Source organism: Hevea brasiliensis, chromosome 6 (genome assembly GCF_030052815.1).
Source record: "Hevea brasiliensis isolate MT/VB/25A 57/8 chromosome 6, ASM3005281v1, whole genome shotgun sequence".
NCBI classification, from domain to species: domain Eukaryota; kingdom Viridiplantae; phylum Streptophyta; class Magnoliopsida; order Malpighiales; family Euphorbiaceae; genus Hevea; species Hevea brasiliensis.
Window position 1 is genome coordinate 58,264,568 of NC_079498.1, and position 72,089 is coordinate 58,336,656.

Below are 72,089 nucleotides of genomic sequence, written 5' to 3' on the forward strand. Positions count from 1 at the left end.
ACTGAAGACAGTCACTTTTGGTCTCCCTCAGTACAGTGATGTGGTAATACATGGGGAAAGGCAGCTATTGCCATCAAACATCATTTCAACTACACTAGCAAGAAAAATGATCAGAAAGGGGTGTGAAGCATACTTGGCACATGTGGTAGAAACCCAAGTGGGGAGCCCAGCATTGAGGGACATCCCTACAGTATATGACTTTCCAGATTTGTTTCCTGATGAATTGCCAGGATTACCTTCGGAAAGAGAAATGCAGTTTGAGATTAATGTTATACCTGGTGCGGATCCAATCTCCATAACACTATATAGAATGGCACTAGTGGAATTGAAGGAGTTGAAGTTACAATTACAAGAACTACTTGGAAAGGGCTTCATCCGCCCTAATGTGTCACCTTAGGGAGCACCAGTATTGTTTATTAAGAAGAAACATGGCACTCTCTGCTTATGTATTGACTGCCAGCAGTTGAATAAGGTGACAATAAAGAACAGATATCCAATGCCTTGCATTGATGATCTGTTTGATAAGTTGAAAGGCGCAGCTGTGTTCTCCAAAATTGATTTGCGATCTGGTTATTATCAGTTGAAAGTGCAAGAGCAGAGTATTCCAAAAACTACTTTCAGAACTCGATATGGCCACTATGAGTTTCTAGTAATGCCATTCGAGTTAACTAATGCTCCAGCTGCTTTTATGGATCTGATGAACACTATCTTCAGACCATATCTTGACCAATTTGTGGTGGTGTTTATTGATGATATTTTGACATATTCGAGGAATGCAAAGGAGCATGATAGACATCTGCGGATTGTACTACAAACCTTAAGGGAGAAACTGCTATACGCTAAATTGTCGAAATGTAAATTTTGGCTAAAAGAAATCTCTTTCTTGGGACATATTGTGTCAGCTGAAGGGATCAAAGTAGATTCCAATAAGGTAGAAGCTATCTTTAATTGGAAGCCGCCCAGGAATATTACAGAAATTCACAATTTTCTGGGTTTAGCTAGATAATACCGCCGATTTGTGAAAGGGTTTTCTATTTTAGCTTCTCCACTGACCAAGCTAGTTCAGAAAGATGTGAAAATTCAGTAGACGAATAAATGCTAGCAGAGTTTTAATGAGTTGAAGAGGTGTTTGACTAAAGCTCCAGTCCTTACTTTACCTATACCAGGTAAAGAATACATAGTTTATAGTGATGCTTCTCACAATGGGTTAGGCTATGTACTAATACAAGATAGGAATGTCATTGCTTATGCATCACGCTAGTTGAAGCCGCATGAGAGAAACTATCCAACACATGACTTGGAGCTAGCAGCTATTATATTTGCTCTTAAGATCTGGAAACATTACTTATATGGGGAGAAGTAAATCTACACAGATCATAAGAGTTTGAAGTACTTGGGTACTCAGAAAGAATTGAACTTGACACAGAGGAGATGGTTAGAACTGATTAAAGACTATGATTGCTTAATAGACTATCAGCCAGGGAAAGCAAATGTGGTGGTTGACGCCTTAAGTCGCAAGACTATGGCAAGTCTCAGAGTTTCTCCTTTGTCTATGATACATGAGTTGAAAGCACAACATGCCAGTTTGGAGATTAATGATGAGGGACAGACAGTAGTTGTCACACCTTACCCCTTTGCAAGGCATAACATGATCCCATAGAATACCTAATGAACTATCGAACTTTACCTACTGATAACTCATTAAGTATCCTACAAGGGATTTTAAAATCATTTTCTTACTTTTTAGAAATGGTGAGCATTTTCTAATAGGTATTAAAACATTTAATTAGAGTTTGTAAACGAGTTAAAATTTTTGTCTCTTTTTATTTTTCCGTAAATTTTAGAAAAATTTCAGCAGAGTACCATCTGTATTTTGATAAAAACAGTTCTTCAAATACCTAAGAAAAACACTTCCAATGATTTATCTCATCCACTCAACAACTTCAACATCATTTCTCAAATTTCAAAATTCAAATCGATAATTTCCAATTCAATCATCATAAAAAATAATACTAAGTAATTTCATTCAAATTAAAATAAAATACTTTCATTCATTTTTCACTAAAGTTAAAACAAATTACATTAATCCAACCAGAATTTACATTAGAAAAATCCCAACAAATATTATTACAAATTTTATACAACTGCTTTCTACATGTACATACATTTACATACATCAAAATAATTATTACATTCAAGGTATAAAATATACCCGATAGAACGTCAGGGAAGGTGGCTCCACAATCCTCAGCAACTCACTCTGCTGCTCCTCTAGTCTCTATATCTGCGGTAGCAATAACAGCCATCGCTGAGTACTATGACTGACTGTGCACAACATACTAAAATAACATTTATGCAGAATTTAAATCATATTTATTCAAAAACTGAACTGAATATGAGAAATAAATACAAAACATGACTTATAAGCTTTTAATCCAAAAAATTTCATTTCAAAAATCTCAAAACAAATTTCATAAAAATACACAGTTATATCATGCCATTCGAAACAATAATCATCTCAATAGCCAGAGGCTTATGAGAAGTCACATCATAAGGCTAGCTAGCTCAAATATATGGATATCCATTCAATTTCTTCTTCTACTAGAACACACCTCAACACTTTAGCCAGAGAAGGAATCAAAATTCGAAACTAATATCCCCAACTAGTCATGCTAGTGAGGTATTCAAATATATGGTCATGACACTGTGGTTTCAAAACTATCTTAACAATTTATCAAACATTTATTGCCATTTCAAACACATACAAGTAAACTTTCAACAATTTAAGTCAAAAGCATAATAGACATTTCAATACAATTAAGTCACAATTTAATGTCACAATTCATTCAAAACAATTTACAGAAGAAAATTTACAGAAAATTCTATGTTGTGCACAAACCTTATACGAGTTGCCTCTTGGCCTTGACTCGATGCCTCGGGTTCTTTTCTAGTATTTTTTTCAACTGAAACACATAATTTCACAGTCTTTCAGTGTCATAATTTATCATAAATCCAAAAATGAATTCAAATCTACTTATATCAAGCTTAAATATGCTAAACTTGACGTTCTTTAAAATTTGTATTTCGAGGTTACTATTCACGAAACTATTTAAGTCAATTTGTTGACTTTCTAATGCTTAATAGGTATGGAAATTCTAATTTCACCCACATACCATATTTTGGTACCTAATTTGTTGGTTTTGGTTGTTTTCTCAAATCTTAAGTCTTTTAGGCACAAATTTCAAATTTTCAGTTTTGGTGTCCTGTATTGTACTGTTCCAATGGTCATGTTGCTGTTAGAATTTGGCTAAGTTTTCTTCAATAGAAGTTGTTTCTTATTGTCTTAACTTTATTTTCCTTTTTGAATCACTCCAATTGGAGTTTTGTAGCTCAAGTTATAGCCATTTGAACATAGCTGCCGGATTGTTCTAACCCAGATTTTCTGGGCACTTAATTTGGTGCTGGCAGTTTTAGGTCACTAAATTCGGGTGGCTAAATGACTTGGTTAAGGGTATAATTTGGACTTGTGTTTTTCATGAAAATTGTAGGGCTATGTCTCAGCTTTTTACTAGTAAAATTTCAGCTTATTTGGACCTGCCTAACCCAAGTTATGGCCAAATAAACAAATACTGTTCATTTAGTCATTTTCGTACAGGTTAGTTTGCCTCATCCGGATTTGGCCAATTTTTTCACTCAGTTATGGTCACTTTCTGGGCATGATTCCTCAATGAAAAATGTGCCATTTTGTGTCTAGTTTCATTCCCAATTAGCCTCACACCAATTGGATTTGGTAAATTTTCAGTTTTGATCCCTAAAAGGGACCTTGGTCATGCTGCTTGCAGAATGGCCATAACCAATCCGAGTTCAAACTTAATTCCAACACTTCCTACACGTCACAATTGGTCATACATGACCATTTCTCAACTCCAGCAAGGTCAAACACATCATTTGGCTAATTCTTACATTTTTCCTCCCAAAACCCTAGGTTCTAAAACTCTAATTTTCATGCTCAGCTCAATTGGTACAATCTAAATGCATAATTAGTACCTACACACTCCATTGCACTTAACTACAACTTTATTTGCATCAAAATCACTCAACCCTAGTTCACTACCTCTAAGCCGAAATTCATGTAGTTCTTTAACATATCATTTTATTTTTGTTTCTTTTCTTTAATTTCTAAGTTAATTTAAGTAGCTAAGCATGAATTTAAATAGAAAATTGAAAGTTAAAACACTAACCTTAGGTGAAGTCCTTGATCCTCACTTTTTCCTCCAATTCTTCACTTTTTCTTTCCTTCGTTCTTCCTTTCTAGGGTAATTTAGAAGTTTTCTAGGGTTAAAGGTTAGAAATTGTGGGAGAAATTCAAGTTATTCTAGCTTGAATAACTCGTCAATGGTGGAAAATCATGGAGTTTAGAGAGAAGGGAGGTTCGGCCGGCTTGAGGAGAGAGGAAGGAAATTAATTTTTTCTCTTTAATTTTGTATATTTATCTTCTAATTTACTTAGTCAAATTATCAGATAAATGAAAATTATTTATGACCTCATGTATGATGTCACTGTGATGATGTCATAATCCTTAATTAAATTTGTTTTCTTTTCCTTTTGTTTTTCCATAACTTCTTCTATTTAATTATATATTTCAAAATTTTCATTTCTCAGATTTTATTGGACAGTTAGATCATGAGTCATCTCTAGGGGTGAATTGACCAATTTGCCCGTCGCCGGTTCGATCCAATTTACAAATAATTCAATATTTCTTCTGGATCCCTGACCTAATTATTTGACCAGCTTAACAATTCTTTTTTGTGATTTTCTCTTTTCCACTATGTTCGCTATAGTCCTAAGGACTGCGGCGTCACATTTTACGATTCGAAATTCGAGTTTAAATCGACCTCGCAGTCCTTCTTAAGAAGGTCACCCATTGATGTGACTCTCGGCTCATTTAACTTCTTATGTTCTATTTTTCTTATTTATACTTAACTATCTGACAATTACTAATTATTTGTTTTCAGGGCTTATCTAGTTATCTTAGATGTGGTTCTAATCCCCTTAATTATCCGGACCGACACCGGTCACCGGAACAGTGAAATATACCAAGCTATACAAATAGGGTTGTTACAATTCTCCCCCCGTAAAAATAAATTTCATCTAAAAATTTTACCTGGTATCAATTTCTGAAGAGCTGTGGGTGTTGTCTCCTCATATCCTCCTCTCGTTCCCAAGTAGCTTCTTGGCCTGAATGATGGTTCCACAGCACTTTCACTAACGGTATCTGCTTGTTTCGTAGCTGCTTCACCTCATAAGCCAGAATCTCTATGGGTTCTTCCTCATATGTGAGGTCTGGATTCACCTCAATCTCTTCTACTGGTAGTACTTGAGGTGGGTTAAATTTATACCTCCTCAACATAGATACATGGAAGATGTTATGTATCTTCTCCAATTCTGAAGGTAGTGCCAAATGATATGCCAAAGGACTCACTCTTTCCAGAACCTCATATGGCCCAATGAAACGACAACTCAGTTTCCCCTTTCTGCCGAATCTCATAATTCTCTTCCAAGGGGAATGTAACACCCCTAAGTTCGATAGTGTGTTCTACTATTCTGGTGACAAGTGATGTCCGGATAGCTAGGATGCCTAGAACTACACTTCGATATGAGTGACGAGACATAATATAATGAAATACAAGAAAAAAAATACAAGAAAAACAAAGAAAAACAATAGCAAGGAAATGTAACCAAGTTAAACGAGCCGAGAACCCTAGCGATGGGTGACCGCACTGGGAAGTCGCGGCGTGGACCGTTGACTAGCACTGGACTGCGGGGAACCCTAGAAAATATTTTTAGGACTTAAATAGACACCTATTGAAGTATAAATACCATTAGAAATATCAAAGAAAAATTAATTAATTAGTACAAAGAAAAGTGAGAAATCGAAAAATGGAAAAAACCCAGTGTTATCGAAAAATCGGGAATGCAACTCGAACAAGGGCATTGTGGTTAATTGACATTCCGAGTTGTCTTTCGACCTAAATGTCCATTAAAAATAAATGATATTACACTTGGAAAATATCATGAAAAAATAAATTAGTGGTACCTAATGTAAATAGCAAAAATGGAAAGCTTAATGTGGAAAAATGAAATCTTATATTAAACTAATAGTTAATTTTGACATAGTGCTCCACTAACTCATTTAAGTGGACCACTACCACTTCATTTGGACAGTAGATCATCTTCTTCCTCACTTCTCCAAGAACCAGCCGAATTGCTCCATTGAGGAACCTCCATGGCCATCCATGGCCAAGCTCCATGCAACCATGATTTAGCCATATTTTTCTCTAGCTTCCTTCACAAAAACTGTTCTACACCACTTGGGCAGTAGATAGGCAGTAAGAAGACCAAGTTTTGGAGAGATTTTGAAGAGTTTCCAAAGTGGTAAGTTTGTGTTTTTGGTTAGTGCTTCATTAAAGTTAGTAAGAATGTTATGGGTACTTGAATTATAGAGAGATTTTTGAGGTTTAATGTTTAAAGGGAGAGGTGTATTTTTGGCAGCCATGGAAACTCCTTTAGGGCAGTTTATTCTTGCTTGTAAATGGTAGATTAAAGGGTTGATTATGTGTTTATGTGTGTAGCAATTTATTTGGGTGATGTATATTAAGTATATGTAAATGTGTACTTGAATTTGGAATCTTTGAAACTAATAGAGTGTGATGTATGAATCAGTAGCTTGATTTGATGAACCATAAAAATGTTATTTCATGTTTGCTTTATGCAATATTAATGTTGAATTGTGGTAGTTGTTATGGCATCTTGGGTATATGTATGATGGTGTGAGGTTGGACATGTAAATGAGCTAGGTTAGGTGATTGAATTGTTGTAATTTGAGCTTGAAAAATTCTGCACTATATGGTACATGTTGAGTGTAATTATAAGCTGCCAAAATGACGAACAATATGTTGTGAAATGTGTTTAGGTTAGGATACAAACCAGAATTGGCATGAATGTGTGGTTTGGTAAGTGTTAAAAGTGACCTTTGATGAGTAATGAACAAAATGCAATAGGGCAGTTTATATTTTAGGCCTAGAACCTTAAGAGTGTGGCTCCAATTGGTATGAGACCAATTGGAGGTGAAACTAGGTACAAAATTTGCCAACTTTCATGAAGGAAGCTTACCAAAATTCTGCTTGTAGGGTAACTTGAAAAATGACCAAATCCGGATTAGTGCAATTAAGGCCTGAAAATTGACCATTTGGGCAGCTGTTAGTTTTTTGGCCATAACTCACTCAAAACAGGTCCAATTGACCTGCAATTTTGACCATGAATAGTTAAGATCTATATCTACAAGTCTTATGAAGACACCAAAGCCCAGAAATGACCATAAGCAAGTCAAACATCTTGCACAAATTCGGGTCCAAAAACTAGCCGAACCTAAAATGACCTAAAGTGACCAATTTTGATGCATTTTGACCAGCAATAGTAAAATGACCATAACTTGGTCTACATAACTCAGAATGACCTGAAATTTTGCCCCGCGTGCAATAAGGCATAGATCTACAAGTTTGTAGTTTTCACCGAAACTCGAAACCGAGGGAACTAGGTTGTCCGGCTCGGTCAAACTAGTATCCCGGAATCTAGCAAATTGCAATAAAATGCAAAATACATGGAAATAAATTTGGTAATATGTACCAACCCTAAAAGGCTACAAATGTGACATATTAGTAACATTAAAACCTAATTTACCTAGAATGCATCGAGGGTCGACATATTAGGTTGACTAAGCAAATAATAGAATTCAGTGAATTAATTACCAAGCATTATCGTTAGAGACAGTTTAAATGAGTACTGAAACACTTCAAATTGTGTTTCTCAGTTAGCAAAGACTCAGGGAAAGGGAAGGAAACACTGAGTCAAGGCTAGGAGACAGTTATCAGAGGCTTGTGCACAACAATTATTTCTTTTGAATTTTTAAATTGAAATAAATTATGACTATTTGTATATTATTGTTTTCAATTATGAAAATGTGTTTGAATGGATACTTATTGCTTGAAAAGCATTGTAAATGGTTTGAAACTGTGGAAAAATTTATTTAGTGTGATTTGTTAAAATTGAAGTTAATTATGAATTGTGTTGCCATTTGTGATGAAATTATGACTTTGGAAATTTATTAGATTCTCACGAATCAATTGAATAAAATGTTTGGAATTGATTTTGTGTTCACACTTAGCATGATAGTATCACATTATTCCTCCTCCATTTATGGGGTTGAGATCGTTTATTTTCCTCCTCCATTTATGGGGTTGAGATCGTTTATTTTCCTCCTCCATTTATGGGGTTGAAATCGTTTATTTTCCTCCTTCTCTGGCTTGCCAGCTGAGGTTGAGATCGGATGAGTACTCATTATATAGCTAGCTTCCTCCCTCATTGATTTCGATTAGTAGGGTTGAGATTGCTTTGTCGTGGTGTACAACACGGCATTGATTGGAAATTTGTGTCATGGCTTAAGTTGTGTATGAATTGGCAACACTGTATTCTTAAATTATTTGACTAAATTGTATTATTATGAGCTTTGATAATTTGTGAAATGGAGTTTAAATTCTTATTGACATTCACTGTCTTTTGAATTTAACCATGTTTTGACTATTGAGATTTATTGCGATATTGTGAGATGGAGTTCAAATTCTTTATGACATTCATTATCTTGAATTTAACTATAGTTTAAGTATCCACTATTTATATGACTTATGATTAGTGATTTAAAGTTGTATTTGATTAATGTTGTGCACCACTGAGACATTGTCTCAGTGATAGCTTTTCATTGCTGTCGCAGGTAGACAGACGGATAGGGCAACAGACTAGGCTGCCAGTGTATTCAGCGAGAGATCATCGGGTATATTGAGTATACCACATTTTGCTTTTTGTACTGTAATGTATGTTCACTGTATGTATATATTGTTCTTGATTTTGAGCAGTTGTAAATTAAAATTGTACATTGAAGTTGTAAAATAAATTATGAGTTATTTTGACTTGTAAAATTTTGTATTATATTTCTTTTATCTCATCCTTTGAAAATACTAAAAAATTATTGTGGAGTTGAGATTGAGAAATATATTTGTAGTGCTTTTTACAGGTTTTCTGAAGAACTGTTTTATTCAAAATACAGAGGGCACTCCGCCAAAAGTTTTACAAAAATTCCTAATAATTCAAATGTGTTATCTCTTTCACTTAAGTTCAAAAAATTTTTTAACACCTGTAAATAGTGCTCACCATTATAAAAAGAAGTAAGAAAAGTTTTAAAATCCCTTGTAGTGTATTTAATGGGTTATCAGTAGACAAAGTTGGTAATTCAATAGGTATACTATGGGATCATGTTATGCCTTATAGAGGGGTAGGGTATGACATGTTTTAGTGGTATCCGAGCAAAGTTTTTAAATTCTATTTTCACCTGTAATTTGAATAGTGTTTCTTCATAGTACAACTGCTCAATGTCATTGTTTGATACATACAGTACATTACATTATAAATATGCACTAACGGGAGGAAATCTCCTTGTGTTAATTGTTCAGGAGGTCTAAGATCCTCGAATTGACTATGGAAGAGGGTGATCGTTCAGTCGATCAATCGATAGAGGCTGAGGTACAAGTTGAGGCCCCAGCTCCACAAAGTGTCGAAGGCCCGACTGTACCAGTTTTACCAGTACAAATTACTTCACAAATGGCCCAGCAAATGGCCACTTTCTTTCAACAAATGGCTGATAATCTATCAGCCCAAGCCCAAGTACAAATCCAACCCCACAAGGGTAACATGAAATAGAGAAGAGGGAGAAACCTATGGGTCAGAGCTCAAGCAGTAAATTGGGGAAGAGAAAAGAATTTGAGGAGCCCCGAGCTCAGGGATATAACAGAGGTGGATCATCAAGGCAGAGACCACCAAGGTCCAGTCGTCGAACAACTAGAAGTTTCAACCCTCCCCGCCAATGTGAAACTTGTGGTAGAAATCATGGTGGGGTATGCTATAAGGCCATAGGAGCCTGTTATAACTGTGGTGGCATAGGACACTTTGCCAAGGACTGCACCAGTACTCGCAGAGTTGGACCACCTCCTACTACTGCTGAAGGGTCAGTTCAAAGCCCTGTCACCAGAGGTTCACAACCACCCAACAGAGGTAGAGGTAGGGGTAGAGGTAGCCCAGCAGGCAGCCAAGGCACAGTGCTCCAGTCAGAGTAAGGTAGTGCTCCAGTCAGAGTCTATGCAATGAAACAGAGAGAAGAGATCGAGACATCTGATATTGTGGCTGGTACCTTCTCAACTTTTAATCAAGATGTATTTGTGCAATTTGATCCGGATTCTACCCATTCTTATGTTAGTGCTAGCATCATTGATTGCATTGCTGTTCCATGTACAAAAAATGGACTTTGAGGTGCTAGTAACAAGTCCGTTAGGACAGGAGGTCAGGGTTAATAGAATGTATAGGGATTGTCCTTTGGTGATCCAAGGACACACTTTTCTGTCTGATTTCATTGAAATGCCCTTCAGAGATTATGATATCATCTTGGGCATGGATTGGTTAGCCAGGCATCATGCCATGATTGGATCAGAGGTCAAGACGATCACTTTTGGTCTCCTCGATGCTGATGTGGTAATACATGGGGAGTGGCAGCTATTGCCATCAAACATCATTACGGCTGCACTAGCCAGAAAAAAAAATGATCAGAAAGGGGTGTGAACCATACATGGCACATGTGGTAGACACCCAAGTGGGGAGTCCAGCATTGAGGGGCATCCCTACAGTATATGACTTTCCAGATGTGTTTCCTGATGAATTGCTAGGATTACCTCTGGAAAAAGAGGTGCAATTTGAAATTAATGTTATGCCTGGTGTGGATCCAATCTCCATAAAACCATACAGAATGGCACCAGCAGAGTTGAAGGAGTTGAAGGTACAGTTGCAAGAACTACTTAAAAAAGGCTTCATCCGCCCTAGTGTGTCACCATGGGGAGTGCCAGTATTGTTTGTTAAAAAAAAGGATGGCACTCTTCGTTTATGTATTGTTTGACCGGGGGTCTGCATACTTTTATTTTAGTGTTAGAATTATATGTTTTGTTGTTATTCTTTATAGGGGAATAAATTTTTATGCATTAGTTATTAGTCCTTTAAGATAAGGATTGTGATAATAAGTGAAATTAGTTTTGAAAGAGTTTATCGACGACAAGTATTTTCTAACACACCATAAATTATAAAGCTAAATGGCAAGCCTACTTAATGTAAGGCAAGAGGATGTAAAAGTAAGTTACAGTAATAGAATTGCTCTAGATGAGGGCAAGGATGTTACTATTAGTAATTGTTAATGGATATTGTAATCAGAATAAGTTTCGGATATCAGTAAATTCGAAAAGGATAAAATATTAGAAAATTTGATCTATTGGGATATATCGTAGTAACTATGCAATGTTCTTGATATTTATACTGTAAGCTGTAGATTACAGTACTAACTTGAGATTATTGTGTAGAGCTACGTACTACCCGATAGTACACCTAAATGAGAATAGTTGCCAATGGCATCTGTTTTTGTATAGTTATGCCAGGACAGAATTTAATTGTTAGAAATAAGTTTGAAAATCTTACTTAAGGATCTAAAACTCAAAAGTTAGAATATCGAAAGGTTATAATTCAGTACAAAAGGAAGTAAGTTATAGAATATTGACAGATAAAAAGAGTTATGGAAGTAAAAAATTCGAACAATTGATTCAGATATAATAAAGAAATGTTACGAATGTAAGGAAGACTATGGACTAGAATGGTCAGAGGACCAATGACTAGATAAATGATTCTAACATGACCTCAAGGGTCATTCAAGAAGGAACATGAACCGAAATATTAGACAGCACAATAGTAAGAGAAGATTGATGATGAGGGACAGACAGTAGTTGCATAGCATGTACAGCCAGTGTTGATTGATCAGATCAGAATGGATGCCCAGAGTGATGATAAATATCAGAAGCTACTGAAAGAAGTCCAGCAAGGTAAGAAACCTGAATTCTCTATGAGAGATGATGGTTTATTGCTACATTAGGGCAGAATGTGCTTTCTTAATGATGTTGAATTGAGACAGATTATTATGAAGGAAGCATATGAGTCTCATTTTGCTATGCACCATGGTGGAACTAAAATGTACAGAGGGCTGAAAGAGAATTACTAGTGGATGGGTATAAAGAGAGATATAGCTGAATTTGTTTCAAATGCCTAACTTGTCAACAAGTAAAGACAGAACATCAAGTTCCAGCTGGTTTGTTACATCCTTTGTCAGTACTAGAGTGGAAATGGGAACGGATAACTATGGATTTTATTACAAGACTTCCGAGGACACAGAATAGTCATGATGCAGTATGGGTTATAGTTGATAGACTAACCAAGTCTGCTAACTTTTTGCCAGTTCGGATGGACTATAGCCTGGAGAGATTGGCCAAATTGTGCATATATGAGATTGTAAAATTGCATGTAGTGCCAGTATCGATTGTATCTGACAGAGATCCTAGGTTCACTTCTAGATTCTGGGGTAGTCTTCAAAGAGCCCTAGGAACTAGATTGAACTTCAGCATAGCATTCCACCCACAGACAGATGGCCAGTTTGAAAGGGTTATTCAGATATTGGAGGATATGCTATGGGCTTGTGTGATTGAGTTTGAAGGTAATTGGGATACACACTTGCCTTTGATTGAGTTTGCTTACAACAACAGCTATCAATCAAGCATTGGGATGCCTCCATATGAAGCTTTGTATGGCAGAAAGTGCAGAACTCCCCTATGTTGGGATGAAGTAGGTGAAAGAAAGATGATTGGGCCAAAAATTGTTTAGCAAACAGAGGAAAAGATCAGATTGATCAGAGATAGACTCAAGGCTGCATCAGACCGTCAGAAGTCCTATGTTGATCTGAAGAGAAGAGATCTGAAGAGAAGAGATATTGAATATGCAGTGGGTGATAAGGTATTCCTCAAAGTTTCTCCTTGGAAGAGGATTATGAGATTTGGCAGAAAGGGGAAACTGAGTCCTCGTTTCATCGGACCATATGAGGTTCTGGAAAGAGTGGGTCCTTTGGCATATCGGTTGGCATTACCTCCGGGGTTAGCAAGGATACACAGTGTCTTCCATGTGTCCATGTTAAGGAGGTACAGATCAGACCCATCTCATGTACTATCAGTTGAAGAGATTGAGGTAAATCCAAACCTCTCCTATGAGGAAGAACCCATAGAAATTCTGATTTATGATGTGAAGCAGCTGAGAAACAAACAAATACACCTGGTTAAAGTGCTGTGGAACTATCATTCAGGCCAGGAAGCTAATTGGGAACGTAAAGAGGATATGAGGAGACAGCACCCACAGCTGTTCAGAGACTAATTCTAGGTAAAATTTCGAGACAAAATTTATTTTAAGGGGGGAGAATTGTAACACCCCTAAGTTCGGTAGTGCGTTCTACTGTTCCGGTGACCAGTGTTGTCCGGACAGCTAGGATTCCTAGAACTACACTTCAATATGAGTGAGGAGACATAAAATAATGAAATACAAGAAAAACAAAGGAAAATAATAGCAAAGAAATGTAACTAAGTTAAACGAGCCGAGAACCCTAGCGATGGGTGACCGCACCGGGAAGTCGCGGCGTGGACCGTTGACTAGCCTTGGACGCGCGAGGAACCCTGGAAAATATTTTTAAGACATAAATAGACACCTATTGAAGTACAAATACCATTAGAAATATCAAAGAAAAATTAATTAATTAGTACAAAGAAAAGTGAGAAATCGAAAAACGAACAAAACCCGGTGTTACCGAAAAATCGGGAATGCAACTCGAACAGGGGCATTGTGGTCATTTTACATTCCGAGTTGTCTTTTGATCTAAATTTCCATTAAAAATAAATGATATTACACTTGAAAAATATCATTAAAAAAATAAATTAGTGGTATCTAATGTAAATAGCAAAAATGGGAAGCTTAATGTGGAAAAATGAAATCTTAGATTAAACTAATAGTTAATTTTGACATAGTGCTCCACTAACTCATTTAAGTGGACTACTACCACTTCATTTGGATAGCAGATCATCTTCTTCCTCACTTCTCCAAGAACCAGCCGAATTGCTCCATTGAAGAACCTCCATGGCCAAGCTCCATGCAACCATGATTTAGCCATATTTTTCACTAGCTTCCTTTACAAAAACTGTTCTACACCACTTGGGCAATAGATAGGTAGCAAGAAGACCAAGTTTTGGAGAGATTTTGAAGAGTTTCCAAAGTGGTAAGTTTGTGTTTTTGGTTAGTGCTTCATTAAATTTAGTAAGAATGTTATGGGTACTAGAATTATGGAGAGATTTTTGAAGTTTGATGTTTAAAGGGAGAGGTGTATTTTTTGCCGCCATGGAAACTCCTTAAGGGCAGTTTATTCTTGCTTGTAAATGGTAGATTAAAGGGTTGATTATGTGTTTGTGTGTGTAGGAATTTATTTGGGTGATGTATATTAAGTATATGTAAATGCATACTTGAATCTGGAAGCTTGGAAACTAATGGAGTGTGATGTATGAATCGGCAGCTTGATTTGATGAACCATAAAAATGTTATTTCATGTTTGGTTTATGGAATATTAATGTTGAATTATGGTAGCTGTTATGGCATCTTGGGTATATGTATGATGGTGTGAGGTTGGACATGTAAATGAGCTAGGTTAGGTGATTGAATTGTTGTAATTTGAGCTTGAAAAATTCTGCACTATATGGTACATGTTGAGTGTGATTATAAGCTGCCAAAATGACCAACAATATGTTGTGAAATGTGTTTAGGTTAGGATACAAACCAGAATTGGCATGAATGTGTGGTTTGGTAAGCGTTAAAAGTGACCTTTGATGAGTAATGAACAAAATGCAATAGGGCAGTTTATGTTTTGGGCCTAGAACCTTAAGAGTGTGGCTCCAATTGGTATGAGACCAATTGGAGGTGAAACTAGGCACAAAATGTGCCAACTTTTATGAAGGAAGCTTACCAAAATTCTGCTTGTAGGGTAACTTGAAAAGTGACCAAATCCGGGTTAGTGCAATTAAGGCCTGAAAATTGACCATTTGGGTAGCAGTTAGTTTTTTTGCCATAACTCACTCAAAACAGGTCCAATTGACATGAAATTTAGACAATAAATAGTTAAGACCTATATCTACAAGTCTTATGAAGATACCAAAGCCAAGAAATTGCCATAAGCAAGTCAAACAGCTTGCACAAGTTCGGGTCCAAAAACTGACCGAACCTAAAATAACCTAAAATGACCTAAAGTGACCAATTTTGATGCATTTTGACCAGCAACAGTAAAATGACCATAACTTGGTTTACATGACTCAGAATGACCTGAAATTTTGCCCCGCGTGCAATAAGACATAGATCTACAAGTTTTTAGTTTTGACCAAAACCCGAAAACCAAGGGAACTAGGTCGTCCGGCTAGGTCAAACTAGTATCCCGAAATCTAGCAAATTGCAATAAAATGCAAAATATATGGAAATAAATTTGATAATATGTACCAACCCTTAAAGGCTAAAAATATGACATATTTGTAACATTAAAACCTAATTTACCTAGAATGCATCGAGGGTCGACATATTAGGTTGACTAAGCAAATAATAAAATTCAGTGAATTAATTATCAAGCATTATCGTTAGAGACAATTTAAATGAGTACTGAAACATGTCAAATTGTGTTTCTCAGTTAGCAAAGACTCAGGGAAAGGGAAGGAAATGTTGAGTCAAGGCCAGGAGACAGTTATCAGAGGTTTGTGCACAAAAATTATTTCTTTTGAATTTTTCAATTGAAATAAATTATGACTATTTGTATATTATTGTTTTCAATTATGAAAATGTATTTGAATGGATACTTATTGCTTGAAAAGCATTGTAAATGGTTTGAAACTGTGGAAAAATTTATTTAGTGTGATTTGTGAAAATTGAAGTTAATTATGAATTGTGTTGCTATTTTGTGAATGAAATTATGACTTTGGAAATTTATTGGATTCTCACGAATCATTTGAATAAAATGTGTGGAATTGATTTTGTGTTCACACTTAGCATGACAGTATCACATTATTCCTCCTCCATTTATGGGGTTGAGATTGTTTATTTTCCTCCTCCATTTTTGGGGTTGAGATCGTTTATTTTCCTCCTTCTCTGGCTTGCTAGTTAAGGTTGAGATCGGATGAGTACTCATTATATAGCTAGCTTCCTCCCTCATTGATTTCGATTAGTGGGGTTGAGATTGCTTTGTCATGGTGTACAACACGGCATTGATAAGAAATTTATGTCATGGCTTAAGTTGTGTATGAATTGGCAACACTGTATTCTTAAATTATTTGACTAAACTGTGTTTTTCTGAGCTTTGATAATTTGTGAAATGGAGTTTAAATTCTTATTGACATTCACTGTCTTTTGAATTTAACCATGTTTTGACTATTGAGATTTATTGTGATATTGTGAAATGGAGTTCAAATTCTTTATGACATTTATTGTCTTGAATTTAACTATGGTTTAAGTATCCACTATTTATATGACTTATGATTTGTGATTTAAAATTGTATTTGGTTAATGTTGTGCACCACTTAGACATTGTCTCAGCGATAGCCTTTCATTGTCGCCGCAGTAGATGACAGACAGAGGCAGACTAGTGCCGCAGTATTCAGCGAGAGATCATCGGGTATATTGAGTATACCACATTTAGCATTTTGTACTGTAATGTATGTTCACTGTATGTATATATTGTTCTTGATCTTAAGCAATTGTAAATTAAAATTGTACATTGAAGTTGAAAAGTAAATTATGAGTTATTTTGACTTGTAAAATTTTGTATTATATTTCTTTCATCTCATCCTTTGGAAATACTGAAAAATTATTGTGGAGTTGAGATTGAGAAATATATTTGAAGTGCTTTTTACAGGTTTTCTGAAGAACTGTTTTATTCAAAATACAGAGGGCACTCTGCCAAAATTTTTACAAAAATTCCTAATAATTCAAATGTGTTATCTCTTTCATTTAAGTTCGAAAAAAATTTTAACACCTGTAAATAGTGCTCACCACTATAAAAATAAGTAAGAAAAGTTTTAAAATCCCTTGTAGTGTATTTAATGGGTTATCAGTAGACGAAGTTGGTAATTCATTAGGTATACTACGAGATCATGTTATGCCTTACAGAGGGGTTGGGTGTGACTGGGAAACCTTGAGGAATACTTTCTCACCCATGGTATATTCAATATCTCTTCTCTTCAAATCAATATAGTACTTCTGACGGTCTGATATAGTCTTAAGTCGATCTCTAATCAATATGATTTTCTCTTTAGTTTGCTGAATGATTTTTGGCCCAATCAACTTTCTTTCGCCTACCTCATCCCAATAAAATTTTTCTGCCATACAAAGCTTCATATGGAGACATTCCAATGCTTGATTGGTAGCTATTGTTGTAAGCAAACTCAATCAAAGGCAAGTGAGTATCCCAATTGCCTTCAAATTCAATTACACAAGCTCGTAGCATGTCCTCCAAGATCTGAATTACCCTCTCAGATCAGCCATATGTCTGTGGGTGGAATGCCGTGCTGAAGTTTAATCTAGTTCTTAGGGCTCTCTGAAGACTACCCCAGAATCTAGAAGTGAACCTAGGATTTCTATTTGATACAATGGATACTGACACTCGATGAAGTCTCACAATCTCATCAATGTACAACTTGGCCAATCTTTCTAAACTGTAATCTATCCAGGCTGGCAGAAAATGAGTAGACTTGGTCAGCCTGTCAACAATGACCCATACTGCATCATGACTCTTCTGTGTCCTCGAAAGTTCCATCACAAAATCCATCATTATTCTCTCCCATTTCCATTCCGGTACTGGTAGTGGATGTAACAAACCAGCTGGTACTTGATGCTCTGCCTTCACTTGCTGACAAGTTAGGCATTTGAAAATAAATTCTGCCACATCTCTTTTCATACCCATCTACCAATAATGGTCCTTTAGCCCTCTATATATTTTTGTACCACCAGGGTGCATAGCAAAAGGAGACTCATGTGCTTCCTTCAAAATGATCTGTCTCAAGTCAACATCATTAGGAACACACTTTCTGCCCTAGTGTAACAGTAGACCATCATCTCTAATTGAGAACTCATGTTTCTTGCCCTGTTTAGCTTCTTCTAAGAACTTATGATATCTTTCATCATTCTGAGTAGCCATTCTGATCTGATCAATCAACACTGGCTGTACATGCCATGCAACTGCTGCCTGCCCCTCATCATTAATCTCTAAGTTGGCATGTAATGATCTCAACTTATGTATCATAGACAAAAGAGAAACTCTGAGACTTGCCATAGTCTTGCGACTTAAGGTGTCAGCCACCACATTAGCTTTCCCTGGCTGATAGTCTATTAGATAATCATAGTCTTTTATCAACTCTAACCATCTCCTCTGTCTCAAATTCAACTCCTTCTGAGTACCCAAATACTTCAAACTCTTATGATCTGTGTAGATGTAACACTTTTCCCCATACAAATAGTGTCTCCAGATCTTAAGAGCGAACACAATAGCTGCAAGCTCCAAATCATATGTCGGATAGTTCCTCTCATGTGGTTTTAGCTATCGTGATGCATAGGCAATCACATTCCGTTCTTGCATCAATACACAGCCTAACCCATTGTGAGAAGCATCACTGTAAACTGTATATTCTTTACCCGGAGTAGGTGAAGTCAGGACTGGAACCTCAGTCAAACATTTTTTCAATTCATCAAAACTCTACTGGCATTTGTCCATCCACTAAAATTTCACATCTTTTCAAAGTAATTTGGTCAAACATTGCGAATTTCAGTGATATTTATGGGTGGCCTCCAATTAAGGACAGCTTCTATCTTACATAGATCTACCTTGATGCCCTCTACTGATACTAAGTGCCCTAAGAAGGATATTTCTTTCAGCCAAAATTCACACTTCGACAATTTGGCATATAGCTGTTTCTCCCTCAAAGTCTGCAGTATAATCCGCAGATGTCTATCATGCTCTTCTGCACTCCTCAAATAGACTAATATATCATCTATGAATACCACAACAAACTGGTCGAGGTATGGTCTGAAGATAGTGTTCATCAGATCCATAAAAGCAGCCGGAGCATTAGTTAACCCGAATGGCATGACCAAGAACTCATAATGGCCATAGCGGGTTCTAAAGGCAGTTTTAGGAATACTCTGTTCTTGTACTTTTAACTGGTAATAACCTGATCTCAGGTCAATTTTGGAGAACACAGTTGCACCCCTCAACTGATCAAATAAGTCATCAATGCGGGGCAATGGATATCTATTCTTTATTATCACTTTATTCAACTGCCGGTAGTCAATACATAAATGGAGAGTGCCATCTTTTTTCTTAACAAACAACACTGGCGCTCTCCAAGGTGACGCACTAGAGTGGATAAAGCCCTTGTCAAGCAGCTTTTGCAACTACACTTTCAACTCTTTCAATTCTGCTGGAGCATAACATCAATCTCAAACTGCACTTCTTTTTCTGGAGGTAATCCTGGCAATTCATCAAGAAACACATCCGGAAATTCACATACTGTAAGGATATCACTCAGTGCTGGGCTCCCCACTTGGGTGTTTATCACATGTGCCAAGTATGCTTCACACCCCCTTTCTAATTATTCTTCTAGCTAGTGCAGCCGAAATGATGTTTGATGGCAGTAACTGCCTCTCCCCATGTATTACCACATCACCGTACAGAGGGAGACCAAAAGTGACTCTTGATCTGATCAATCATGGCGTGATGCCTGGCTAACCAATCCATGCCCAAGATGATATCATAATCTCTGAAGGGCATTTCAATCAAATATGATAGAAAAACATGTCCTTGGATCACCAAAGGACAGTTTCTATAGATTATGTTGACCCGAATCTCTTGTCCTAATGGACTAGTTACTAGCACTTCAAAACCCATTTTGACACATGAATAAGCAAGTGAACCGACTATGCTAGCACTAACATATGAGGGGTTTGAACCTGGATCAAACAATACAAATACTTCTTGATCAGAGATAGAGAATGTACCGGCTACCACATTAGAAGTCTCAGCCTCTTCCCTCTGTCTCATCGTGTAAACTCTGGCCCAAGCACTCCCTTGTGCTGACTGGTTAATAGTACCCTGATTGCCAGAAGCATTGCCTCTACCTTTGCCTCTTCCTCTGCTAACCGGTTGTGAACCTCTGATAGCAGGACTCTGAACAAACCCTTCTACAGTTATAGGAGCTAGCCCAAATCTAGGGGCACTGGTGCAATCCTTAGCAAGATGGCCCTTGCCTCTACAGTTAAAGTAAGTGCCTGTTGCCCAATAACATTCTCCCCCATGAATCTTGCCACATGTCTCACAGGGGCATGCAGGATATGAACCCCTAGTCGACTGCTGACCAGACCTAGGGGGTTCCCTGTCCAGAGAATCTACCCCTTCCAAACCTTCCACCTCGACCTCTGCTAGGTCCCCCAAATTTCTTCTTTTTTCTAGATGTACCACTGGGACTTTGCTCTACTAAGTTTTTCCCTTTATCTTTCTCTGATTTTTCAGTCTTTTCAAATTTTTCTTTTACTGGGTTGCTTCTAATTCAATTCTTTCTTACTCAAGTGCCTGAGAGATGAGCTGAGAGAAGTTACTGTGTCTGAATTCCACTACTTGCATCCACAGACTGGGCTTCAAACCGGTCTCAAATCTCTTGCACCTTTCCTTACTGGTAGAAAGGAGACTCCTAACATAGTGGCTTAAGTGGGAGAACTCCCTCTCATATTCTGCCACTGTTCTGTTAGCTTGCTTCAAACTCAAAAATTCTTGTAGTTTATGATCCACATATGCATCTAGGATGTATTTCTTTCTGAACTCTCTAATGAAGTCATCCCAGGTCAGTACTGATGGTTTAGCCAAGCTGTGGGGTATGGTCTTCCACCAATCATATGCATCCCCTTTGTAGTAGCGATACTGAGTACTCAAATTTTAGTTCATCTTGGTAGTGAAGCTTCTTGAACACTCTGTCCATTCTTTCCAGTTATTGCTCTGCCTCTAGTGGGTCTACTGTACCCTTAAATTTTGTGGCCCCATACTTCAATAACTTATCATATTGTCTGACTGGAGCTTGGGATTGCACCACAGGAGTGTGGGGTGGAGCTTGAGCAGGCATACCCCCAGCCATCTGTTGAAATATTGCTGCCATCCGCTGTGTGAACTGTGCAGGAAACTGCGGCATTTATGGGGTTGGTGCCACTGACCCACTGACATTTTGTAGAGCTGGGTCTTCCCCTTATGCCTCAGCTTCAACAGATTGCTCAACAGAGTGATCCCCTTCTTCCATTTTAGTATGGAGTTAGGATATCTCCTGAACAAATAACACAAGGAGATTCCCTCCGTTAGTTCATATTTATGATGTAATGCACTGTATGTAACAAATAAGGACATTGAGCAGTTGTACTTAGCAAAGAAAAGACATAAATTCACAAGTTAAAACATACTTTAAAAATTTGCTATGATACCACTAAAACAAGTCACACCTTACCCCTCTGCAAGGCATAACATGATCCCATAAAATACCTAATGAACTACCGAACTTCACTTACCGATAACTCATTAAGTATCCTACAAGGGATTTTAAAATCATTTTCTTACTTTTTAGAAGTGGTGAGCATTTTCTAATTGGTGTTAAAACATTTAATTAGAGTTTGTAAACTAGTTAAAATTTTTATCCCTTTTTATTTTTCTGCAAATTTTAGAAAAATTTTGACAGAGTGCCATCTATATTTTGATAAAACAGTTCTTCAAATACCTTAAAAAAACATTTCCAATGATTTATCTCATATACTTAACAACTTCAACATCATTTCTCAAATTCCAAAATTCAAATCAATAATTTCCAATTCAATCATCATAAAAAATAATACTAAGTAATTTCATTCAAATTAAAAAAAAAAATACTTTCATTCATTTTTCACTAAAGTTAAAACAAATTACATTCATCCAACCAGAATTTACATTAGAAAAATCCAAACTAATATTATTAAAAACTTTAAACAACTGCTCATGACCAGTTCAATATATACATATATTTACATACATCAAAATAATTATTACAATTATGGTATAAAATATACCCGATAGAACTTTAGGAAAAGTGGCTCCACAATCCTCAGAAGCTTACTATGCTGCTCCTCTAGTCTCTATATCTACGACAGTAATAACAGCCATCGCTGAGTACTATGACTCAGTGGTGCACAACATACTAAAATAATATTTATGCAGAATTTAAATCATATTTATTCAAAAACTGAACTGAATATGAGAAATAAATACAAAACATGACTTATAAGCTTTTAATCCAAACAATTTCATTTTAAAAGTCTCAAAACAAATTTCATAAAAACACACAGTTATATCATGCCATTCGAAACAATAATCATCTCAATAGCCAGAGGCTTATGAGAAGTCACATCATAAGGATAGCTAGCTCAAATATATGGATATCCATTCAATTTCTTCTTCTACTGGCACACACATCAACACTTCAGCCAGAGAAGGAATCAAAATTCAAAACTAATATCCCCCACTAGTCATGCTAGTGAGGTATTCAATTATATGGTCATGACACTGTGGTTTCAAAACTATCTTAACAATTTATCAAACATTTATTGCCATTTTAAACACATATATGTAAACTTTCAACAATTTAAGTCAAAAGCATAATAGACATTTCAATACAATTAAGTCACAATTTAATGTCATAATTCATTCAAAACAATTTGCAGAAGAAAATTTATAGAAAATTATATGTTGTGCACAAACCTTATACGAGTCACTTGTTGGCCTTGACTCGATGCCTCAGGTTCTTTTCCGGTATTCTTTTCAATTGAAACACATAATTTTACAGTGTTTCAGTATCATAATTTATCATAAATCCAAAAGTGAATTCAAATCTACTTATACCAAGCTTAAATATGTTAAACTTGGCGTTCTTTAAAATTTGTATTTCGGGGTTACTATTCACGATACTATTCAAGTCAATTTGTTGACTTTCTAATGCTTAATAGGTATGAGAATTCTAATTTCACTCACAGACCACATTTTGGTTACCTAATTTGTTGGTTTTGGTTGTTTTCTCAAATCTTAAGTCTTTTAGGCACAAATTTCAAATTTTCAGTTTTGGTGTCCTGTTTTGTACTATTCTATTGGTCATGTTGCTGTTAGAATTTGGCTAAGTTTTCTTCATAGAAGTTGTTCCTTATTTCTTAACTTTATTTTCCTTTTTGAATCACTCCAATTGGAGTTTTGTAGCTCAAGTTATAGCCATTTGAACATGGCTGCCAAATTGGTCTAACCCAGATTTTCTGGGCACCTAATTTGGTTCTGGCAGTTTTGGGTTACTAAATTTGGGTGGCTAAATGACTTAGTTAAGGGCATAATTTGGACTTGTGTTCTTCATGAAAGTTGTAGGGCTATGTCTCATCTTTCTACTGGTAAAATTTTAGGTCATTTGGACCTGCCTAGCCCAAGTTATGGCCAAATGAACAGATTGGTCATTTTTGTACAGGTCAGTTTGCCTAATCCGGATGTGGCCAATTTGATCACTAAGTTATGGTCACTTTATGGGCATGATTCCTAAATGAAAAATATGCCATTTTGTTTCTAGTTTCATTCTCAATTGGCCTCGCACCAATTAGGTTGGTAAATTTTCAGTTTTGGTCCCCAATAGGGGCCTTGGTTATGCTGCCTATAGAATGGCCATAACCAATCCAAATTCAAACTTAATTCCAACACTTCCTACACATCACAATTGGTAATACATGACCATTTCTCAACTCCAGCAAGGTCAAACACATCATTTGGCTAATTATTACATTTTTCCTCCTAAAATCCTAGGTGCCAAAACCCTAATTTTCATGCTTAGCTCAATTGGTACAATCTAAATGCATAATTAGTACCTACACACTCCATTGCACTTAACTACAACTTTATTTGCATCAAAATCACTCAACCCTAGTTCACTACCTCTAGGTTAAAATTCATGTAGTTCTTTAACATATCATTTTGTTTTTGTTTCTTTTCTTTAATTTCTAAGTTAATTTAAGTAGCTAAGCATGCATTTAAATAGAAAATTGAAAGTTAAAACACTAACCTTAGGTGAAGTCCTTGATCCTCACTTTTTCCTCCAATTCTTCGCTTTTTCTTTCCTCAGCTCTTCCTTTCAAGGGTAATTTAGAAGTTTTCTAGGGTTCAAGGTTAGAAATTGTGGGAGAAATTCAAGTTATTCAAGCTTGAATAACTCATCAATGGTGGAAAATCACGGAGTTTAAAGAGAAGGGAGGTTCGGCCAACTTGAGGAGAGAGGATGGAAATGAATTTTGTCTCTTTAATTTTGTATATTTATCTTCTAATTGACTTAGTCAAATTATCAAATAAATGAAAATTATTTATGACCTCATGTATGATGTCACCATAATGATGTCATAATCCTTAATTAAATTTATTTTCTTTTCCTTTTGTTTTTCCATAACTTCTTCAATTTAATTATATATTTAAAAATTTTCATTTTTCAGATTTTATTAGACAGTTAGATCATGAGTCATCTCTAGGGGTGAATTAACCAATTTGCCCCTCGCCGGTTCGATCCGGTTTGTAAATAATTCAATATTTCTTCCGGATCACTGACCTAATTATTTAACCAGCTTAACAATTCTTTTTTATGATTTTCTCTTTTTCACTGTGTTTGCAATAGTCCTAAGGACCGCGGCGTCACATTTTACGGTTCAAAATTTGAGTTTAAATCGACTTCGCAGTCTTTCCCGAGAAGGTCACCCATCGCTGTGACTCTCGGCTTATTTAACTTCTTGTGTTATATTTTTCTTATTTATACTTAACTATTTGACAATTACTAATTATTTGTTTTCAAGGCTTATCTAGTTTTCTTAGATGTGGTTCTAATCCCCTTAATTATTCGGATCGGTACCGGTCACCGAAATAATGAAATATACTAGGCTATACAAATAGGGTTGTTACAGTAGTTGCATGGCATGTACAGCCAGTGTTGATTGATCAGATCAGAATGGCTACTTAGAATGATGAAAAATATCAGAAACTACTAAAAGAAGTCCAGCATGGCAAGAAACTTGAATTTTTTGTGAGAGATGATGGTTTACTATTACACATCAGGGCAGAATGTGCATTCCTAATGATGTGGAATTGAGACAAATTATTATGAAGGAAGAACATGAGTCTCCTTTTCCTATGCACCCTGGTGGAACTAAAATGTACAGAGGGCTAAAAGAGCATTACTGGTGGATGGGTATGAAAAGGAATGTAGCTGATTTTGTCTCCAAATGCCTAACTTATCAGCAAGTGAAGGCAGAACATCAAGTACCAGCTGGTTTGTTACATCCATTGCTAGTACCAGAGTGGAAATGGGAACGGATAACTGTGGATTTTGTTATGGGACTTTCAAGGACACAGAATAGTCATGATGCAGTATGGGTTATAGTTGACAGACTGACCAAGTCTTTTCATTTTCTACCAGTCCGGATGGACTATAGCCTGGAAAGATTGGCCAGATTGTACATAGATGAGATTGTAAGACTGCATGGAGTGCCAGTATTGATTGTATCAGATAGAGATCCTAGGTTTACTTTTAGATTCTAGGGTAGTCTTCAGAGAGCTCTAGGAACTAGATTAAACTTCAGCACAGCATTCCACCCATAGACAGATGGCCAGTCTGAGAGGGCAATTCAGATCTTGGAGGATATGCTACGAGCTTGTGTGATTGAGTTTAAAGGTAGTTGGGATACACACTTACCTTTGATTGAGTTTGCATATAACAACAGCTATCAATCAAGTATTGGGATGCCTCCATATAAAGCTTTGTATGGCAGAAAGTGCAGAACTCCCCTATGTTGGGATGAAGTAGGTGAAAGAAAGATGATTGGGCTAGAAATTGTTCACCAGACAGAGGAAAAGATCAGATTGATCAGAGATCGACTCAAGGCTGCATTAGACCATCAAAAGTCCTATATTGATTTGAAAATAAGAGATATTGAATATGCAGTGGGTGATAAGGTATTCCTCAAAGTTTCTCCTTGGAAGAGGATTATGAGATTTGGCAGAAAGGGGAAACTGAGTCCTTATTTTATCGGACCATATGAGGTTTTGAAAAGAGTGGGTCCTTTGGCATATCAGTTGGCATTACCTCCAGAGCTAGAAAGGATACACAGTGTCTTCCATGTGTCCATGTTAAAGAGGTACAGATCTGACCCATCTCATATTCTATCAGTTGAAGAGATTGAGGTAAATCCAGACCTTTCATATGAAGAAGAACCCGTAGAGATTCTGGCATATAAGGTGAAGCAACTAAGGAACAAATAGATACCCTTGGTGAAAGTGCTGTGGAACCATCATTCTGGCCAGGAAGCTACTTGGGAACGTGAAGAGGACATGAGGAGACAGTACCCACAACTGTTCAGAGACTGATACCAGGTAAAATTTCGAGGGGAAATTTATTTTAAGGGGGGAAGAATTGTAACACCTCTATATTCAGTAGTGCATTCTACTGTTCCGACGATCAGTGTTTGTCCAGACAGCTAGAATGCTTGGAACTACGCTTAAATGTTAGTGAGGAGACATGAAATAATGAAATACAATAGAGAAAAATACAAGAAAAACAAAGGAAAAATAAGAGCAATGAAATGTAACTAAGTTAAACGAGCCAAAAACTGTAGCGATGGGTGACCGTATCGGGAAGTTGCGGTGAGGACCGTTAACTGGCCCTGGACTGCGGGGAACCCTGAGAAATATTTTTAAGACTTAAATAAATATCTATTGAAGTATAAATAACATTGAAAATGTCAAATAAAAATTAATTAATTAGTACAAAGAAAAAAGAGAAATCGAGAAATCGATAAAAATCGGTGTTATTGAAAAATCGGAAATACAACTCGAAGAGTGTCATTTTGGTCATTTGACACCTCAAGTTGCCTGTTGACCTAAATGTCCATTAAAAATAAATGATATTAAACTTTGAAAATGTCATAAAAATTAAATTGTGGTACATTATATTAATAGTGAAAGAAATGATGACAAAATTGTAAATTTGGAAACTTTGGATTAATTAATCATTAACTAAACTTAGTGCTTCACTAAGTGAGGTTAATGGACATTAAATTATAACATTAGTGGACAGATTTGTCCACTAAGTAAGCTTCATCTTCTTCATTCTTCTTCTAAGCCAAATTGAGCTTTCTCCCAAAACTCCCATGGAAACTCCATGGCCAACCTCACTTCAACCACCATGCAACCATGTTCAAACCCTCATTTCACAACAGTTTTTTCATTAAAGCTTGCACACACACCTTGGGCAACATTTTGGAAACAAAAAAGAAGAGACTTAGTAGAATTTTGAGGAAGTCCATAAGAGGTAAGTAACCATTTCTTCATCCTTTCTTTGTTAAAGTTTGTGTGGGTGTTGTGGTGAGTTGATTTACGAAGAAATGTTGAAGTTTTGATGATTTAGGGTGGTGTTCCATTTCGACAGCCATGGAAGTTCAAAGTGTTTAGCTTGCTTTTACTTGTAATTGATGGGAAATCATGTTGATTAATGTCATAAGATGTTTTAGCCAATGTATTTTATGTGTATGTGTGAATTGAGCAATGGAAATTAAGGTTTTAAGGGAAATTCAATACCTAAGTAAACTGCCATTTTGGGCAGCCTTTAAACCCATGAAATTATGTATGATATCATGAAACTTATTGATGAATTCTAATGGTGATGATGTAAGGGCAGTTTGTATAATTGATGATGGAAGTTATATGTAATGGTTAGGAGTGTTATGTGTATATGTTGTTTAGAATTTGATATTGTGAATTGGAAGTGTAATTAGTGCATTGTAAAGTGGTTATATTCTGCCCAAATTGACTATAATGTAAAGTAATGAAAGGTTGTGGTATGATACAAATGTAGAATTTGGTTTGGGAAGGGAAGTATAGATAGTTGAATGTGTATTTGGATTGGTGTTTGAGAGACATGTAAAGGGCAGTATGTTTTTTAGGCTATAAGTGGAATTGTGTGACTCCAATTGGTTTGAGGCCAATTGAAGGTGAAACTAGGCACAAAATGTGCCAACTTTCATGAAGAAAGCCTACCAAAATTCTATCCGGCAAGTGACATGAAAACTGACCAAATCCGGATTAGTGACATTGCAAACCTGAAAAATAACCATTTGGACAGCAGTCAGTATTTTGGCCATAACTCACTCAAAAACAAGTTCAAATGACCTGAAATTTATACCATGGAAAGCTTATACATAGGCTACAACTCTTTTGAAGACACCAAAACCCATAAATGACTATAAGCAAGTCAAAATGCTTGCATAAATTCGGGTATAAAAACTGCCAGAATCGGAAATGACCTAAAAATGACCTAAGTTTGCCATTTTAGTGCAATATGTCTAGCAATAGTAAAATGACCATAACTTGGTCTAGTAAACTCCAAATGACCTAAAATTTATGGCAAAAGTTCACTAAGACATAGACCTACAAGTTTGTAATTCAGACCAGAACCCAAAAATCGAGGAAACTAGGTTATCTGGCTAGGTGAAAACAGCATACCAAAATCTGATAAATTACAATAAAATGCAATACACCTGAAAATGAAATTGGTAACATATACCAACACTAAAGGACTATAAAATGTGACATATTGGTAACATTAAAATTTATTCCCCTATAGTGCATCAAAGGTCAACATTATAGGTTGACTAATGAAAGTAATGGTATTAAATAAATTTAATTATTGAACCTTATTATTAGAGATAATTTAACTGAGTACTGAAACACTTTAAATTGTGTGTTTTAGTTAGCAAAGACTCAGGGAAGGGAAATGAAACAATGAGTCAAGGCCAAGAGGCTACTCATCAGAGGTTTGTGCACAACAGTTATTTCTTTTGAATTTTCAATTGAAATAAATTATGAAAATTTATATGTTATTGTTTAAATGGTGGAAAATTTGTTTGAATGATATTTGATGGATAATTATTGCTTGAAAAATATTGCAAATGATTTGAAACCACAAATATCATGTATATTTGATTGAATTCCTCACTAGCTTGTCTAGTGGGACAAATTGGCTTTGAATTCCCTCTCTGGCTGAAGTGTTGAGGTGTGTGCCACTTGAGGACGAATAGGATGAGTACTCATGTAATTGCTAGCTAGCTATGTTATTCCTCATTAGCCATTGGCTTTTGGGACGAATTGGACTTTGGAATCATTATTAAGCTGTGTGTGTGATTTATTGATATTCATTGAGACATTGTGAAATGGAGTTTAATTCTTTATGACATCCTCTGTCTTTTGAATTTAACTATGATTTTAAGTATCCACAGTTTATATGATTTATGATTTATGGTTTTAAATTGCATTTTCTTAATGTTATGCATCACTGAGACATTGGCTCAGCGATAGCTTTTTCATTGCTGTCGTAGGTAGACAGACAGATAGAGTAGCAAAGTAGGCTGCTTGTGCTATATTTTGGGATTCTACAGAGTATATTGAGTATACCATCTTTTTGTAATTTTGGTTGTAATGTATGTACACTGTATGTATATATTATACTTGGTCTTGAGCAGTTGTAAACTAAGGTTGTAATATATTTTTCTTATCTCAGCTTTTGAACTACTCAATCATTTTGTAGTCTATCTTTGGAAATACTGAAAATTAATGTTGAATTGAGTTTGACAAATGTTGAGAAAATTGAATTGTGTTGAGCCATATTGGAGTTTGGGATTGAACAAATATATTGAAAGTGCTTTTTATAGGTTTTTGAAGAACTGTTTTGTTCAAAATACAGATGGCACTCTGCCGATTTACAAAAATTAGTGATACTCCAGATTTGTTATTTGGTTTCACTTCAGTAAAAAAATAAAAAATAAATAAATAAAAATTTAACACCTGTCAAAAGTTCTCATCACTGTAAAAAGAAATAAAAAAAGGTTTAAAATCCCTTATAATGTGTCTAATGGGTTATCAGTAGATGAAGTTTGGTAATTCATTAGGTATACTACGGGATCATGTTATACCTTACGGAGGAGGGGTAATGTGTGACAAATTAGATTGCAAAGTCCCTAGCATGGCTTGAAAACCAAATCTAGGCTATTGTATGTATAGTATAAGTTAAATTTATATTTAAAGTGTTTGAATATGAATTTAATTATGAGAAATTAATTAATAAAGATTAATTAATTAATTTATATTTGATATAAATTGATTAAAAGAAGAGAAATAATTATTTTGGATTGAGAACTCAAAATTAAGACACAAGGGTATTTTGGTCATTTCACAATGTGACATGTGGCACCATGAGATGGTGACACATGGCATTACACATAAGATTGCCATTTGTCTTTTAATCATGTAAGATGATCAAAGTCAAGATTAAATCTAAGTTTGACACTTGGCACAATGTGATTAGGTCAATTAAGCTAAGAGCCAATCAAAAGATGACATGTGGCAAGGGTTTTAAGTGATGACCTAGCTATATAAGGGAAAGGATGAAAGAACAAAATGCAATATGCTATTCTCTCTTTGGTGCCTGTCACACCTTAACCCTCTGTAAGGCATAACATGATCCCGTAGAATATCTAATGAACTACCGAACTTCACCTACCGATAACTCATTAAGTACCCTACAAGGGATTTTAAAACAATTTTCTTACTTTTGTTAAGTGGTGAGCGTTTCTAAATAGATATTAAAACATATAATTAAAGTTGAAAATCAGTTAAAATTTTTAGCGCATTTTATTTTTTCATAAATTTTATAAAAATTTTGACAAAGTTCCATCTGTATTTTAAGAAAACAGTTCTTCAAATACCTGAAAGAAAGAACTTCCAATAATTTCCTCAATAACTTCAAATTCACAATTTTTTCAATCAATTTCAACACATTTATCAACTTCCAAAATTTAAATCCACCATTTCCATTATCCACAATCATCAAATACCATTAATGAATTTCATTCAATTCAAAATAAATGCTACCATACATATTTCATTAATGACAAAGTAATTTATATACACCATTGCAAAAATTTACATCAAAAGAAATTCAACTTAAATTTTATTACAAACTTTATACAAACTTTGTACAAGCTGCTCAAGACCTATTTTACATGTCCATACATTTATGTGCATCATAAACATCAAAATAAATATCTACAGTCGATGTATAAATTATACCCAATATAACCTCAGGATAAGTCGTTTCACAATCTTCAGCAGCTCACTCTGCTGCTCCTCTAGTCTCTAAATCTGCGACAGCAATAACAGCTATCGCTGAGTACTAAGACTCAGTGATGCATAATATACTAAAATAATCTTTATGTAGAATTTAAATCACATTTATTCAAAAATTGAACTGAACATGCGAGTTAAACACAAAACATGAATTATGAGATTTTATTCAAAATGATTTCATTTCGAAGTATCAAACACATTTCATAAAACCCACAGTCATATCATGCCATTCGAAACAAATATAATCTCAATAGCCAGAGGCTAAGGAGAAATCACATCACAAGGCTAGCTAGCTCAAATATATGGATATCCATTCAAATTCCTCTTTTACTGGCACACCTCAACACTTCATCCAGAGAAGGAATCAAAATTCGAAACTGATTATCCCCACTAGTCATGCTAGTGAGGTGTTCAAATATATGGTCATGACACTGTGGTTTCAAAACTTATCTTAACAATTTGCTAAACATTGCCATTTCAAATATACATAATTAACTTTCAACAATTCAAATCAAAGCATCATAAATAATATCACAATTCACTATTTCAAATTATTCAAAACAATATGCACAAAATATTTTACAGAAATTATACGTTGTGCACAAGCCTTAAGCGAGTCGCCTCTTGGCTTTGACTCGATTCATCGAGTTCTTTCCCTGTATTCTTTTCAACTGAAACACACAATTTCTTAGTGTTTCAGTACCATAACTTAGCATAAATCCAAAAATAAATTTAACTTCACTTTTAGCTAGCTCTAATGTGCTAAACTCGACGTTCTTTAAATTTTGTGTTTCGAATTACTATTCACTACACTATTCAAGTCAAATTATTGACTTTCTAAGGCTTAATAGGTATGGGAATTCCAACTTCACCCACATACCACATTTTGGTCACTAAATTTGTTGGTTTTGATTGTTTATTCAAATTCTAAGTCTTTTAGGCAAATTTGCAAATTTTCTGTTTTGGTGTCTTAAGTTGCACTATTCCATTGGTCATCTTACTGTTGGAATTTAGTAAAGCTTTCTCCATAGAAAATGTTCCCTATTGTCTAAAGTTTATTCTCCTTTTTGAATCACTCCAATTGGAGTTTTGTAGCTCAAGTTATAGCTATTTGAACCATGGCTGCCGAATTGGACTTAACCCAGATTTTCTGGGCAAATTTTTGTTTTGGCAGTTTTAGGTCACCAATTTAGGGTGGCCAAATGACTAGGTTAATAGCATAATTTGAGTTTGTGTTCATCATGAAAGTTTTATGTCTATATCTCATTTGTCCACTAGTAAAATTTCATGGCATTTAGACCTGCCTAGCTCAAGTTATGGCCAAATGAACAAATACTATTCATTTGGTCAGTTTGTACTGGGCAGACTGAGATTTTCCGAATTTGCTCAATTTATTCACTAGGTTTTGGTCACTTTTTGGGCATGCTTCCTAAATGAAAATTGTGTCATTTAGTGTCTATTTTCATTCCCAATTGGTCTCATACCAATTGGACTTGTAAATTTTTATTTTTGGTCCCTCAAAGGGACCTTGGTCATGTTGCCAGCAATATGACCACATTGAATCCGAATTTGGTTTTGGTTCAAACACTTCTAACACATTCCATTTGGTCACAATTGACCATTTCTCCCTTCAAACTAGGTCCAAGACATCATTTACCAATTTTTTTACATTTTTGTCTCTAAACCCTAAGTGTCCAAACCCTAACCACACTAAATTATTGCATTTAGCTAATTCAAAGCTTTTAACCATAATCATTTAACTAATTGAGGTTTATATTCCCTCCGAATTCAATCAAACCATGCAAATATACCCCCATACACATGCTGGCCAAAATTCACTTGTAGTCCCTCAACAAAAATTTTCTTTTTATTCAAGGTTTATTTCCAAGTTCAATAAGTTAATAATGTAGAAATCAAATTAAAATTATCAAGTTTGCTTACTAACCTTTCTTAGAACTTCAAATCCTTCAAATCTCTATCTTTTGTTCTTCTTTCCTCTTTCAATCTTCTTCTTAGGTTGAGATAACAAGCTCTAATGAGGTATTTATGGTAACTATTAAGGTTTAGTGAGGAAATTTAAGCTTGAGTGCAAGCTTTAATGGAAGTTTGGAAATGGAGAGGGAGAGAGAGCTGGGAGACGGCACTTAGGGAAGAAGAAGACATTTTGGTTTTGGTCACTTTTTGGGCATGCTTCCTAAATGAAAATTGTGTAATTTAGTGTCTATTTTCATTCCCAATTGGTCTCATACCAATTGGACTTGTAAATTTTTATTTTTGGTCCCTCAAATGGACCTTGGTCATGCTGCCAGCAGCATGACCACATTGAATCCGATTTTGGTTTTGATTCAAACACTTCTAACACATTCCATTTGGTCACAATTGACCATTTCTCCCTTCAAACTAGGTCCAAGACATCATTTACCAATTTTTTTACATTTTTGTCTCTAAACCCTAAGTGTCCAAACCCTAACCACACTAAATTATTGCATTTAACTAATTCAAAGCTTTTAACCATAATCATTTAACTAATTGAGGTTTATATTCCCTCCGAATTCAATCAAACCATGCAAATATACCCCCATACACATGCTGGCCAAAATTCACTTGTAGTCCCTAAACAAAAATTTTCTTTTTATTTAAGGTTTATTTCCAAGTTCAATAAGTTAATAATGTAGAAATCAAATTAAAATTATCAAATTTGCTTACTAACCTTTCTTAGAACTTCAAATCCTTCAAATCTCTATCTTTTGTTCTTCTTTCCTCTTTCAATCTTCTTCTTAGGTTGAGATAACAAGCTCTAATGAGGTATTTATGGTAACTATTAAGGTTTAGTGAGGAAATTTAAGCTTGAGTGCAAGCTTTAATGGAAGTTTGGAAATGGAGAGGGAGAGAGAGATGGGAGACGGCACTTAGGGAAGAAGAAGACTTTTTGGTTTTGGTCACTTTTTGGGCATGCTTCCTAAATGAAAATTGTGTCATTTAGTGTCTATTTTCATTCCCAATTGGTCTCATACCAATTGGACTTGTAAATTTTTATTTTTGGTCCCTCAAAGGGACCTTGGTCATGCTGCCAGCAGCATGACCACATTGAATCCAAATTTGGTTTTGATTCAAACACTTCTAACACATTCCATTTGGTCACAATTGACCATTTCTCCCTTCAAACTAGGTCCAAGACATCATTTACCAATTTTTTTACATTTTTGTCTCTAAACCCTAAGTGTCCAAACCCTAACCACACTAAATTATTGCATTTAGCTAATTCAAAGCTTTTAACCATAATCATTTAACTAATTCAGGTTTATATTCCCTCCGAATTCAATCAAACCATGCAAATATACCCCCATACACATGCTGGCCAAAATTCACTTGTAGTCCCTCAACAAAAATTTTATTTTTATTTAAGGTTTATTTCCAAGTTCAATAAGTTAATAATGTAAAAATCAAATTAAAATTATCAAGTTTGCTTACTAACCTTTCTTAGAACTTCAAATCCTTCAAATCTCTATCTTTTGTTCTTCTTTCCTCTTTCAATCTTCTTCTTAGGTTGAGATAACAAGCTCTAATGAGGTATTTATGGTAACTATTAAGGTTTAGTGAGGAAATTTAAGCTTGAGTGCAAGCTTTAATGGAAGTTTGGAAATGGAGAGGGAGAGAGAGATGGGAGACGGCACTTAGGGAAGAAGAAGACTTTTTGGTTTTGGTCACTTTTTGGGCATGCTTCCTAAATGAAAATTGTGTCATTTAGTGTCTATTTTCATTCCCAATTGGTCTCATACCAATTGGACTTGTAAATTTTTATTTTTGGTCCCTCAAAGGGACCTTGGTCATGCTGCCAGCAGCATGACCACATTGAATCCAAATTTGGTTTTGATTCAAACACTTCTAACACATTCCATTTGGTCACAATTGACCATTTCTCCCTTCAAACTAGGTCCAAGACATCATTTACCAATTTTTTTACATTTTTGTCTCTAAACCCTAAGTGTCCAAACCCTAACCACACTAAATTATTGCATTTAGCTAATTCAAAGCTTTTAACCATAATCATTTAACTAATTCAGGTTTATATTCCCTCCGAATTCAATCAAACCATGCAAATATACCCCCATACACATGCTGGCCAAAATTCACTTGTAGTCCCTCAACAAAAATTTTATTTTTATTTAAGGTTTATTTCCAAGTTCAATAAGTTAATAATGTAGAAATCAAATTAAAATTATCAAGTTTGGTTACTAACCTTTCTTAGAACTTCAAATCCTTCAAATCTCTATCTTTTGTTCTTCTTTCCTCTTTCAATCTTCTTCTTAGGTTGAGATAACAAGCTCTAATGAGGTATTTATGGTAACTATTAAGGTTTAGTGAGGAAATTTAAGCTTGAGTGCAAGCTTTAATGGAAGTTTGGAAATGGAGAGGGAGAGAGAGATGGGAGACGGCACTTAGGGAAGAAGAAGACTTTTTGGTTTTGGTCACTTTTTGGGCATGCTTCCTAAATGAAAATTGTGTCATTTAGTGTCTATTTTCATTCCCAATTGGTCTCATACCAATTGGACTTGTAAATTTTTATTTTTGGTCCCTCAAAGGGACCTTGCAGCATGACCACATTGAATCCGAATTTGGTTTTGATTCAAACACTTCCAACACATTCCATTTGGTCACAATTGACCATTTCTCCCATCAAACTAGGTCCAAGACATCATTTACCAATTTTTTTACATTTTTGTCTCTAAACCCTAAGTGTCCAAACCCTAACCACACTAAATTATTGCATTTAGCTAATTCAAAGCTTTTAACCATAATCATTTAACTAATTGAGGTTTATATTCCCTCCGAATTCAATCAAACCATGCAAATATACCCCCATACACATGTTGGCCAAAATTCACTTGTAGTCCCTCAACAAAAATTTTCTTTTTATTTAAGGTTTATTTCCAAGTTCAATAAGTTAATAATGTAGAAATCAAATTAAAATTATTAAGTTTGCTTACTAACCTTTGTTAGAACTTCAAATCCTTCAAATCTCTATCTTTTGTTCTTCTTTCCTCTTTCAATCTTCTTCTTAGGTTGAGATAACAAGCTCTAATGAGGTATTTATGGTAACTATTAAGGTTTAGTGAGGAAATTTAAGCTTGAGTGCAAGCTTTAATGGAAGTTTGGAAATGGAGAGGGAGAGAGAGATGGGAGACGGCACTTAGGAAGAAGAAGACTTTTGGTTTTGGTCACTTTTGGGCACGCGTCCTACAAGAAAATTGTGTCATTTAGTGTCTATTTTCATTCCCAATTGGTCTCATACCAATTGGACTTGTAAATTTTTATTTTTGGTCCCTCAAAGGGACCTTGCAGCATGACCACATTGAATCCGAATTTGGTTTTGATTCAAACACTTCTAACACATTCCATTTGGTCACAATTGACCATTTCTCCCTTCAAACTAGGTCCAAGACATCATTTACCAATTTTTTTACATTTTTGTCTCTAAACCCTTAGTGTCCAAACCCTAACCACACTAAATTATTGCATTTAGCTAATTCAAAGCTTTTAACCATAATCATTTAACTAATTCAGGTTTATATTCCCTCCGAATTCAATCAAACCATGCAAATATACCCCCATACACATGCTGGCCAAAATTCACTTGTAGTCCCTCAACAAAAATTTTCTTTTTATTTAAGGTTTATTTCCAAGTTCAATAAGTTAATAATGTAGAAATCAAATTAAAATTATTAAGTTTGCTTACTAACCTTTGTTAGAACTTCAAATCCTTCAAATCTCTATCTTTTGTTCTTCTTTCCTCTTTCAATCTTCTTCTTAGGTTGAGATAACAAGCTCTAATGAGGTATTTATGGTAACTATTAAGGTTTAGTGAGGAAATTTAAGCTTGAGTGCAAGCTTTAATGGAAGTTTGGAAATGGAGAGGGAGAGAGAGATGGGAGACGGCACTTAGGGAAGAAGAAGACTTTTTGGTTTTGGTCACTTTTTGGGCATGCTTCCTAAATGAAAATTGTGTCATTTAGTGTCTATTTTCATTCCCAATTGGTCTCATACCAATTGGACTTGTAAATTTTTATTTTTGGTCCCTCAAAGGGACCTTGGTCATGCTGCCAGCAGCATGACCACATTGAATCCGAATTTGGTTTTGATTCAAACACTTCTAACACATTCCATTTGGTCACAATTGACCATTTCTCCCTTCAAACTAGGTCCAAGACATCATTTACCAATTTTTTTACATTTTTGTCTCTAAACCCTAAGTGTCCAAACCCTAACCACACTAAATTATTGCATTTAGCTAATTCAAAGCTTTTAACCATAATCATTTAACTAATTCAGGTTTATATTCCCTCCGAATTCAATCAAACCATGCAAATATACCCCCATACACATGCTGGCCAAAATTCACTTGTAGTCCCTCAACAAAAATTTTCTTTTTATTTAAGGTTTATTTCCAAGTTCAATAAGTTAATAATGTAGAAATCAAATTAAAATTATTAAGTTTGCTTACTAACCTTTCTTAGAACTTCAAATCCTTCAAATCTCTATCTTTTGTTCTTCTTTCCTCTTTCAATCTTCTTCTTAGGTTGAGATAACAAGCTCTAATGAGGTATTTATGGTAACTATTAAGGTTTAGTGAGGAAATTTAAGCTTGAGTGCAAGCTTTAATGGAAGTTTGGAAATGGAGAGGGAGAGAGAGATGGGAGACGGCACTTAGGGAAGAAGAAGACTTTTTGGTTTTGGTCACTTTTTGGGCATGCTTCCTAAATGAAAATTGTGTCATTTAGTGTCTATTTTCATTCCCAATTGGTTTCATACCAATTGGACTTGTAAATTTTTATTTTTGGTCCCTCAAAGGGACCTTGCAGCATGACCACATTGAATCCGAATTTGGTTTTGATTCAAACACTTCTAACACATTCCATTTGGTCACAATTGACCATTTCTCCCTTCAAACTAGGTCCAAGACATCATTTACCAATTTTTTTACATTTTTGTCTCTAAACCCTAAGTGTCCAAACCCTAACCACACTAAATTATTGCATTTAGCTAATTCAAAGCTTTTAACCATAATCATTTAACTAATTGAGGTTTATATTCCCTCCGAATTCAATCAAACCATGCAAATATACCCCCATACACATGCTGGCCAAAATTCACTTGTAGTCCCTCAACAAAAATTTTCTTTTTATTTAAGGTTTATTTCCAAGTTCAATAAGTTAATAATGTAGAAATCAAATTAAAATTATCAAGTTTGCTTACTAACCTTTCTTAGAACTTCAAATCCTTCAAATCTCTATCTTTTGTTCTTCTTTCCTCTTTCAATCTTCTTCTTAGGTTGAGATAACAAGCTCTAATGAGGTATTTATGGTAACTATTAAGGTTTAGTGAGGAAATTTAAGCTTGAGTGCAAGCTTTAATGGAAGTTTGGAAATGGAGAGGGAGAGAGAGATGGGAGACGGCACTTAGGGAAGAAGAAGACTTTTTGGTTTTGGTCACTTTTTGGGCATGCTTCCTAAATGAAAATTGTGTCATTTAGTGTCTATTTTCATTCCCAATTGGTCTCATACCAATTGGACTTGTAAATTTTTATTTTTGGTCCCTCAAAAGGACCTTGGTCATGATGCCAGCAGCATGACCACATTGAATCCGAATTTGGTTTTGGTTCAAACACTTCTAACACATTCCATTTGGTCACAATTGACCATTTCTCCCTTCAAACTAGGTCCAAGGCATCATTTACCAATTTTTTTACATTTTTGTCTTTAAACCCTAAGTGTCCAAACCCTAACCACACTAAATTATTGCATTTAGCTAATTCAAAGCTTTTAACCATAATCATTTAACTAATTCAGGTTTATATTCCATCCGAATTCAATCAAACCATGCAAATATACCCCCATACACATGCTAGCCAAAATTCACTTGTAGTCCCTCAACAAAAATTTTCTTTTTATTTAAGGTTTATTTCCAAGTTCAATAAGTTAATAATGTAGAAATCAAATTAAAATTATCAAGTTTGCTTACTAACTTTTCTTAGAACTTCAAATCCTTCAAATCTCTATCTTTTGTTCTTCTTTCCTCTTTCAATCTTCTTCTTAGGTTGAGATAACAAGCTCTAATGAGGTATTTATGGTAACTATTAAGGTTTAGTGAGGAAATTTAAGCTTGAGTGCAAGCTTTAATGGAAGTTTGGAAATGGAGAGGGAGAGAGAGATGGGAGACGACACTTAGGGAAGAAGAAGACTTTTTGGTTTTTTTCTTTTTTTTTTCTTTTCTTTTCTTTTCTTTTTTTATGTCTTAGGAAGACCATGAATTAATTTAGATAAATTTTAATTATAGGATTTATGGCATCATGCATGATGTCATGCATGATGTCATCTCCCTTCACTTTTTCATTTTCTTTTCTTTTTCTTTTTTTTTCTATTAGTTCTTTAATTTAATTCTTCAACTTGAAATTTTTTTTCTCTAATTTTATTTGACAGTTAGGTCAGAAGTCAGCTCTCGGGGTCAATTGACCAAATTGCCCCTCGCCGGTTCAACCCGATTTGCAAATAACTCAATATTTCTTTCGGATCCTTGACCTAATTATTTAACTGACTTAACAATTCTTTTTCATGATCTGCTCTTTTCCACTGTGTTCGTAATAGTCTTAAGGACTGTGGCGTCACATTTTACGGTTCGAAATTTGAGTTTAAATCGACTTCGCAGTCGTTCTCGAGAAGGTCACCCATCGCTGTGACTCTCGGCTCGTTTAACTTCTTATGTTCTATTTTTCTTATTTATACTTAACTAATTGGCAATTACTAATTATTTGTGTTTATAGGTTATCTAGTTGTCTTAAGTGTGGTTCTAATCCCCTTAATTGTCCGGACCAACACCGGTCACCGGAATAGTGAAATATACCAGGCTATACAAATAGGGATGTTACAGTGCCACCACCTTTGAGTCTCTCATCCTCTCTTCTTCTTCATCTCTCATCAATTCAAAGAGAAATGCCAAAATTTCTTGAATTAAAATTGCTAGAAATCTTTTCTAGTGTCCTGTATACATCTATAATATCTTTAAAGGCAAAACCTTAATTTCTAATTGATTGGAAAGTCTTGAGAAGCTGTTCAAGGGGCTGCCATTGGTGATCTTGGTGATCTTGGTGTTGACAAGCTAGAGGGGAAACATCTGGTATCCTAGGTGCATCCCAAAGGTACTAAACACAACTACAGTGCATCAACAGGTTAGTACACTTGTTCTTGATTTAATCTAGGGTTCTAATGAATTAATCTGTTAATTCTAAAATCTTAAATGGCAAATGCAGATCCAAAAACATATTAAAAGAGTTTTAATATGCTATTTAACATTGAGATCAAATAGATAAACAATGAATCTTGCATGATGCATGAGACCCTAGAAGAAAAATTTTGAATTCAATGATCTAAACTTATGTTTTTCATGCTTCCACTCCTTCAGTTGTTTGAGTACCAAACTATAAAATTCAAGATAATTTGGGCTGTCGATAATGTGTGCCAAAAATTAGAGTAAGAGATGCAACAAAATAAATTGAGAAAGTAAGGAAATTATAATAAAATAGGCAATTAAATTTCTAAGCACTAAACTAATTTACTAAAATTTCAGTAAGTGACAAAAGATTTAATTAATTAATAGCAAAAATTGATTCCAGAGTTGAGGTTCATTGTAACACCTCTATTTGCATAGCCTAGTATATTTCACTGTTCCGGTGATCGGTAACGGTCCAGACAATTAAGAGAAGTAGAACCATGTCTAAGACACCTAGATAAGCCCTGAACACAAATAATTAGTAATTCCCAAATCGTTAAGTATAAATAAGAACAACAGAACACAATAAGTTAAATGAGCCGGAAGTCACAACGATGGGTGACCTTTTCGGGAATGACTGTGAGGTCAATTTAAACTCAAATTTTGAATCGTAAAATGTGACGCTGTGGCCCTTAGGACTATTGTGAACACAGTGAAAAAGAGAAATCATAAAAAAGAATTGTTAAGTAGGTCAAATAATTAGGTCAAGGATCTAGAAAAAAATATTGAATTACTTGCAAACCGAATCGAACCCGCGAGGGGCAATTTGGTCAATTCACCCCTAGAGTTGACACCTGACCTAACTGTCTAATAAAATCGGAGAAAAGAAAATTTTGGGATCAAGAATTAAATTAAAGAAGTAAATGGAAAAGAAATGAAAAATCCAAAAAAAAAAGTTATGACATCATGCATGACATAAGCATGATGCAATAAATTTTTATTTTTAAAATTTGAAATTTTGGGATAATTTATAACAATTAAAAGACAAATTAAGGAAAGCAAAAAAATTGGTCTTCTTGTAACACCCCTATATTCGGTAGTGCGTTCTACTGTTCAGGCGAACGGTGTCTGTCCAGACAGCTAGGATGCTTGGAATTATACTTAAATGTTAGTGAGGAGACATAAAATAATGAAATACAATAGAGGAAAATACAAGAAAAACAAAGAAAAAATAAGAGCAATGAGATGTGATTAAGTTAAACGAGCTAAAAATTGTAGCGATGGGTGACCGCACCGGGAAGTTGCGGTGAGGACTGTTGACTATTGGGCAAGATTCATGGGGGAGAATGCTATTGGACAACGGGAGCTTGCTTTAACTGTGGAGGCAAGGGCCATCTTGCTAAGGATTGCACCAGTGCCCCTAGATTTAGTCCAGCTCCTACTACTGTAGAAGGATCCATTCAGAATCCTGCTACCAGAAACATCAAGAACAATTAAATGAACATAGGATTTTATCCCTATTTACTTAGGGTAACAGATTCCATCTTGATTAACACCTACCTCCATATATAACTAGTAAGAGCTAACACGTGCCCATATACCCATACACAGTACAAGTATGAAAGCCGTATCAAACTCAAACCACCTATATACAAGATAACTGTGCTATCTCAGGTCTAAAGATTATATGCACTGATATGATTTATGACAATGCATTAACAAGAGTAAACTCAATGTGCTTGTCATAAGTGTCACTAGTTCGGCCTACTTATCATATATAAGTGCCTATCATATTTGTTATATGGCACGAGACTCACCATTCCATCTTATTTACATCTCATGTAAATAACTTGGGAACAAACATGATTACAATCTTTCTAGATAAGTCATGTCCTTATTGTGAAGTATCCTTGATTGTGAACCAATTTATGATACTTTGTGCTACAAATATTGTTACTCATATTCCTAACAACTTAAGAATAAAATTTCTAATAAAATATCAATGGACCTTTTCTATTACACATAAATATATTATATAAATAGAAAAGTGAAAATGCCTTTTATTAATAAAATATGTACAAGATGCAAACTAAGTGATATGCTCTAGGGTACACTACTAACAGTTTAAGCATAAGAATTAAGTTAAAAATTGCCAAAAATGAAACAAAAATAACATGTATAGAATTCCATGGAATTTCAGCCAACTTGAGATGTGGTAAGAATTAATTGAGTTTGATTGAATTAAAGGTGTACATGAACTTGAATGAGTTGATTGGTAATGTTTATATGCTTTGATTTAGTGAGATATAACAATTAGTGAATTAGGATTCTTGGCACTTAGGGTTTGGGAGAAAAATTGTAGAAAATGGTCAATGGATGCAAATGACCTTACTTGAGTTGAGAAATGGTCAATTGTGACCATTTGTGGTGTGTGTGAATTGCTAGAACCAAGTTACAATTCAGATTGGTTAGTGATCAGATTCTGGCAGCTTAACCTAGGTCCCTTTTAGCGATCAAAACTAAAAATTTACCAATCCAATTGGTGTGAGGTCAATTGGGAATGAAACTAGACACAAAATGGACCATTTTTCATTCAGGAATCATGCCCAGAAAATGACCATAACTTAGTAACCAATTAGGCCAAATCCAAATTTGGGCACACTGGCCTGTATAAAAATGACCAAATGAACAGTAGTTACTTAAATGACCATAACATGGCCTTGGAAGGTCCAAATGACGTGAATCTTATACCGATGGAAAGCTGAGACATAACCCTACAACTTTCATGAAGAAAATAAACTCAAATTCTGACCATAACCTATTTAAAATGTCACCTGCAGTCAACCCACAAAAACTGCTAGTATCCAGAAAATGCCCAGAATTCTGGGTAACACCAAATCTGGCTAGCCTTAGAAAAATAGGCATAACTTGGACTAAAAAACTTAAAATGGAGTTATTCAAAAAGGGAATTAAAGTTAATACAATAAGGAACAACTTTGATGAAGGACACTTAGCCAAATTCTCACAGTAACCAGACCAATGGAATAGTAGAAAACAGGAGACCAAAACTGAAAATTTATAATTTCTCTTAGGAGACTTAGAAATTGAATTGGCAATCAATGCTAACAAAATTGACACCCAAAATGTGGTATATGGGTGCAATTAGAACTAATAAACTTATTAAGTATGGAAAAGTCAATATTTTGACTTGAATAGTATCATGAATAGTGCCACCATACATAAAAATATGAAAGACCTGAAATTTATAAACTATAATAGGTAGGATAAGTCTGCAAAGGAATTGTTGGAATTTAAGTATTAGAAATGGATACTAAAGCACTTTAAATTTATGTGTTTCGGTTGGAAAGGGATCTTCGAAGGAGAAACAAAAGTTTGAGTAAATTGAGTTGATAAAAGAGGTTTGTGCACAACTAGTTTTTGATTGAATTTGTTTTGAACATTTTACGTAATTAAATGATTTTATTCTTCCTAATGTACTATGTTTATCAATTATGGGATTTATTTTAATGATTATTGAAATTGGTATAGCAAGCATAAGTTTAGTTTTGTGAAATATTATTTCAATAATTATTGAATACTGTTTTTGGACTGGATAAATTATGTTTTGAATTGTGACGGGCAATTTGCATGAATAAAATATAAAATTTTGTTTTGGATTGTGATGAGCATAAAAAAATTATGGAATGTTGGAATTGATCTTGAATTAATATTGTGTTGTGATTAATGCTCACAAAAAGGACAAAGAAATGCATGATATGGTTTTATATCTCACTATAGATTCTTGACTAGGTTATTACATATCTTTATATCATGTGTTGATGAGACAATGGAGTTAGCTTTGTTTTTTTTTTTAATACCATGGTATGTGCACAAGCTTAGATCCTCCTCTTATTAGAGGTTAGATCTAAGTATTTGTTATTGGCCCGTTGGAAGTATCATTAATTTGTTGAGTACTGTGCACGATGATTTGACCTCCCCGACCATAGGGAGTTAGAATCACAGTTCGATCTCCCCGACCATAGGGAGTTAGAATCGCCCCCGAAGATGGTTCTTTCAGATTAGTCTTACTAGTTAGTGAGATAAAGAATGGGTTTTAATTGATAAGAAATTGTGATTTTAAATGAGATTGTGCACAGATAATTTTGTTAAGATAATTGTTTATTTCCATAATTGCAGGAATTATTTTTATTATTCAGTTATGATTTGATAAATTGAAATTTTGATCAAGGTTATTTTAACAAGTGACTATTATTATTGGCAGTGAAAATTTTGATATTTAGAAATTGGTTAAACTTCAAGACTTCAAAATTTTTGGTATAATTATTGTCAATGTATATTGTCTTGCATTTTAAATTATAGTTGTGCACCACTGAGTTCACCACTTAGCGATAGCTTTGTATGCTGTCGTAGGTGAGAATAGAGATAGAGCAGTTGAGTGAGATTCTTGCAGCTGCACCTTGAAGACTACTTGTGACTAGCCTCAAATATATTATAGGTATACCCTTGTATATTATATTTTGATTATGCATGTAATTATATGTATGTAAATTATTTGTGACACCCTTTACTCGTCTACAATGTAGCCGAGCAAGATATGTCACATAGTGAACCGGAACACCATATTTTATCTCAATTATTTTTTTTTATCCTTCCTTAATTTATTTCTTCATGGTTATGATGTGTAATTTGTGAAATTTAACTCATTTATTGAAATTATAAATTCATTTGAGGTTCCGAAAACTTTTTAGAAAATCAGGTAGAGTACCGACTAAAAATGAAGAAAGCTATTCTTTGGAGTCTGTGAAAAACACTTCTAATGCATTTTCAATCATTCTCAACCTCCATTATATCAACATAATCTCAAGATTTCTCAACCATTTCTCAAAATTTCTTTTATTTATCATTCATTCATTTCACATGATAATCATGTGTAAATCATAAATAAATACTAAATTTTCATTTATAAACACTCATTACAAATATTTGCATTAATTCCAAAATATATTACATGAGTTTCAACTATACATAAGAAAATAAAAGTTTAATTACAAAATACAAATATTAAAAAATGCCGAAATGGGACTTAGTGTCCTACCAATGCACTGAAGTCTGTGAGGTGACACGGACACTATGTAGATCTGTATACAAGTCTCACCTAGTTTGTGGTTTGCTGGGTTATTTGGTCAAATGTTCAGTACCTACGCGTTGCAAGAGCGATGTGCTAAGCATAAAGCTTAGTGGTGTCAATAATAAAAGAAAATACAATATGCAATTAAAAGTAAGAATTTCCTAGTTATTGTGCTTATAAGAAATAAATATTTATTAACTTATTGTTTAGTCGAAGGCTAATTATATCTTATGATATTAACTCTTTCTAACATTTTCTTAATCATTTTCTTGATGATTATGAGCTTCTTTTTATTGTAATCATTCTTGTTCTTTATCTTGATATTTAATTTACTTACTTCCTTTAATAATCAATTCAATTACATTTATACTTTTCTATGCCCAGGTAACCTATATAAATTGACCGGACTAGATAAATGAGTAAACTAGCACTGGGTACCAGGTACCTTGGGCTGTCACACCATCGGTCACAATGTGTCTTCCGGTGTGTAGACAGAATGGCTAATAAGCCATAAAAGCAGTAAGCCATAAAGCCAAGTATAACATCATAATCAGTATAGCCATAGGCTATCATATCACAGAATGGCATGAAGCCATATGCAGTACTGCAATCAAAACCCTATTGGCATGCCAACCTATCCAAACCAATCACACTAGGCCTACTAGGGCATATTACAAAGTTATTTCTTGAATATTTGTACTTAACATATAAGGAAACTATTTATTTGGTCATTTAAGTCAAAATATTGACTTTTTCATATATAATAGTTACATGAGTTTTAATCACATAGATTTACCACATTTTGGTTCCCAAAAGTGTTGGCATTAGTTTCCAATCCATACTTCTAATCAATGGAGAATAAATCAAAATTTTAGTTTTTAGGTACTAGAGTTCACTGTTCCATTAGGCCATTCTACGTTGAGAATTTGGCCAAGTGTTCTAAATCAAAGTTCTTCTTTATTGTGTCTAGTTACATTTCACTTTTTCAATCACCCCATTTGGAGTTTTCTATCTCAAGTTATGGCTATTGCACCATAACTAGTCGGATTGCCTTTACCCATAATTTCTGGGCAATTTTTGGTTCTGCCAGATTTGGTAGTTCAAATTTGGCTAGTAATTTCATTTACTTAAGTCCAGAATTTGAGCTTGTGTTCCGCATGAAAGTTGTTCTAAATTGCTTCAGCTTTCCATTGATATAAATTTCAGGTTAATTGGACCTTTCTACAATGAGTTATGACCAAATGAATGAACACTATTTATTTGGTCATTTTGCCCAGGCAGAATTGGTGCTACCCAGATTTGGTCAATTTTTAGGGCATCCTAAGTTTGTTTTCTGGACAGGTTTCCTTCATCAAAGTTGTGTCATTATGTGTCTAATTTCATGTCCTATTAGCCTTGCACCAATTGAAGCTACACAACCCAAGTTATAGCTGCCCAAACATGCTGGACTCACATCCAGACCTACAGGGTACTCAAGGCAGCACACCCAACCTCAAATCCAAAGTTACAATTCACTTCAATTCCTCATCATACACAGCCAAATGGTCACTAATTGACCATTAAAACTTCCATTCACTTACACATGAGCAAATCCAAATTTTGTGCCCCAAACCTTAGCCCCAAATTTTGCTAAGTTCCAATTTCTTGCACCAAACTCATAAATTAATGTTGTAAGTGATACATTCAAATCAAGGGTAGCCTATACACTCATTTAAATCAAAGAAAATCATTACAACCTTAAGATAACTGGGGTTGCCGAAATTTGGGGGAAAGCATACAAGGGCTTCTCATGCAATTTTCTTACAATTTCCTACTCAATTTATGTGCCTAACAATAAATTAAGAGAGAGGGAGAGAGAAGAATTGGTCACTAACCTTACTTGAGTCCCAACTTGAGCTTGTAATTCTTCAATATTTTTCCTTCTAATGGCTCCCCAAGCTTGATCTAGTGGTAAGGGTTAAATTTAATAAAGGGAGGATGAGGTTTTATGGTGTAAAATTCAAGTCGGCAAGGTGGTGTGAAGGTTAACAATGGTGAACATGGGGAAAAAGAGGGCTGCCGACTGGGTTTAGAGAGGAAGATGATAGAATTTCTTTGTTAATTTGCTGCCCATTTAACTCTTTTATTGGGATTTATAAATAGTTGTCACAATATGATTGGGTGGGAGTACTTTAGTGACATAAGCATAAGGTCAAAATTACAATTTTTATTCATTTTCTTTTCTTTTCTTTTCTACTCAATTTCAATTTAATTTGTAGCAATATTTATTCATATTTTATGTCATAATAATTATTTACATAACTGGACAAGTTGGCTAAAAATCATCTCTAAAGACGAAATGACCAAAATGCCCTCCGCTTGGCTTATTCAGCCAAAATCGTCTGTACCGATTTAAAACTTTTCTAAGCATTTTCTTAGCATTCTAATGCCATCGAAACCTCAATGACTCTTCTCTATAGTCTAAAAAATTATTTCATGAATTTTCTCTCGGGTTTAGGCTCCTAACTGCAAGGACCGCAACTTCCCACTAGATCACCCATCGTGAGGGCACCGGCTCATTTAACTTGGTTGTATTTTATTTCTAAAATTTTTCTTAGATTTTTCTTACTATTATTAGAGTTATTTATGATTTCTCACTCTAGTTTAAATATTTTTTCAGATGTTTTAGCTGTTCGGACCGACACCGATCACCAGAACAGTAGAATGCACAGAATTGCTACAGTGAGGATGTTACAACTCTTCCCCTCTAATTTAAATTTCGTCCTCGAAATTTACCTGACTTAAGTAATTGTGGAGTTGCTACCTCCTTGCTTCTTCACTTCCTTGTATCGCCTCATCAATGTCTAGGTTCAGCTCCTTCTGAGCTTCGATAGCATATACCCATGGTGCCACCCTGACTTCGAGCTTTTCGACTGTCTCAGAAATAATCTTCTGTGAAATGTTAGCCGTCTCTACTCTACTCGGTCTTTTACCCCTTTGAACTATAGGGGCAAGTCTATCAACTTGTACTAGAGCTGTTGAACCACTCCTCTGAGGGCAATCTCTTATGAAATGATATGTAGCCCCACACTTGAAACACTCTCCAGTTAACAGTTGACACTCCCCTCTATGTCTCCTACCACAGTGCATACATTCAGGCACTAGGGCTGATCCCCTTGTTACTTTGCCTGGGGAGCTAGCTATGGATATCCCAGTCTGGCCTCTCTGGCCCTGTGTCTGATCTTGTGAACCAGAACCCTTAAGCTTCTTACTATCAGTCGATATAATTGACTGCCCTGGTCTAAATTCCCTCTTACGCTGCCTATCTTTCCTATTCTGTTCACTTACTCTAACCCTTTCCACTTTCAGTGTGGCGTCAACTAATTTTGTGAAGTCCATAATCCCCAAGGCAGTGATTATTATTTTGATTTTGTTATTTAGCCCCTCTTCAAACCTTCTGCACCTCTCTGCTTCTGTGGGGATTATCTCCCTCCCATATCTACTCAATCTCACAAATTCTCTCTCATATTCTGCTACAGTTAGTTGTCTCTGCCTCAAGCTAATAAACTCTCTTCTTCTCTCTTCTAGACATACACTACCCACATACTTCTTTTTGAACTCTGAGAGGAAGAAGTCCCAGGTTATTTGTTTTGACTGCACTTCATTGGACACTGTATCCCACCATTGATATGTATCGTCTTGTAGTAGAGATATAACAGCTTCTAAGTTTTGTTCTGGGGTGCAGTGGAGTTGTTTTAAAACTCTTCCTGTTCTGTCCAACCAGTTCTCAGCTGCAATAGAATCATTTTCTCTCTTGCCAAAAAAATCCACTGCTCCAAATTTCTTGAGTTTCTCCAAATGAGATTTTTGCTGTGAAGGTGGTAGTGGTGGCATTACCCCTGCCATTTGTCTGAAAAATTCGGCCATTTGCTGAAACATAGCCAGCGGAGGCTGTGCAAGAACCTCTGGTGCTGGTGGAGCAGCTTCTCCCTTGCCTCCAATCTCAGCTGCAGGTGGAGCACAACTCACCACTTCCTCCTCAACTGCTCTCTGTAACGTGGGGTACATATTCTAATCAAAATAAGAAAAACAAATAGATCTACATTAGTGTCACCTCGACTCTTACAAATGCAATGCATGGTATGGACTCTATCTAGACCCATAAATGCATAAACCATGCTCTGATACCACTAAATGTGATACCCCTTACCCGTCTACAGTGTAGCCGAGCAAGATATGCCACACAGTGAATCGAACTATTATATTTTATCCCAATTATTTTTTTTTATCCTTTCTTAATTTATTTCTTCATGGTTATGAAGTGCAATTTGTGAAATCTAACTCATTTAAGTCATTTATTGAAATTATAAATTTATTTGAGGTTCTAAAAATTTTATAGAAAATCCGGCAGAGTACCGGCTAAAAATAAAGAAAACAGTTCTTTGAAACTTGTGAAAAACACTTCCAATGCATTTTCAATCATTCTCAACCTCCATTATATCAACATAATCTCAAGATTTCTCAATCATTTCTGAAAATTTCTTCTTTTTATCATCCATTCATTTCACATGATAATCATGTACAAATCATAAATAAATACTAAATTTTCATTTATAAACACTAATTACAAATATTTGCATTAATACCAAAATATATTACATGAGTTTTAACTATAAATGATAAAATAAAAGTTTAATTACAAAATACATGTAACACCCTCCCGGTAGCAACTCCGTACATTCCACTGTTCCGATGACCGGTGTCTGTCCAGACAGCTATAACGTCCAGAAAAATATTTAAACTAAAGTGAGGAACCAAAATTTACTCAAATATTAATAAGAAAAATTTAGTAAAAATTTTAGAAATAAAATACAACCAAGTCAAATGAGCCGGTGCCCAAGCGAAGGGTAACCAGAGGGAAGTTGCGGTTCTCGCAACGAGGAGCCCTAGACCCGGGAAAAATTTCATAAAATAATTTTTGGGACTCCAGAGAAGGGTCATTGAGGTTTCTATGGCATTAGAATGCCAAGAAAATAATTAGAAAAATTTTTCAATCGGTACAGACAATTTTGACCCGTTAAGCCAAACGGAGGGCATTTTGGTCATTTCGCCTTCAGAGGTGATTTTTGGCCGACTTGTCCAGTTAAGTAAATAATTATAATGATCTAAAATATGAATAAATATTGCTAAAAATTGAATTGAAAATGAGTAGAGAAAAGAAGAAAAGAAAATAAAGAAAAATGTTTAATTATGACATATAATGATGTCATCTAAAAGCCCCCTCCAATCACCATTTGACAAACCAATAAAAAGAGATAAAAATGACTTAAAATGAGATAAAAAAAACAAAGGAAACCAGCAGTTTCCTTCTTCATACGGGCTGGAATAAGAGAGAAAGAGAGAAAAGGAAAAGAAAGAAAGAAAGGAAGAAGGAGAAGGAGATGAATAGTAGCAGAAAAAGGGGTTCAGCAGGGCAGCATGTTTCTCTTCCGTCCAGGTGAGTTTTGCTCAACATCTATGGCTGATTTTTGGATATGTTTGAGGTATGTATGTGTGGAAGTTATGGTTAAAATTTGGTGATTGTTCAACGGTTGGATTTGGAGAAATATATTGTTGAATACAGGCTGTCTGTAGGTTGAATTCTGAATTTTGGCTACTGAAATTTGAGAAAAATAAATAGTTAGGATGCTTATAAAATTATGAAATTTGGTAAAAATGATATTTGGGATGTTGAGGCTGCTGGGTTAAAATTTGGTGAATTTTAGACTTGTGGTTTATGAGATATAAATTGTTTTGCATGAGCTGTCTGAGTAAGACTGATTTCTGCAACAATTCAGATTTTGAAGGGTTGAATGAATGTTTTGATATCTCATGATATAGAGATTATTTGATGCTAAAATTTTTACTGATATTGTATAGAGATGTCTAGAATATATGGTTAAAATTTGGGATTTATCTAACGGTTAGATCATTATATATAAATTTGAATGCACAAGCTGCCAGATTGGGTATTAATGGGTGGTTGTGGATTTAAGATTTATGATAGGAGTTTAGTCCAATTTAAGGGGAAATGCTGTTGAATTTTTATTGGATATTTAATTTAGGAAAGTGAAGTTATAATTGATTATGATTATTATGATTCTAGGGGAAATCTTGAAGAATAACAAGCTCAAGGTTGGTTTCAAAAAGGTTAGTGCCTAATTCCACTTATATCTCTATTATTCCATGTTAATGACTTAAAATAAGTATGAATTTGTGAACCAAATGAATAAAAGTTAAGTGTATGTAGCCCATGGATTTCGGCTGCCTTAAGGAAGGAGTAGTATTGAGTGTTTTTGATGGACTTGAAGTGAACTAAAGATTAGGTTTAAAGTATGTGAATATAAGGATAATGAACTAGTAGTTAATTAAGGTTTGTGGTGAAAACTCATAATGGGAACTAGGGTTTTGGAGAGTGAAATTTGGTTTTGGCTTATGAAGTGGTAAGTGAACATTATAAGGGTCAATTAGTGACCATTGGAGGTAAGTTCATCATAATTTGAAGAGATTTAGAGTGATGCAAACTGAATTGGTAGGCTGCCTAGGGTAACCAGTAGGGAGGCTGTGATTCCAGCCCACTTGGACAGCCATAACTTTGGCTGTGTAGGTTCAATTGGTGTTTGGCCAATTGGACATGAAACTAGACATATAATGACATAATTTTGCTGAAGAAACCAAGCCCAAAAGACCAAAGCAAGTGAACCAAAAGTTGGTCCCAATCCGGATACCCTGCAAACAGCCCCTGCAGAATGACCAAATGAACAGTAACTGTTCATTTGGCCATAACTCACTGTAGAATGGTCAAATTGACCTGAAATTTTTACAGCAACAAGATATGATATAGACAAACAACTTTCATGAAGAACATTACCCCAAATTATGCCATTAACCCATTCAAATTATCGGGCAAAGTTAAGTTATCAAACCTGCAACTCTGCAGATTTTCACTTGAGCAGTAATGTTTGGATGGCTATAACTCTCTCTAGAAAACTAGGATTTAGGCGATTCTTGAACCGATGGAAACCTAAGATATGGTAGAACATTTCATAAGAAGAAAGTTAGACCAAATTATGAACTTAACTTGGTCAAATTACTGACCAAAGTTGGACCAAAATCTGTCAAAACCCAAAATTTCAGCATGAACAGTACACGTGAACAGTAAACTTATTTTGGCCATAACTAGAGCTACAAAAATCCAAATGGAGTGATTCAAAAAAGGAAATTCAACTAGACAGAATAAGGAACAACTTTCATGTTTACCATTTCCTCAAATTCCCACTGTAAAAATAACAAATGGAACAGTAAAGATGAAGCACCAAATCTGAAAATTTTGTTCAATTAGCATTAAGCTTAGAAATGGTATTGGCAACCAATACCAACAAGTTTTAAATACAAAATGTGGTATGTTTGGGGTGTTAAAACCAATACACCTAATTTCTATCCAAAAGTCAACATTTTTGTTGACCAATGAGGTGAATAGTGACACCAAAACCAAAAATTGGCAATTTTGCCAAAATGACCTAAGCTTTGAGAAAGTGACCAAAACTAACAAGTTTTGAATACAAAATGTGGTATGTTGGGAGTATTAAAACCAATGTACCTATTGTTTATGCAAAAGTCAACATTTTAGTTGACTAATGAAATGAATAGTGACATGAAAACTTGAAATTCAAAAATTGTGAAACTTAAAAATGCAAAGTGCCCTAGTAGGCCTAATGTGATTGGTTTGGATAGTTTGGCATGCCAATAGGGTATTGTGTTAGCAGTACTGCAAAAGGCTTTATGCCCGTATTCATGGCTTTTATGCCCGTATTCATGGCTTTTATGCCCGATTATGTGATATCATGGATTTTTAGCCATACTGACTGCATACATGGTTGACGTTCTGCGTCCCATGGTATGATGACGAGGCACCGCGGTGTCGGTGCCAACGACCCGTTATCGATCCGATCGTCGAAGATAGGTTACTTGGGCATGGAAAAGTATAACTGTGATTGAACTGATTATTAAAGAAAATACAAAAATTAAGTATCAGGAATGATTACAAAAATACAAAGAAGCTCAAGATCACGAAGAAAATAATTAACGAAATGCATGAAGAAGTTAATATCATAAAACATTATTAGCCCTCGACTAAACAATAAGTTAGTAATTATTCATTTCTTATGAACACAATAGCAAGGAAATTATTATTTTTATTTGCATATTATATTTTCTTGTATTATTGTCACCACTAAGCTTTATGCTTAGCGCGTCGCTTTTGCAACGCGTAGGTACTGAAGATTTGGACAGAGGGCCCAGTAGACCACAGATTGGGTAAGGCCGTTTACAGTTCTGCATAGTGTCCGTGTCACCTCACAGGCTACAGTGCATTGGTAGGACACTAGGTGTCATTTTGGCATTCTGTAATAAATTTTAATTTTCTCATATGTAATGAAACTTATGTAACATATTTTGATGTTCATGTAAATAATGAAAATTGTATTTGTGAATGGAAGAGTGAATGCCTATTTATGACTTGTACATGATTAACAAATGAGATGAATGATTGAGAAACGAATGGTTGAAAAATATTGAGATCTTGATAATTGGAGTTGGGATTGATTGAATATGATAATTGGAAGTGTTTTTCACAGGTTCCGAAGAACTGTTTTCTCCATTTTTAGCCGGTACTCTGCCGGATTTTCTATAAAATTTTCCGAACCTCAAATAAATTACAATTTCAATAAATGAATTATATTTCACAAGTTATTTTCAAAACTATGATAAAAATGAATTAAGATAAAATAGAGTGCTCCGGCACACTGAGTGGCATAACTTGCTCGGCTACACTGTAGTCGGGTAAGGGGTGTCACAATACAAATAGCACAAAATACCAAAATGGGACCTAGTATCCGACCAATGCACTGAAGTCTGTGAGGTAACACAGACACTTTGTAGATCTGTATACAAGTCTCACCCAGTTTATGACCTGCTGGACTCTCTGGTCAAATCTTTAGTACCTACGCATTGCAAGAGCGACGCGCTAAGCATAAAGCTAAGTGGTGTCAATAATAAAAGAAAATATAATATGCAATTAAAAGTAAGAATTTCCTAGTTATTGTGCTTATAAGAAATAAATAATTACTAACTTATTGTTTAGTCGAAGGCTAATTATATCTTATGATATTAACTCTTTCTAGCATTTTCTTAATCATTTTCTTGATGATTTTGAGCTTCTTTTTATTGTAATCATTCTTGTTCTTTATCTTAATATTTAATTTCCTTACTTCCTTTAATAATCAATTTAACTACATTTATACTTTTCCATGCCCAAGTAACCTATACAAATTAATCGAACTGGACAAATGGGTAAACTAGCACTGGGTACCAGGTACCTCGAGCCGTCACACCATCGATCACAATGTGTCCCCCGGTGTGCAGATAGAATGGCTAATAAGCCATAAAAGCAATAAGGCATAATGCCAAGTATAACATCATAATCAGTATAGCCATAGGCTACCATATCACAGAATGGCATGAAGCCATATGCAGTATTGCTATCAGAACCCTATTGGCATGCCAACCTATCCAAACCAATCACACAAGGCCTACTAGGGCATATTACAAAATTATTTCTTGAATATTTGTACTTAACATGTAAGGTTACTATTCATTTAGTCATTTAAGTCAAAATATTAACTTTTTCATATATAATAGTTACATGAGTTTTAATCACATAGATTTACCACATTTTGGTTCCCAAAAGTGTTGGCACTAGTTGCCAATCCATACTTCTAACAAATGGAGAATAAATCAAAATTTCAGTTTTTGTGTACTAGAGTTCACTGTTCCATTAGGCATTTCTACAGTAAGAATTTTGTCACACTCTACTCCTCTATAAGATGTAACATGATCCCGTAGTATACCTAATCAATTACCGTACTTCTCCTACCGATAATCCATTAAATATACTACAAGGGATTTTAAAACAATTTTCGGGAAATTTAAGTCATAGATTAAAATCTGGTGTTATAAATTTTTTTTTTTTTTTTAAATTTCGGCAAAGTGCCGGCTGTATTTTGAGAAAACAGTTCTTCAATCCTGCAAAAGAAAATGCTCCCAATATGTTTTCTCAAATACAACTCCAATAAACTTTATTTCAATTCACAATTCAATTCTCAATAAACAATCAATTCATTTTCAAACCAATCTCATCATGAAGAAATATTTCATTGATTAAAAGACTCAAAATTTATATTACAAAACTATTCAAGTAAATGAAATCTCAAATTTATATTTACAATAATTTACATTTAATTACATAACAAAATGTTTTACAAGAGTTTTTATACAACTGCTCAAATAATTTACATACATATTATTACAGCATACATCAAAACCTATGTACATGGGTATACCTATGATACACCTGGAGCTGATCTGAAAGTGTTTTCAAAAAACTTACTCACTGCTCTATGCTCTTCTTACCTGCGACAGCATACAAAGCTATAGCTGAATGGTGAACTCAGTGGTGCACAACTATAATTTAAAATATAGTACAATATACATTGACAAAATTTACAGTAAATAATTTGGAAATCTGAATACTCATCAAATTCCAAAACTCAAAATATTCATTGCCATTAATGTAAATCATTTGTATAAAATGACTTTGATCACGAAATTCAATTTATCAAATAATGACTAACCATTTAAGGTAGTTCCAACAAAATCAATTATACATAAATCATAACTGAAATCACAATTCTTTATTGTTCAAAAACATTCTGTGTCTCAAAAGCCATGTTGTATCTCAAAAACCATGTTGTATCTCAAAAATCAATCTTTATCTCACTAACTATGCAAGACTAATCCGAAAGGGCCATATTCGATGTGACTCTAACTCCCTATGGTCGGGGAGGTCGAATCAGATTCTAACTCCCTAGGGTCAGGGAGGTCGAATCATCATGCACAGTACCATCACAATAATGAATCTTCCGCAAGGGCCATAACGATAAAATAAACTTAGATCTAACCTCAAATCAGAGGAAAATCTAAGCCTGTGCACGTACCATGGTAATCAAAACACAACTAACTCCATTGTCTTCTCAACAAATGAGAGAGACGGTTAATAACCTAGTCAAGCATCTATAGTGAGATATAAAACAATATCACAATCCTTTTAGTGAGCATAAATCACAATATAATTCGAATCAAATTCAATTCCAATATCCAATAATTTTTATGCTCATCACAATTCAAATCATAAATTTGCATTTTCCATGAAAATTACCATCACAATTCAAAACATGTTTTATCACATTTTTCCAAAACATAATTTATTCAATCCATAACAATGCTTAATACTTGTGGAAATACCATTTCACAAAGCTAAATTCATACATGCTATAACAATTTCAATAATCATTGAATTAAATCCAATGCTTGTTAAACATAATACATAAGAAAAATATGTCATTTAATCATATAAAATATTCAAACAAAATTAGTTAAAAACTAGTTGTGCACAAACCTCTGATAACTGTCTCTTGGCTCTGACTCAGTGTTTCCTTCCCCTTCCCTGAGTCTTTGCTAACTGAGAAACACAATTTGAAGTGTTTCAGTACTCATTTAAACTATCTCTAAGAATAAGGTTCAATAATTAATTTATCGAATTCTATTATTTGCTTAGTCAACCTAATATGTTGACCCTCGATGCGTTCTAGGTAAATTAGGTTTTAATGTTACTAACATGTCACATTCAATAGTCTTTTAGGGTTGGTACATGTTACCAAGTTCATTTCTGTGTATACTGCATTTTCTTGCAATTTACTGGATTCCGGGATACTAGTTTGACCTAGCCAGACGACCTAGTTCCCTCAGTTTTTGGGTTTCAGTCAAAACTAAAAACTTTTAGATCTATGTCTTATGGAACGCGGGGCAAAATTTCAAGTCATTCTGAGTTATGTAGACCAAGTTATGGTCATTTTACTATTGCTGGTCAAATTGCACCAAAATTGGTCATTTTAGGTCACTTTAGGTCATTTTAGGTTCGGCCAGTTTATGGACCCGAACTTGTGCAAGCTGTTTGACTTGCTTATGGTCATTTCTGGGCTTTGGTGTCTTCATAAGAATTGTAGGTATGGGTCTTAAATATTCATGGTTAAAATTTAAGGTCAATTGGACCTGTTTTCAGTGAGTTATGGCCTAAAAACTAACTGCTGCCCAAATGGTAAATTTTCAGGCCTCATTTGCACTTAATCCGGATTTGGTCATTTTTCAAGCTACCTTGCAAGCAGAATTTTGGTAAGCTTTCTTCATGAAAGTTGGCACATTTTGTGCCTAGTTTCACCTCCAATTGGTGTCATACCAATTGGAGCCACACACTTAAAGTTATAGGCCTAAAACTCAAACTGCCTTATTGCATTTCTTGCATACACATCAAGCATCACTTTTAACACTCACCAAACTTAACATTCAAACCAATTCTGGTTGTACCACAACCTAAACATAATTCACAACACATTATAGGTCATTTTGGAAGCTTACAATTACATTCAACATACACCAACAAGTGCAGAATTTTTCAATCCAATTTACAACAATTCAATCACCTTTTTATGCTCATTTACATGTCCCACTTCACACCACCTTACACACACTCAAACTGCCATAACAACCAATACATTTTAACATCATTATTCCATAAACCAAGCATGAATTCCAGCATTCTTCAAGAGCTAACAAACTGCCACAATGGTACACTTACATTCCATTACTTTCCAAGCTTTAAATCTCATTTTACATTTACATATACTAAGTATACATCACCCAAATAATTTCCTACACAATATACATTTAATCAATCATTTAATTCACCATTTACAAGCACAAATAAACTGCCTTCAAGGTGCTTCCATGGCTGCCAAAAGTGCACATTCCCATTCAACATCAAAACTCAAAAATTTCTTCATAAATCAAACACCCATAACATTCCTACTAACTTTAATGAAGCAATAACCCAAAAATACAAACTTACCACTTTGGAAATTCTTCAAAATCTCTCCAAAACTTGGTCTTCTTGTTGCCTATCTACTGCCCATGGTGTGAGGATTAACTTTAATGAAGGAAGGTGCAAAGAAGGAAGCTTAAATCAAGCTTGCATGAAGCTTTCAAATGGATGTCAATGGTGGATTTTCTTGGGAAAAATTTGGCTGGTTCTTGGAGAAGTGAGGAAGAAGATGATCTGCTGTCCAAATGAAGTGGTAGTGGTCCACTTTCATGAATTAGTGGAGCACTATGTCAAAATAAATTATTAGTTTAATCTAAAATTTCATTTTCCCACATTAAGCTTCCCATTTTTGCTATTTACATTAGGTACCCCTAAATTAATTTTTCATTATATTTTCCAAGTGTAATATTATTTATTTTTAATGGACATTTAGGTCAAAAGACAACTCGGGATGTCCAATGACCACAATGCCCCTGTTCGGGTTGCATTCTCAATTTTTCGGTAACACCTGGTTTTGTCCGTTTTTAGATTTCCCACTTTTCTTTGTACTAATTATTTAATTTTTATTTAATATTTCTAATGATATTTGTACTTCAATAGGGGTCTATTTAATTCCTAAAAATATTTTCCAGGGTTCCCCGCGGTCCAGGGCTAGTCAACGGTCCACGCCGTGACTTCCCGATGCAGTCACCCATCGCTAGGGTTTTCGGCTCGCTTAACTTGGTTACATTTCTTTGCTATTATTTTTCCTTTGTTTTTCTTGTATTTTCTTTTCTTGTATTTCATTATTTTATGCCTCCTCACTCATATCGAAGTATAGTTCTAGGCATCCTAGCTGTCCGGGCAACACTGGTCACTGGAACAGTAGAATGCATCACTGAACATAGGGGTGTTACAATTCTCCCCCCCCCCCCCCCCCTTAACATAAATTTCGTCCATGAAATTTTACCCAATAGTCATCTTACAATAGTCATACGTTTATTTTTTTTCCTTTTTATACGATCGTTTAATCTTCTTTTCCTCAAATTTGTATAAGACTTTTAACAATCTAATACAACGTTTAATTTGTTTGTATATCACCAATCTTCTCTTACTATTATTCTGTCTAATATTTCGATTCATATTCCTTCTTGAATGACCCTTGAGGTCATGTTAGAATCATTTATCTAGTCATTGGTCCTCTGACCATTCTAGTTCATAGTCTTCCTCACATTCGTAACATTTCTTTGTTATATCTGAACCAATTGTTCGAATTTTTTTTTTTTTTTACTTTCATAACTCTATTTATCCGTCAATATTCTATAACTTACTTCCTTTTGTACTGAACTATAACCTTTCGATATTCTAACCTTTGAGTTTTAGATCCCTAAGTAGGATTTTCAAACTTATTTCTAACAATTAAATTTTGTCCCGGCATAACTATACAAAAACAGATGCCATTGGTAACTATTCTTATCTAGGTATACTATTGGGTAGTACGTAGCTCTACACAATAATCTCCAGTTAGTACTGTAATCTGCAGCTTACAGTATAAACATCAAGAACATTGCATAGTTACTACGATACATCCCAATAGATCAAACTTTCCTATCTTTTATCCTTTTCGAATTCACCGATACCTGAAACTTATTCTAATTACAATATCCATAAACAATTAACAACTATAACATCTCTGCCTTCATCTAGAACAATTCTATTACTACATCTTACTTTTTCGTCCTCTTGCCTTACATTAAGTAGGCTTGCCATTTAGCTTTATAATTTATAGTGTGTTAGAAAATACTTTTCGCCGATAAACTCTTCCAAAACTAATTTCACTTATTATCACAATCCTTATCTTAAGGACTAATCACTAATGCATCAAAATTTATTCCCCTGTAAAGGAATAACAACAGAACATATAATTCTAACAATAACATAAAAGTATTCAGACTCCAGGTCAAACAATACATAAACGAAGAGTGTCATTCTTCTTCTTAAAAAACAATACTGGCGCTCCCCAAGGTGATACACTAGGGCGAATGAAGGCTTTTTCAAGTAGTTCTTGCAACTGTACCTTCAACTCTATTAGTGCCATTCTATATGGTGTTATGGAGATTGGATCCACACCAGGCATAACATTAATTTCAAACTACACCTCTCTTTCCAGAGGTAATCTTGGCAATTCATCAGGAAACACATCTGGAAAGTCATTTACTGTAGGGATGTCCTTCAATGCTGGACTCCCCACTTGGGTGTCTACCACATGTGCTAAGTAGGCTTCACACCCCTTTCTGATTATTTTTCTGGCTAGTACAGCCGAAATGATGTTTGATGGCAATAATTGCCTCTCCCCATGTATTACAACAACACTATACTGAGGGAGACCAAAAGTGACTGTCTTCAGCCTACAGTCAATCATGGCATGATGGCTAGCTAACCAATCCATGCCCAAGATGATATCATAATCTCTGAAGGGCATTTTAATGAAATCAGACAGAAAAGTGTGTCCTTGGATCACCAAAGGACAATCCCTATATATTTTATTAACCCTGACCTCCTGTCCTAGCGGACTTGTTACTAGCACCTCAAAGTCCATTTGTGTACATGGAACAGTAATGCAATCAATGATGCTAGCACTCACATAAGAATGGGTAGAACCCAGATCAAATAACACAAACACATCTTGATTAAAAGTTGAGAAGGTACTAGCCACAACATCAAATGTCACGGCCTCTTCTCTCTGTCTCATTGCATAGATTCTGACTGGAGCACTGTCTTGCTCTAAATGTTTCACTGTGCCTTGGCTGCCTGCTAGGCTACCTCTACCCCTGCCTCTACCTCTGCTAGGTGGTTGTGAACTTCTAGTGACAGGGCTCTGAACTGACCCTTCTGCAGTAGTAGGAGGTGCTCCAACTCTGTAACTACTGGTGCAGTCCTTGGCAAAGTGTCCTGTGCCTCCACAGTTATAACAGGCTCCAATAGCCTTATAGCATATCCCACCATGATATCTTCCACAAGCTTCACATTGACGAGAAGGGTAGGAACTTCTAATTGTTCGATGACTGGACCTTGGTGGTCTCTGCCTTGATGATCCACCTATGTTATATCCCTGAGCTCGGGGCTCCTCAATTTCTTTTCTCTTTCTCAAATTACTGCTTGAGCTCTGACCCATAGGTTTCTCCCTCTTCTCTATTTCATGTTGCCCTTGTGGGGGTTGGAGTGCAGATTGGGCTTGGTGTGATTATCAGCCATTTGTTGAAAGAAAGTGGCCATTTGCTGGGCCATTTGTGCAGTAATTTGTACCGATAAAACTGGTACAGTCAAGCCTTCGACATTTTGTGGAGCTGGGGCCTCAACTTGTTCTTCTGCCATCACAGACTGTTCCATTGTCTCATTCTTCTCTTCCACATCTTTTTCACAAGATTTTCTATTCCTGTATAACCAACATAAGGAGATTCCTCTCCATTAGTTCATATTTATAATGTAAATGTACTATATGTATCAAACGATTGAGCAGTTGTAGTTATCGACAAAAGGATTTCAAATTCAGAGTTTGAAACTCACTTTAAAACCATTGCTCTGATACCACAAAACATGTCACACCCTACTCCTCTATAAGATGTAACATGATCCCATAGTATACCTAATGAATTACCGTACTTCTCCTACCGATAATCCATTAAATATACTACAAGGGATTTTAAAACAATTTTCGGGAAATTTAAGTCATAGATTAAAATTTGGTGTTATAAATTTTTTTTTTTTTTTTAAATTTCGGCAAAGTGCCGGCTGTATTTTGAGAAAACAGTTCTTCAATCCTGCAAAAGAAAATGCTCCCAATAAGTTTTCTCAAATAGAACTCCAATAAACTTTATTTCAATTCACAATTCAATTCTCAATAAACAATCAATTCATTTTCAAACTAATCTCATCATGAAGAAATATTTCATTGATTAAAAGACTCAAAATTTATATTACAAAACTATTCAAGTACATGAAATCTCAAATTTATATTTACAATAATATACATTTAATTACATACCAAAATGTTTTACAAGAGTTTTTATACAACTGCTCAAATAATTTATATACATATTATTACATGCATACATCAAAACCTATGTACATGGGTATACCTATGATATACCTGGAGCTGATCTGAAAGTGTCTTCAAAAAACTTACTCACTGCTCTATGCTCTTCTTACCTGCGACAACATACAAAGCTTTCGCAGAGATGTGAACTCAGTGGTGCACAACTATAATTTAAAACATAGTATAATATACATTGACAAAATTTACAGTAAATAATTTGGAAATCTAAATACTCATCAAATTCCAAAACTCAAAATATTCATTGCCATTAATGTAAATCATTTGTATAACATGACTTTGATCACGAAATTCAATTTATCAAATCATGACTAACCATTTAAGGTAGTTCCAACAAAATCAATTATACATAAATCATAACTGAAATCACAATTCTTTACTGCTCAAAAACATTCTGTGTCTCAAGAGCCATGTTGTATCTCAAAAACCATGTTGTATCTCAAAAATCAATCTTTATCTCACTAACTATGCAAGACTAATCCGAAAGGGCCATATTCGATGTGACTCTAACTCCCTATGGTCGGGGAGGTCGAATCAGATTCTAACTCCCTATGGTCGGGGATGTCGAATCATCGTGCACAGTACCATTACAATAATGAATCTTCCGCAGGGGCCATAACGATAAAATAAACTTAGATCTAACCTCAAATCATAGGAAAATCTAAGCCTGTGCACGTACCATGGTAATCAAAACACAACTAACTCCATTGTCTTCTCAACAAATGAGAGAGACGGGTAATAACCTAGTCAAGCATCTATAGTGAGATATAAAACAATATTACAATCCTTTTAGTGAGCATAAATCACAATATAATTCGATTCAAATTCAATTCCGATATCCAATAATTTTTATGCTCATCACAATTCAAATCATAAATTTTCATTTTCCATGAAAATTACCATCACAATTCAAAACATGTTATATCACAATTTTCCAAAACATAATTTATTCAATCCATAACAAAGCTTAATACATGTGCAAATACCATTTCACAAAGCTAAATTCATACATACTATAACAATTTCAATAATCATTGAATTAAATCCAATGCTTGTTAAACATAATACATAAGAAAAATATGTCATTTAATCATATGAAATATTCAAACAAAATTAGTTAAAAACTAGTTGTGCACAAACCTCTGATAACTGTCTCTTGGCTCTGACTCAGTTTTTCCTTCCCCTTCCCTGATTCTTTGCTAACTGAGAAACACAATTTGAAGTGTTTCAGTACTCATTTAAACTGTCTCTAAGAATAAGGTTCAATAATTAATTTATCGAATTCTATTATTTCCTTAGTCAACCTAATATGTTGACCCTTGATGCGTTCTAGGTAAATTACGTTTTAATGTTACTAACATATCACATTCAAGAGTCTTTTATGGTTGGTACATGTTACCAAGTTCATTTCTGTGTATACTGCATTTTCTTGCAATTTACTGGATTCCAGGATACTAGTTTGACCTAGCCGGACGACCTAGTTCCCTCGGTTTTTGGGTTTTGGTCAAAACTACAAACTTTTAGATCTATGTCTTATGGAATGCAGGGCAAACTTTCATGTCATTCTGAGTTATGTAGACCAAGTTATGGTCATTTTACTATTGCTGGTCAAATTACACCAAAATTGGTCATTTTAGGTCACTTTAGGTCATTTTAGGTTCGGCCAGTTTTTGGACCCGAACTTGTGCAAGCTGTTTGACTTGCTTATGGTCATTTCTGGGCTTTGGTGTCTTCATAAGACTTGTAGGTATGGGTCTTAACTATTCATGGTTAAAATTTCAGGTCAATTGGACCTGTTTTCAGTGAGTTATGGCTTAAACACTAACTGCTGCCAAAATAGTAAATTTTCAGGCCTCATTTGCACTTAATCCGGATTTGGTCATTTTTCAAGCTACCTTGCAAGCAGAATTTTGATAAGCTTTCTTCATGAAAGTTGGCACATTCTGTGCCTAGTTTCACCTCCAATTGGTCTCATACCAATTGGAGCCACACACTTAAAGTTATAGGCCTAAAACTCAAACTGCCTTATTGCATTTCTTGCATACACATCAAGCATCACTTTTAACACTCACCAAACTTAACATTCAAACCAATTCTGGTTGTACCACAACCTAAACATAATTCACAACACATTGTAGGTCATTTTGGCAGCTTACAATTACATTCAACATACACCAACAAGTGCAGAATTTTTCAATCCAATTTACAATAATTCAATCACCTTTTTATGCTCATTTACATGTCCCACTTCACACCACCTTACACACACTCAAACTGCCATAACAACCAACAAATTTTAACATCATTATTCCATAAACTAAGCATGACTTTCAGCATTCTTCAAGAGCTAACAAACTGCCACAATGGTACACTTACATTCCATTACTTTCCAAGCTTTAAATCTCATTTTACATTTACATATACTAAGTATACATCACCCAAACAATTTCCTACACAATATACATTTAATCAATCATTTAATTCACCATTTACAAGCACAAATAAACTGCCTTCAAGGTGCTTCCATGGCTGCCAAAAGTGCACATTCCCATTCAACATTAAAACTCAAAAATTTCTTCATAAATCAAACACCCATAACATTCCTACTAACTTTAATGAAGCAATAACCCAAAAATACAAACTTACAACTTTGGAAATTCTTCAAAATCTCTCCAAAACTTGGTCTTCTTGCTGCCTATCTACTGCCCATGGTGTGAGGATTAACTTTAATGAAGGAAGGTGCAAAGAAGGAAGCTTAAATCAAGCTTGCATGAAGCTTTCAAATGGACGTCAATGGTGGATTTTCTTGGGAGAAATTTGGCTGGTTCTTGGAGAAGTGAGAAAGAAGATGATCTGCTGTCCAAATGAAGTGGTAGTGGTCCACTTTCATGAATTAGTGGAGCACTATGTCAAAATAAATTATTAGTTTAATCTAAAATTTCATTTTCCCACATTAAGCTTCCCATTTTTGCTATTTACATTAGGTACCCCTAAATTAATTTTTCATTATATTTTCCAAGTGTAATATTATTTATTTTTAATGGACATTTAGGTCAAAAGACAACTCAGGATGTCAAATGACCACAAGTTGTATTCCCGATTTTTCGGTAACACCGGGTTTTGTCCGTTTTTAGATTTCCCACTTTTCTTTGTACTAATTATTTAATTTTTATTTAATATTTCTAATGATATTTATACTTCAATAGGGGTCTATTTAATTTCTAAAAATATTTTCCAGGGTTCCCCAGGTCCAGGGCTAGTCAACGGTCCACGCCGTGACTTCCCGATGCAGTCACCCATCGCTAGGGTTTTCAGCTCGCTTAACTTGGTTACATTTCTTTGCTATTATTTTTCCTTTATTTTTCTTGTATTTTCTTTTCTTGTATTTCATTATTTTATGCCTCCTCAATCATATCGAAGTATAGTTCTAGGCATCCTAGCTGTCCGGGCAACACTGGTCACCGGAACAGTAGAACGCATTACCGAACATAGGGGTGTTACAAATTTGGCTAAGTGTTCTAAATTAAAGTTGTTCTTTATTGTTTCTAGTTGTATTTCACATTTTGAATCACCCAATTTCGAGTTTTCTAACTCGAGTTGTGGCTATTTCACCATAATTGGTCGGATTGCCTTTACCCAGAATTTCTGGGCAATTTTTGGTTCTGCCAGATTTGGTAGTTCAAATTTGGCTAGCAATTTCATTTAGTTAAGTCCAGAATTTGAGCTTGCGTTCTACATGAAAGTTGTTCTAAATTGCATCAGCTTTCCATTGATATAAATTTTAGGTCAATTGGACCTTTCTACAATGAGTTATGACTAAATGAATGAATACTGTTTATTTGGTCATTTTGCCCAGGTAGAATTGGTGCTACCCGGATTTGGTTAATTTTTAGGGCATCCTAAGTTTTTTTTCTGGACAGGTTTCCTTCATCAAAGTTGTGTCATTATATGTCTAATTTTATGTCCGATTGGCATTGCACCAATTGAATTTACACAACCTAAGTTATAGTTGCCCAAACATGCTAGACTCACATCTAGACCTGCAGGGAACTTAAGGTAGCACACCCAACCTCAAATCCAAAGCTACAATTTACTTCAATTCCTCATCATACACAGCTAAATGGTCACTAATTGACCATTAGAACTTCCTTTCACCAACACATGAGCAAATCTAAATTTTATGCCCCAAACCCTAGCATTAAATTTTGCTAAGTTCCAATTTCTTGCACCAAACTCATAAATTAATGTTGTAAGTGATACATTCAAATCAAGGGTAGCTTATACACTCATTTAAATCAAAGAAAATCATCATAACCTTAAGATAACCATGGCTGTCGAAATTCGGGGGGAAGCATAGAAGGGATTCTCATGCAATTTTCTTACAATTTCCTACTCAATTTATGTGCCTAACTATAAATTAAGAGAGAGAGAGAGAAGAATTGGTCACTAACCTTACTTGAGTCCCAACTTGAGCTTGTAATTCTTCAATATTTTTCCTTCTAATGGCCCCCCAAGCTTGATCTAATGGTAAGGGTTAATTTTAATAAAGGGAGGATGAGGTTTTATGGTGTAAAATTCAAGTTGGCAAGGTGGTGTGAAGGTTAACAATGGTGAACACGGGGAAAAAGAGGGCCGTCGGCTAGGTTTTGAGAGGAAGATAACAAAATTTCTTTATTAAGTTGCTGCCCATTTAACTCTTTTAATGGGGTTTATAAATAGGTGTCACAATATGATTGGGTGGGAGTGCTTTAGTGATATAAGCATGAGGTCAAAATTGCAATTTTAATTCATTTTCTTTTCTTTTCTTTTCTACTCAATTTCAATTTAATTTGTAGCAATATTTATTCATATTTTATGTCATAATAATTATTTAATTAACTAGACAAGTCGGCTAAAAATCATCTATGAAGATGAAATGACCAAAATGCCCTCCGTTTGGCTTATTGAGCCAAAATCGTCTGCACGGATCTAAAAATTTTTCTAAGCATTTTCTTGGCATTCTAATGTCATTGAAACCTCAATGACTCTTCTCTAGAGTCTGAAAAATTATTTCATGAATTTTCTCCCTGGTTTAGGGCTCCTAGCTGTGAGGATCGTAACTTCCCACTGGGTTACCCATCGCCAAGGCATCAGCTCATTTAACTTGGTTGTATTTTATTTCTAAATTTTTTTTTTAGATTTTTCTTACTATTATTTGAGTTATTTATGATTCCTCACTCTTGTCTAAATATTTTTCCAGACGTTCTAGCTGTCCGGACTGACATCGATCACTGGAACAGTAGAATGCACAGAATTGCTACAGTGAGGATGTTACAAGCTCACCACTTTCAAAAAGTAAGAAAATTGTTTTAAAATCCCTTATAGTATATTTAATGGGTTACCAGTAGGCGAAGTACGGTAATTTATTAGATATACTATGGGATCATGTTACATCTTACTAAGGGGTAGGGTGTGACATATTTAGTGGTATCAGAGTAATGGTTTTAAAGTAAATTTTGAACTGTGAATTTGAAATATTTTGTCGGTACATACAACTGCTCAAATATTTGATACATATAGTACAATTGCATCATAAATATGAATTAATAGAGAGAAATCTCCTTGTGTAGGTTGTCATGAGAAAAGAAAAATTTCTGAATATAATTGAAAAAGGGGAATAAACCTATAGAACAACCAGTTATAGTTGAGGCACAAGGGGAGGCCTCAGCTTCTCAGAGTGTTGAAGATCCGACTGCACCAGTTCCACCAGTACAAATTACTGCACAAATGGCCACGTTCTTCCAATAAATGGCTGATAGTTTGTCAGCTCAAGCTCAAGCCCAAGTACAGACTCAACCCCCACAAGGGCAGTATGAAATAGAAAAGAGTGAGAAATCTATGGGTCAAAGCTCGAATAATCAATTAGGGAAAAGAAAAGAATTTTAGGAACCCCGAACTTATGGATATAACAGAGGTGGATCTTCAGGGTGGAACCAATCGAGAACCCGTCAGTAAAGAATTCGAAGTTCCTACCCTATCCGTGTCTATGAGGTATGTGGCAAGTTACACGGGGGTATGTGTCGTAGGACCACTGGAGCCTGCTACAATTGTGGCGAGCTCAGACATTTCATTAGAGATTGCACTAGAGCACCTCGATCTGCTCTCCGAAGTTCACAGACAGTTGGTCAGGGCCAAGCTAGAAATAGAATTGGTACCTCTCGCAATCCAAGCACAGAAAATTTGCCCGATCATAGTAGCGCATCAGCCAGAGCGTCTACTATGCACCGAGGAGGAAGAGCAGAAACTTCAAACATAGCTGCTGGTAAGTTCTTAATCTATAGAACGAATAATTAATTTTTAATTGATCCCAGCACTACTTGATTGTATGTTAGTGTTAGAATTATATGTTATGCTACTATTTCTTCACATAGAAATAAATTTTGATTCTTTAATGTAACACCCCCATTTGTATAGCCTGGTATATTTCACTGTTCCGGTGACCGGTGTCGGTTCGGACAATTAAGGAGATTAGAACCACACTTAAGACAACTAGAGAAGCTATAAACACAAATAATTAGTAATGTCCAATTAGTTAAGTATAAACAAGAAAAATAGAACATAAGAAGTTAAACGAGCCGAGAGTCATAGCGATGGGTGACCTTCTCGGGAACGACTGCAAAATCGATTTAAACCCAAATTTCGAACCGTAAAAAGTGACGCCGCGGTCCTTAGGACCCTTATAAACACAGTGGAAAAGAGAAAATCACGAAAAAGAACTGTTAAGCCAGTCAAATAATTAGGTCAGGGAGCCGAAAGAAATATTGAATTATTTGCAAACCGGGTTGAATTGGCAAGGGGCAATTTGGTCAATTGACCCCGAGAGCTTACTCCTGACCTAACTGTCAAATAAAATTGGAAAAAAGAAAATTTTGGAATCGAGAATTAAATTAAAGAACTAATAGAAAAAAAAGAAGAGAAAATAAAAAAGTTAAAAAGGTGTAGGAAGATGACATCATGCATGATATCATGCATGATGCCAAAAGTCATAATTAATATAATTAATTAAATTAGAATTTATGGTCTTCTTAAAGACAAAATACTTAAAAGAAAAGAAAAAGAAAAAAAAAATTAATTACTTCTCCTCCATTCCCGTCACCCCTTTCTCTCTCATTTCTCTTATTTCCTTTCCACCATTAACACCCATCTCAAGCTTTCAAAAGCTTGATTTTATTTTATAAACTCCCTAACTTCTTTAAGTAAATCTTGTTCTTGGACTTTCACAAGCATCTTGACAACAAAAAGAAGAGGAAAGAAAGAAGATTTGAAGAGGGAGAAATTCAACAAAAGATGTTAGTGGTTAGTTTTTAATATAATGTTTAAATTCATAATTAAGTAGTTGAATTACACTAGAAATCGTGGAAAAATGAAATGAAATAAATTGTTGAAGGACCAAACCTAAATTTTAGTCAACTAGGGTTTGAGGATGTGTATGCATGAACTTGGTGAATTTAAAGGTGTATGTGAGCATATTGGTGTTGAATGATCATGATTAAATGTTTTGAATTAGTTAAATGCAACAAGTTAGTAAGTTAGGGTTTTGGGACACTTAGGGTTAGAGACCAAAAATGTGAAAAACTTGTAAATGGTATCTTTGACCTAATGTGAAGTGAAAAATGGTCATTTGTGACCAAATGAGGTGTGTTAGAAGTGTTTGAATTAAAACCCAATTCGGATTGGATAAGGTCATGTGCTGGCAGCATGACCAAAATTCCCTTTGAGGGACCAAAAATGGAATTTTACAAGTCCAATGGATATGGGACCAATTGGGGATGAAAATAGGCACTAAATGACACAATTTTCATTTGGGAAGCCTGCCCAAAAAGTGACTAAAACCTAGTGAACAAAGTGACCGAAGTTGAGAAATCGCAGGCTGCCACTGCACAAACTGACCAAATGAACAGTATTTGTTCATTTGGTCATAACTTGAGCTAAAAAGGTCTAAATGACCTGAAATTTTACCAGTAGTTAGATGAGATATAGACCTAAAACTTTCGTGAAGAATACCAACCCAAATTATGCCATTAACCCAATCAAATTACTGAGCAAATTTGGTGACCTGAATCTGCAGAACTGCAGATTGCCATATGAACAGTAAAGTTTCAATGGCTATAACTCTCTCTAGAAAACTCCGATTTAGGTGATTCTTGAACCGATGGAAACCTAAGACATAGTAGAACATTTCATATGAAGAAAATTAGACCAAATTATGGACCTAACTTGATCAAATTACTAAATGAAGTTGGATCAACAAATCTGCAGAACCAAAATTCTGCAGCATGAACAGTAAACGTAATTTGCTTATAACTTGAGCTACAAAACTCCAATTGGAGTGATTAAAAAAGGACAATAAACTTAAGACAATAAGGAACATTTTCTATGAAGAAAGTTTTGCCAAATTCCAACATTAAATTGACCAATGAAACAGTGCAATTAGGGACACCAAAATTAAAAATTTGGCAATTTTGCCTAAAAGACCTAAGTTTTGAGAAAGTGACAAAAACCAACAAGTTTGGTGACCAAAATGTGGTATGTGAGTGAAGTTGGAGTTCCCATACCTATTAAGCCTTAGAAAGTCAATTATTTGACTTAAATAGTGCAGTGAATAGTAACCGAAAACACAAAATTTCAAGAACGTCGAATTTAGCACGTTAGAGCTAGGTAAAAGTGAAGTTAAATTTATTATTGGATTTATGCTAAGTTATGGTACTGAAACACTGTGAAATTGTGTGTTTCAGTGGAAAAGAATACCGGGACAGAACCCGAGGAGTCAAGTCAAGGCCAACAGGCGACTCGTTTGAGGTTTGTGCACAACGTATACTTTTTATAATTATCTTCTGCATACTGTTCTGAATAATGTGAAATATTAAATTATGGCATTATTATGATGTTTGATTTAAATTGTGAAAGTTATTGTGTATATTTGAAATGACAATGTTTAACAAATTGTTAAGAGAAGTTTTGAAACCACAGTGTCATGACCATATATTTGAACACCTCACTAGCACGACTAGTGGGGGTAATTAGTTTCGAATTTTGATTCCTTCTCTCGAGAAGTGTTGAGGTGTGCCAGTAGAAGAGAATGTGAATGGATATCCATATATTTGAGCTAGCTAGCCTTGTGATGTGATTTCTCCTTAGCCTCTAGCTATTGAGATTCTATTTGTTTCGAATGGCATGATCTAACTGTGGATTTTAT